The 60,948-nt window shown below is 41.5% G+C and overlaps 1 protein-coding gene across 1 annotated transcript; it reads right to left on the bottom strand.

The window, feature by feature from the left end:
• Positions 1-903: 903 nt before the first annotated feature.
• IFNAR2 (interferon alpha and beta receptor subunit 2) lies at positions 904-16,458 on the bottom strand. The gene is made up of 10 exons (XM_069871243.1): positions 16,218-16,458; positions 15,987-16,129; positions 14,387-14,483; positions 10,972-11,013; positions 10,547-10,676; positions 10,192-10,358; positions 7,577-7,749; positions 5,922-6,084; positions 4,470-4,588; positions 904-2,338 (listed from the first exon to the last, which is right to left on the bottom strand). The coding sequence occupies exons 3-10, from the start codon at positions 14,415-14,417 to the stop codon at positions 1,652-1,654; spliced, it is 1,512 nt and encodes a 503-aa protein (XP_069727344.1). The 5' UTR covers positions 14,418-14,483; positions 15,987-16,129; positions 16,218-16,458; the 3' UTR covers positions 904-1,651.
• Between the last annotated feature and the right edge of the window lie 44,490 nt (positions 16,459-60,948).

The raw sequence follows: 60,948 nt of genomic DNA, 5'->3' as shown, positions 1-60,948 counted from the left end.
AGCTGCTCATTGGTGCTATGTCTTAAAGCATATTGTGATGCCTGGCTGCTTGGATAATTGTCATCTCTCAAGAGTGCTATCAGCTCACAGCCTGGGAAGCCAGAAGATGGGAGGTCAGCATAAAGTGATAACAAAATCATGCATAAACAGGAACAGGGTGATGCACTAGTGTTAAACTTGGTCTTGAGCGACAATCCTCCTGCTGCAGGTTAACATAAATGAACCTTTCATCAGGTAACATCTCTTGACTTCAGGATCTGGCCTGCACCAAAGATGCCAATGGCATTACTTCTACAACCACATTCAGCATTCATGATCAAAACCAGCATAAATGTGGGGAAAGAGGGGAGCGCTTTTATTATCCACAGTGTAAAAAGGGTTCTTTCTCAAGCTATTACTGTTGAAAATGCCAGTTCTTTGTGGGGGGGTTAATACATTTATTTCTGGCCCATTTATCACCTCCTGTTATGAGGCTATGAGGTAGGTTTGGCCTTCCCTGGGATGGTCACATTCCCACTGCCTTCACTTATTTGTGAGCGATCCCCCCAGCTTCTGCCGCTGTGGAGAGGTGCACACCAACTACACTGTACAAACAGCAGTGTCACAGGGTCAGTGGGAGTGGATGTTTCATCTGATAACTCTATGGATACGTAAATTTGGAAAGAATTAGCCAGTCAAGATCCAAGCCATCAGGCACTTACACTTACTTAGTTCTTAAAAGCACTGCAGCAGCAGGATGTATTTTTCAGCACCTCAGAAACTACTCACAGCTATCCTGACCAAAGAATGACTGCCAGCCACGGCAGCCAGAAACTGCTTGTGGGCAGAAAAGTAGTACCAAGGCAGAAAAAAAGTTGCTTTTTCAGCTATATGATAACCCAAAAGCCTTCCCATAAGGAGTAAATTCTTAGCAGGCTAAATCATGCAGCTTGTCAAAAGCACATTGGAGCCAGAGTAAAAGTTCAAACAGGGATATGAAAAATTTTCTTTTATGAAGCACAGGTTAAAGTTTAACTGTACACTGAAGTAATGTTTACATGTCATAAAAAGATGTAAAAGAAGTAGTATTCAATAACTGTATAAAATTATATTACAAAAATTATAAAAAGGTATATTTAGTGCCTTGATTCACAGTAAGAGTAACTCTTTCGTAAGCCAAGTACTCTTATCTCCACACCTCCATGATTTCACCTGATCAGCTTTCTCTGCATAAATCAGTTCACTGACTGGAATACAGCAATCCATCCAGCAAAACAGGTTTCAGAGTAATTCCCCAACAGAGCTGAAGAATAATAGCTGAGTCCTTTCAAAGCAAAAAAGTGGTCTGGTTAAGAGCCCTGCCACTTGCAACTCCCTGTACTACAAGCTAACTTCTCACTTGAAGGTATAATTCACTATGAAACTGCAATATGAAATAACTACTCTTTCTGCTGCATCCGAATAATCATTTTTGTTTCTCTATGGATAATCCAGCCTGAACCATACCTAGAGAGATGAGAAATATATTTGTTAAAAATGAGTGGTTCATAATTTCAGTCTCCAGGCATATACTCAAATAATGTTAAAAGAAGACAAGATCTGTGCATTGAGTCCAGAAATAAAGTTGGAAAATTTAGATTCAAATGCTATAAAGTAATAGTGGTCCTCACATTCATCTTCTTAGGTATTCAGTTTTTTGGTCCATATCTGAATCTGATGAGTCACTTTCATCAGAAGAATGAGAGGAATTTTGCCATTCATGAGAGCCGTTCTGACCACGTGGTTTCTGTACACTTCCTATGTCATCCAGGGGTTTTGATTCAAAAGCACGAGAACATTGCCAGTCATCTGCATCTTCTTGGGAAAACAGAAGGGCTGTAGAACTATCCACATTCTCTTCAGACGTTCTCAACAGCACAGTTCTTAAGTTAATGGTAAAGCAGGCACTGTTCCTTCGACTAGAATAGTTATCATTTACCTCAGATAAAGGGTTAAATAACTCACTACTCATGTCTTTGTCTTCTTCAATGTCCATCTCATGCTCTTCAGAATCTCCCGGGTCAATTTCTGGATTTTCACTTGTCTGGCTGCTGGTGTCGCCACTTGTACCATTTGTAGAGTACTGTACAAACACATCTGGCATGTCAGAGGAATGTGGTACTTTGCTTACGATGTCACGCCTTGTATAGCCATGATTACTTATGGCATCACTGTCACCGTCACTGCTGTCATCCTCATCACTGACACCAACGCTGGATTCATTTGCCTTTTTTTTAACTTCTTTGTACAAGATCTCTACAGAGTCTATGTCTTCAGATTCGAGCGTCCAACATGAAAAGGATAAAGACCTGGGGAATACCTGAAAGAGCAAAGTGAATTTAAAAAAAAACAATCAAATCCACACATATGTGCAGAAAAATATAAAAAAGGTACCCGCAATCACAAGTCTGTCAAACAAATGATTCTTTCTGTGCCACATTTTTTGGCTCTTTCTGCAGAGTCCAGAGCACCTAGGATTGTCCCCTCTTCTCATTTCCTGTAGATACAACAGCCTTCACTACAAATCAAGACACACAGCACTGTCAGCTGTAAAGAAATTACAGTAGTGCCAAGCACTGTCAGGTCTGTTTTAATTTTTTTTGAGACATTTTTCCGTGACTAAAAGCTCATTTTAGAAATACATCTTAGACTCTAGGCATCTTGCAACTCTTTATTAGCTCTCGCAGTTACCATGCAAAAGAGAAGCCTTACGTGTCTGATCAATTTTATTGTCCTTTAGAAATGTATCATTTGAAGTAATGAACTATATATCATCCTAAGTCCCATTTTATCAGTTTTATTCTGCATTTCTGAGGATTACTGAATATTCAAAGCATTAGGGGAAAATGTTGACAATAAGAAAAATTAACCTAAGACACTACTCTGCAGAGTCATGTTCAGCAATCTTAGGGCCACGAAGGTAAAGACATAACAAAGGACAGAAACATGAGGAAAAAAGTCTTGGAAAACATTGACACCAATATGCTCTGGATATGTTTGCAGAAAATGGAAACTTTTATGCTGAAACACCCCACAGAATTAAATGTAAAAGAGGTCAGAGACTATTAAAACAAAAAAGCAAGGAAAGATGGATAAAAGTCCTAGGAATCCTGTTATTATTGCTTGAAATTTAGTGGCAGTTCAGTCTCTTCTATTAAAATAAAAAATCAACTGACTCAGGACTGGCTTCCTCAAGCGCTAACACTTGATTACAGAAAAAGCCAAAGGTAGATTGTTTTATTCAAAGCAGTGGAACAATATGCATGATATATTACCATTACCTTTCTCTCTTCCTTAAGTACTTTTCCTTAATCATGGACTTTTCTGCCAATCACTGTTCGTGACTACTGAGAATACCCTTGCATGTGGAAAGTGATGCAGATACTGTTTGCCTTGTGTACATGTCCTGTCCCCACCTCAAGTAAATTTTCTTCCGGAGCTATATTGTTTTTTTTATTTTCCTCTGTTTTTTTTATTTTCATCCTATTTCAGTATTCAGGTAGATGATGACAATATGATCCAGGAGTTAGTTTTTGAGTTATTGCTTTGGCTTAGATAGTAAAAGAAACTTATCTGCTGCAGGAACGATGTACATATAAAGTAATTTTCAAAGGTCAAGGGGTTAATTGTTCTACGCTTGGTGCCCTGCTGTAGGACCCAGCCTCCTTCTAGGTACCATGAAGAGTTCATTTAAAGTTACTTCAATACTGCCTGTCCCTAACTTCAAAGAATCATAGAACAGCCTGGGTCAGAATTGACCTCCAAAGACCATCTGGTCCAGTCTTTTGTGGGAGAGGGAGCCTAGGTGAGATGACCTTGCACCCTGTCCAACCACATACTGAAAACCTCCAGTGATGGGGGCTCTACCACATCCTTCGGGAGGTTGTTCCAGTCATTGATTGCTATCACTGTAAAAGATTTATTTCTTATATCAAGCATACCCATTGCCCTTTGCCTTGAGAGCTTCTGTCCTGTTTGTGACTGCTCTTTAAGTACCGGAACACTGTAATGAGGTACCCCCTGAGCCTCCTCTTCTCCAGGGAGAAAAGACCTAACTCCTTCAGTCTTTCCTCACAGGGCAAGTTTTCCAGCCCATTGCTCATCTTTGTGGCTGGTCCAGCCTATCTGCATCTGTTTTGCATGGTGGGGACCAGAATTGGATGCAATCTAGCTGTGGCCCAACAAATGCTGAGTAGGATGGAATGATCACATCTCTCTGCTAGTAACCTACCACAGAAGTAGCAAGAAATGCTTTTTCGAAAGACCAAATACATGTTCTGCAGAACAGGCAAGAATTGGCAGCCTACAGACTATTGCTGACATGGGTAAACTGAAAATTGAAACATTATATGCATTTACATAACTTGTATCTAATGCACGGGATTAGAAATTTGAGATGGTAAACTTTCTCCTCCCAAACAGAAAGGTTAAATATGAGAATTATTACGTACCAGGGTACGTGGAAGTGATTTGTTTTGAAGAATATAACCTCCTGCATGCAGACACTTCAGGGCACCAGCTAACACCAGTGAAAAACATACAGCACCTGCGATTGTAACCATATTATAATCTGCAACTGAAAAAAAATCAACCAAACAAACACATGTGAATGGTGTTTCCAATGACCACATTTCATATTTCACATTCAGAACAGCTTTTTAGAATCACACAATAATTTTAGCTAGAAGGGACCTCTGGGGGTCATCTGATCCAAAGACAAAACAAGATCAAATCCCAAATTGGATTAATGAATTAAAAAAAGAATTTACATGATCTTTGTTAGCTATTTATGCAGTTAGTGGAGATTTGTACGGTTTGTAGGATTAACAATAGATTTGTAGCCCCAAAGGGGGTGGGGTTTTATAATTCACTTATAAATCCCCACAATGTTTATCCCTTGGAAAGTGTGTTTGGTTTGCATGGAAGGGGTTTTGTAGCAAGGGGTGCTACAGGGGCAGCTTCTGCTGCAGGCTGCTAGAAGCCCAGGCTGGCTGGCTCTGAGCCTGCCTCCAGCTAAGGCCAAGCCCATCAGTGATAGTGGTAATGCTGCTGTGATAATGTATTTAAAAAGAGGGGGAAAAACAGTCAGGTGGCAGCAATGGAGAGATGGGGGGAGGTGTGATCCTCCTCCTGGCCTTGCTGCTAGGGCTCATGGGTTGTGCTGGTCTGTCTGGATGCAGCAGTGGAGAGAGAGAAGTGAGATGTGGGAAAAAGGGCCCTGCAGGCACCAGATGTAAAAGAAACAACTGTGCAGATATCAGATGCAAGAAAAATAGCACTGCAAAGAACACCGAGCTCATGAGGTGTCCTGGGGATGTCCACCTGCAGCCCATGAAGGACCTGAAGCTGGAGGCACTCAGAAGAAACCACGGCCCCGTGGAAACCTGCAGCCTGCAGGAAGGATTCACTTTGGAGAAGTCTCCTGTGGGAGGGACTCCAAGCTGGAGCAGGGTTAGAAGGAGCAGCAGCGACAGCGTGTGGTGAACTGAACGAAACCTCCACTCCCTGATCCCCTGCACCGCTTGTGGGTAGGAGGTAAAGAAAATCAGCAGTAAAAGTTAAACCTGGGAAGAAGGGGGAACAAGGTGTTATTTTTTGGGTTTTGGTTTTCTCTGAGTCTTGCTTTAGTTTGATTTGCAACAAATTAGATTGATTTTTTTCCCCAAGTTGCCCCTGATGGTAATTGGTGAACGATCCCTCCCTGTCCTTGTTTTCGCCCACGAGTTTTGCCTTTATTTCCTTTGATTCCCTTTGGCCAGCTGGAGGGCTCAAAGCCACAACAGAAGGTACTTTCTCTCTTATTGTTTTTAGGACTAATTGACTTTTAAATCTTCCTACATAAAGAGAAAATACTTGCACATAATCAAGTCAGACAATCCATTCTTGCACCACAGCACAGTTACCTTGTTGAGCTACAGCGTTCACAGTTACACATTTCCAGGCTGATGGGATGGACCGTTTGTTTATAGATGCAGTGACCATAACAGACACGCAGTAATTTCTATTTGGATACAATTCTTCAATGACAGTACTAAAAGTTTCTTTAGTGGTTTCCTCAGGTGGCCTCTGCCATGAAAGACAATGTTTGAAAGTTAATTATTTGCCAAAAGAGAGTTACCCAGCCACTCCTAAAGTCATTCAGAGAAATGTAGTGGCATGTGAAACTGGAAAAACTGACACAGTAACTCAGTGGCTAACCTAAACAACTGCTTCATCTCTAGTTCTAGCTGATGACAAGATCCTAACCTAATGTCTGTTCATTAAATATAATATTATCAAAGATAAATTGCCTTTTGTCTCTTAACTGTCGGTCACTCTGTACCCTTCAAGTGCCCTCACACAGATTATACAGATTTGGAATTGCAAGTGATCAGTCTGATTCAGAAATCAAGGGAAAATATCAATGGCAAGCAAGTTATGGTCCTTCTTCTGTGACTCATGGCAGAATGAGTTAGACAAATTAAATTCCCAACAGGTATATGTCTGACCTGCTGTTCAAAACTTCTGGTACAGGTGGTCTGTGCTCTAGTTAGGCAACTTATTCCAGTGCTTTGACAACCCAGGTATTTATATTTCTTGATGTTTAACATAAAGGCTGCACAACTGCCAATTTCACTTCATTGGTTTTGGTCACAGTCACAGGGAATGGTTTATTTCCTCCTTTTCTGTAGCAAATGTTTATATACTCTGAGACTCTGGCCTCTTACCCGTGCTTTGCCTGATTACACTAAGCAGTCCTCTATTATACTAGCATTTCCTCACAGGTCATGTGTCAAGATCCCCCACAGCCCCCACTGTTCCTGCTCAGCTGGTCCATGCCTTTTCTGAACCACAGACTGGTGTGGGGTAGGTGGGCTTTACAACTACCAAGTATGTAAAAATATGATTTTTTTTATCTCTCAGCAACACGAGTCGTGTTTACTTGTTACATTATAGAATGCTCTCATCCTTTCTGGCAAAACTGCTGCTTGTGTAGCTGTTACCACTCTAGTTATTACACAGACAATTACTCTTAAGTCTTATGCCTTGCACTGGTCCCTGTTGAATTATCTTCTACTATTTTAAGACTGTATCTTCATTTTGTGAGGATCACTTTTAAGTTCTAATCATGCCTATCTACCTCTCTATTTCAGCATACAAAAAAAATAATTAAATAGCACCAAACTCAAAATAGGTTGTTTCAGAGATGGACCGGATACATTTTTCCAGTTTGACAGAAAAATACTGAACTCCTTTCTGAACGTATTTTCCAATCAGCTGTACATAAACCTGCTAGTAGTTCCTGTGAAACAGTCTTTCCATTGTTTCCCCAGAGAATAATCTCTTGAGACAGTGTTTTGTGCTTTATGTTAAATAAAGATACAGGTCAACTAGCATTCCTCTTCTAGGCCTGCTACTCAGCAGTAAAAGGAAGCTAAGATTACACTGGCCGTTCTCTTTGTTTTCTTCTAAGCATCTTCTATTCGTATATTTGCTTCTGTGAATCTGCTGACCATCAGAATCATTTTATGCTTATTGTAGTTCTCCCCTAAAGAACAAGTAAACCAACGTTTTTTACCTTATGCTCTCCATCAAGTGTTTTCAGTGTAATACTATATTCAAGCACTCCATATATATCAATTAAAGACCGTAGCGTTTTGTGTATTCTTAAATGAGAAGTTGGAAGCTTTATGGTGACATTTATGCAGTTTTGACAGGAACTGATATTAACTTCTGGTGGTCCCAGGATTGCTATTAAAAAAAGGAAAGAGAAAAAAAAAAAGATGGAAAAAATATAGACTATGTATTTAGTCCAAATTCTGTTTAAGTGACAGATACATGGCTGATGAATTAGATTCCAGTGTATGTCACTGTTTTAAATCCACAAGGCCTTGCAACATTTTAGTTCTATGGTCAAACAGTCATTTCCAACATGATTAGAATTTAAACAGAAAACAGTGGAGGGAGGGAAGAAGCAGAAATGTGACAGAGGATTTGCTTCAGCTCCACAGAGATGCGAGCTTTTTATTTATTTGAGAGAAAAGCTGAAGTTAACATATAGGAAAAGCTGATTACGTTCTTGCTTATCGTCATCTTCTAGTCACTCTAGAAGCAATGTTAGTAGAAATTCAGTGGTGTGTAGCCCGGCACACATATTCATACTGATTGCAAGGAAGGATACAGGTCTAAAGGGCTCCAAAGAGTAAATCCACTGTCAGTGGCACAGGGGACCTAGCAAAATATAATTACACTTCTGTGAGACTTCTGCTGAGTTCAAAGTAATCTCTCAAGTTAGGTCCTCAGGACATGTGTGTGTTTGAAGAGCCATGCACACTAATTGGTTCCTCTACCCAAAACTACACATCCATCAAGATCAGAGGAACTTCTGTAGTGAATCAAACCTAAGATCTTTTTTCTTTCCAACACAGGGAATTAGTAGAAATGTTGGAAAATGGTGCAAGAAAAAAAACTATCTCCATACTCCTCTATTTCTATGTAGTACAATGCAGGAGGAAAAAAAACCATGAGAATTGAGAAAGTTTGCATTTTACTTTTGTTTCTTCTGAAAGCAAGCATGTTTTGATCAAGGTGCAGACTGGTTTGCCAATCTCTGCAAAATTCAAAAAAGTTATATGTATTTGTTAACTGATTCTGTTCCTGAAACAGGGTAGAAAAACAAACAAGAGGTTTTAAGCATTAAATAAATGCGAGCCATCATCGTCTCTCAAACAGGAAAATGTGTCCCAGTCAAATGGTTGCACATTTACTCTTTCCTCATTTTTTAAGCTACAAATAAACATTAGCTTAAATCTGGTTACAGTCAAGTGTGGTTGTTTTCCTGGCTCTTTGTATGAAGCCTTTATGTCTTTGCTCAAATCCATTTGTCAACAGGAGTGAGATTCTACCTTAAGCAGGTAAGGCAGATTTCAACTACACCCAGTAGGGAAATATCTGAGAATATTGTTTCTTTCCCATTCAGGCACTGTAAAACAAAAGAAGTACTACAGGGTTCATGTAAGTTCTGTGCCTTGAAAAAGATGACTTCATTGGATTGCTTTATGGTTTGAACTAGAGAACTACTAGTAAAACATCCAATTTCAATTTACAAGTTGCCAGTGATGGACAGTCAGAATACTAAACAGTTTGTTCCAGTGGTCAATTCAGAATATGCCTCTTGTTCCTAGCTAAAGTTTATCTAGCTTCGGTTTCCAGTCAGGGCATGCTGTTATGCATTGTTAACAAGACTGAGGAAGCCTGCCATCATGCTTCCTAGTGGTCAATGCACATTCTGATCCTTCTCTTTTTTAACCTAACTGCTGAAAGACTGAAGGCCTCCACTTCAGAATGATGCTCTCAAATCCTTCAGTTATCCTTGTGGCTATCTCCCAATTCCCTCTAATTTTTCATCAATTCTGAGACTGTAAGTGGACACAGAAGTGGATACCTCTGTGCTGAATTCAGAGGCAACATGACCTATTCCTCCTCCAGTTGCAGGATACATTCATTACCTTTGGTGAAAATTAAGTAAAAGATTAAGTAAAGTTATAAAAAACATATATGGTCAGTAACTTTAGTCTCTGCACATCACTTGAGTTACTGAGCTTTCTAAACAGAAGTTCCTCAATCTCTGTCTCTCTTACTTCAAAACTGAATACAAAAGCACAACAAAGGGTCAACCCACACCAGGCACTAGAAGACATTACTACTAATAAGGATCTTCTTTCAGCAAGGAAAAAGAAAAGAGCAGGCTAAAGAACAAAACAAATCTCTTCCTTTACACCTAGTGCAGACATGGCATTTAAGTCTTAACAATGACTACCCAAAGACATAAAAACAACGTTGATTTTTTTTAAAGCTATGTATCTTATGCACTTAAAGATTTTTACTTTATGCTTGTCAATGCTTGATGTGACACTACTTCCTCTATATTTATGTATATATATTTTATTTAAAAAACAGAACCTCATCCCTTTATCAGAACTACTCTAGCCACAAATTTCACAAAGCTATCTATGTACTTTGTCTTTTAGTTGCTATGTGATAGATTATATACAAATCCACATTCTCTTAGATAAAGGAATAAGCTATCAACCAAGTCACCTTGGAGTGTCTTACTGTAAAGCTAGTAGAATATATTTTATACATTAGCTAGCAATAAAAACCTACTAAAATGAGCAAATGCAGAGAACTTACTGTCAGTAATCGGTTGAAAATGAAGTGAAGAAGAAGAATTGAATACTTTAGTTCCTATGATGCTCTGAACCAATGAAAAATACTGAGTGTGAACTTCTTTAAAATCATCTGTCAGATTACAGGAGAGTTGTGTAATATTTGAACATTGTTCAGCAGTCTTCCAGTTCCTGTAAACCCAAAAAAGTTAAAAAAGATCAGTCTATCTGGATTCTCTGATACAAGAAAGCACTGGGGAGTGGGAAGGAGCATTTCTGAGTGGGAAAATATACACACAGACAAGAAAACCTCAGCCTTAGTATTTTGAGTCAATAAATATTGAAAGTAAAATTTGTGTCTTATATAAAAAAAAACTTGCCTGCGGTCAGTGTACAGCACACGATAGTACGTTGGCACAGTTGGATCCCTTTTTGCTTGCCAGGACAACACATGATGAAAATTGTAAGATTCCATTTGTAGGCTGTGAGGTCTCACTTCTAGAAATCTTTCTAGAAAGGGGAAAAAAACCCAAAGCCAAACAATTCACCAATACGAATGGCAAACAGATGTGAGATTGCAACAACTCTAACCTGAGCAGTCCAATATTTGCCCCCAGATAAAGCAAAACCAGAAGAGTTCAGCACAATAAATACAACAATGCAAAAGACTGTCCTCCTGTATTATACTTATATTAAGTTCTTTCTTCAAAAAGCATAAGGTTGTAAAATTAAGCTTGGTGAGAATATGCGAGATTTTTTGAACTGTGTTAGAAAAAGCATTTGAAAGAAAAAAAAACCCTCTTACCAGGCAAGCTGCAACAAACTGTAGACAGAATGCTGATGAACACTGGAAAATGAAACTATGTATTAATGCATTTGTATGCCTACAATATCTGATTATTAGTTTATTACGGGAAAGATTAATTTGCAACAATTAGAGACAATACTCAGTATTTGCTCAGTGGAACTGTTTCTTTTTCTCACATCTTCTTCCTACTACTTTCCTCTACCCTTTCTTCCTTCCCCAGAGCATGGGATATCCCCTTCCCCTTAATCTGAGGCTTCTAGGAGCTAGTTCTTTGACAACTACGCTGTGGTTCAGGCTTATGCTGAACCTGCCAGGTGAGGTTCAAGATTCATTGTGGAAAAAAATGTATTTAAGATGTGCTATCAAATATTGTCTTAGCGGATCCTGATTATATTTCACATAGCTCACTGTCTATTAAACATCATTTTAAGCTATGACAAGAAACTTAAAACTGGTCTGGGAAAAAAGACACTATTACTGCTTTAAGAACCTTACTGAATCATCTTCACAGATGTCCTTCATTGCTAAACATGAGGAGTCCTCAAGGCTGTAGTTTTAACATCTTTGATATACTACTCACTGTCTTCAGTCAGCTAACTCCTGTAACTCCTTATTTCATACCTCCCTCTCTATTTTGTGTCCTCCTTCTGCAACATTTCCATGTGGGTTTTTAACTCTACAACATTCTATCCTACACCTGCAAAAAAAAAAAAAACAAACAAAAAAAAACAAAAAGGAAAAACCCACTAACAGATGTTGCAGCACCACTTCTGTCACAGGATGTGGTTAAGGCCATATTTAGCCTGTCAGTCAGGCCAACTGTGCAAGTTACCTCTTGAACCCAGCCTTCTTGCAGATCCTGACATTCCAGACGTCCCCATGTCTTTCCCTATACCTTCTGTAAAAGACTGCTCATTCACTTAGATTCTCACTGTATCCAGAATTCTCTTTCTTGACCAACCCAGTCTTAAATCATTCATATCTCTTCAGCATGTCACTTCAAGACACTCTTGAAGTTATTGTTCTGACCCTTCTATTTTTTTTCTCAAGATCCTTTAGCTTCTTTCCCCTTTCAAAGTACAACAAATACAAACTTCCTGTCCTATTTTTAAAGGCATTCTGTGGCCTGTTCTCCTACTGATGAGATGCCAAATCCCACACTCAGTTGTCCAAAGAAGCTATTAGTTTAATTTCAAACAGACATACCTTTTCTCATGCTTCAGACAAATTCCCTAGAAATATCCATAAAACTACTTCACTATTTCAAACATGCACGCTACTTCCTATGCTTTAGATGAACCCTCTGGGAGTATCTGCAAAATCACTTCATTATTTCCCTAAAACTCTTCTCCATGAACTCTCTTTTGTCTTGACATGTAAACCCTCCACCCAAAAAATACAGCAATACCCAAAACACTGTTGGCTTGATACCTCTGTTGAACTGTGCTGATTAATACTGCCTTAATTACTTCTTTTATTCTCCCCATCTCACTTAGAATGGTAACTTCTGCAGCATAAGGACTGACTTTATATTTTTACAGCAACTAACAGCAGCACTCCTGTCCATATCTGAGGTTCTCCAAGTGCCACACTATGACAAATAATGCAGCAGAACTAAGTGCCACACTTGGAATGACCCTGAAAGCAGAAAAGAAATCTGGGACGTACCTTATAAAAAATTAAAACAAATAGGTCTACAAATAATGCATAGGACAGGACTATCACAGAGTGGTTAAGGTTGGAAGGAACATCTGCAAGTCATCTGGTCTTACTTCAGACGATGTGAAACAGAATACATGTTCCTGACAAAGTAGAGGGGATTCAGAATAGTAGGGGGTCAGTGGGAACTGTCCTGTTCCAGACACACTGGGAGCATTTCCTAATGTATTAAAGTAGTTATTTTATAACCCTTGACCAGAGTTCTGCAGAGTACTGAAAGAGAAAAGGAAAAATTTCCTATCCAATTAATTAAACAAAGAGATATCTGCACAGAATCTTTATGGCTTCAGAGATTTACCTTAAAAAAAATCCCTTTTACAAGCAGTGGGCATACACAAATACACTTAGACTTTAGTTTGTTGAAATAATTTGGGATTGATACTTCACCAAGTATCTCTTATAAATCTGGTTCTTTGGAAGCCTCTCTCACAAATATTAAACTATGCTCTCAGCACCCCTCCAGGAATTAGATACGAAGAGATTAAGCAGCTCACTTGAATTCCACATCCAGCAAATTTACATTTCCATAAGACAGAAAACTCATCTTTCTCAAGCTTCATTTCACCACTCAAACCATGGATATTCCCTCTTGTATGTCTTCCTTTTGCACTTGTTCTTCAATGTTATTACTGAATAATAAACATCTCCCTAAAGAAATGCAGTTAAAAGTAGAACAACTGACTTCCTGCCATATAAACACATCACCCATCTGCAAAAAAACTTCCAGCGGGCAAGAATAACAAAGCAATACTTTAACAGTTATTATCCTCTACCTGAACACAAGCTCAGATTTGTAATAATTTGTGGCAGAAATTCTCCCTTCTCCCAACAAACACACAGTCTTTAGCACATTAAGTATATTTCCATATCACAAACAGATAGTATCAATGCACAGACCCTATTTATGACACAGTTCACTAGAGCAAGCCCTTTGGATTAGGAGATGCAAACTGCCTTTCATCATGTTCTCTTATGCCAGCCACCTCACACATGTCAGATGTGTTGCTGATGTATTTCCTCTTGACATAAATGTTTGTCTATTCTGTTCATGTTTGTGATTTTTAAATGCCTCTCCCCTATCAAAACAAAATTCCATCCAATTCAAACTGCTTCATAACTTTGTTTCAACAAACATGTTTAGCAAGCATACTTGGAGAGTTGCAAAATTTTCTAGGTTACACTTGTACATAACTAACAGAGACAAGAAAAAAAAAATCTTAGACTAAATAACTGGGAAAATTAGGACTGGAGAAATAAAGATGGTCTATAAACTGAATGGGGAATCTATCATCTTAGCCTTTTTACAGAATTAAATGAGCCTATCAAACCAGCTTCTTACTGCAACTACAGCTCAGCCAAACTGTTTGTTGTGCCTGATAATCCACAAACTAAGGAATCCTGAGAAAAATTAGAATAAGAAATAAAAATTAACACATCCAACTAAGAGCCCCTTGGACATTTAGAGAAGCAGAATACAGCATGCTGTTTCAAAGCATTTCTCTCTTATGAGAAAATCATGATTTATGTATTGAATGGAGTTTGCAGAATATAATAAACTAGATTTTTATTTCTGTGAACTATTCCAGGAAGAGCTCTATAATAAGACCATGGTATCTTCAGTAACACAGCAAGAATGTTAGGGAAAAATCAGTAGTACTACTCCTCTTAAAACATAAAGGTACACAAAACTTACCGACTTGATAAAAATGCATTGGTTCTTCCATCAGTGTTTCCACAGTGATTAAGAAATATAACCTATTGATTGTAAAATAAACATTTTGCTTCTATACCTGCAAATACATTAAAAGCAAACACATTCAACAAATCTCCTTAGTAAATTACTTGGAAGTAAAACGAGGTCAATTTACAAAGAGTTATTTTTAACCTCCTGAAGGGTTTCGGAGGAGGAGGCAGAGGTACTTATACAGTTACTGCTATCAGGGGGAGCGTGGGGCAAGGATCTTCAGATTAGACAGTCAATTTTGTGACAATAACACTTGCCTTTTTTCACATGGAAAGGGCTCTCACCATTTCAAATAAATACAGAAAACACTGCATGATTATTTGTATCAGTTTTGCAAGTAGATAGCATGTGAAAATTCTATGTCATTCACTCGAACTTATTAAACACAATGACAATAAACATTGCTTGGCTTTATTTGAAATATTACAAGAACTCATCACTGTTGTAAAAATAATTTCTAGAAGGAGGGTAAATCAAGAGGGAAGTTAGAAAAAAATTATACATTTTTAAATTATGAGTAGTAATGAAGTTTATGATATGATTTTTAATAAATAAAATCTATTAAAATATTCCCTCTCTTTGATGTTATTGTTATCTTCATAACATTCATATACACAGGATCTGGTTTTGAATGACAGGCAAAGTACTAAGGAGCAACTATGAATCTATAGACTAATGGGAAGGGCATAACTATTTCCAAAGAATCTTCTCCTCTAGGCTTCATACAAATAAACTATTTTAAAATTTAGAATGATTTTTAAATACAACTTAAATTACCTTCTCTGCAAAACAAACAGCTTAAAATTTAAAATCATTACAAAGCACACTGTAGTCAAACTTGACACACAGTATGCTACAATCAGATTAATTAAATAAACCCCTTTATCTATGTCTGTCTTCCTCCGATTAAAGTTTTAGCATGACTACAGGAATTCATTGGATAAATGTTGACAACCTGTATGTGTACAACTGATAATCATAATTCAACATACAAAGAGAACATTCTTTTCATTTCAGTTTGGTTCATTTTATTAATTTGTTCAAGCAAGAGGAATACCAATAATTCCTGGCGAATTAAAAGTGATGGATAGGAAGATAAGATTTACTAGCCACAAAATCTCTAAAGTTTATCACTGGTATCAGTAAACTGGAAAATTATTAACTCGCATGTATCTATCACGTCTATTTAGTTTTGGAACTAGTGAACATAATAGATGACAAAATAGTTTGATTTCTCATTCAGATCAAGCTTACAGATTACACAATTAGGAAAAATCTTTCTACTTCAACAAGGTTAGCAACTTTGTTCAGAAGTCACACACAAACCTAAAGCCAAGCAAGATTACTTTCATAGTCACTTTGAAGAACAGTTAGAACTGCAGGATCTGATCTTTCAGGCTGTTCAAAATTTTCTCTTAAAGGGAAAACTCTGAGGATCCTGAATTCACTTAGCAAAATACTTGATTTATGGCTTAATCTTGGCAATTAATCACAAATTATGTTTAAAGCACTCTATACATGCTATTCCACAATAGATGTATTTGCCTACCTTTGATCCTTGCTGTATGTGCTGTCATGAATAATAACTATTCCACTCTTGGTATCTGAAGAGACTTGTGCATGGCTCTATAAGCTGAACAACACGTGTCTCTTACATGATGCATATTCAAAGCCAAGTTATGTGTTTAGCACCTTAGAATATCTAAGAAAAATGTGACAAAACAGGTTTATGTCAGACTTTGCACAGCTGTCTAACTCTGGATGTCCGCTGCTGATCTACCAGTGCCAGTGAAATTCCAGGGGAAATTCCAGGGGAAAACCAATTATGTTAAAACTCTGATTAGCTTTTGTTACTCTTCCTCTTCAGAGACACAGCAATCCCTGGAAAAAAAGCCATGGAAATACTAGTGAGTCCAGACCCCACTCACATTATCATCCTGGGCTCACAACTCCCCTGAGTGCTGCATGAAGGTCCCAGTACTTTTGAAACTCAGCTTCACACTTCCATGCCATTTTTAATGGCAGCTCATTTTTAGCTGGAGTTCAGGCTGTGTGGTTTGCTTCCAACTGGGGGCGGGGGGAAAAAGCGCAGGTTTTGAAGTTTTGAAAGTCATCAGCTTATATTTCAGAAAAGCTCCACATCAGTAACATACTCTATTTTTGAAATAAGCAGATGACATATTTATTTATAGAAATTTACTTATCTGAAACCTACACAGTAGATCCACTTTACTACTAAAAACATGTGATTTAGGGAGTTGCACTGGGGGCTGAAATGCTATGCCCTTACTCTATTCCTGCCTTTGCTAGGGGACTTTGCATAAGTCATTGTGCTGGTTTGGGCTGGGAGAGCATTAATTTTCTTCATTGTAGCTAGTATGGGGACACGTTTTGGACTTGTGCTGGAAACCTGTTAATAATACATGGATGTTCTTGGTGTAGCTGGTGAGAGCTCACACAGAGTCAAGGCCTTTCCTGCTTCTTACACCACCCCACCAGTGAGTGGGCTGGGAATGCACAAGAAGTCTGGAGGGGACACAGATGGGACAGCTGGTCCCAATTGACCAAAGAGACACGCCATACCATACAGCATCATGCTCTGCACGTATAACTGGAGGAAGAAGAAGGAAGGGAGGATGTTTGGAGTTACAGCATTTTGTCTTCACAAGTAACCACTATGTGTGATGGAGCCCTGCTTTCCTGGAGATGACCAAACACCCACCTGCTAATGGAAAATAGTGAACTGATTCCCTGTTTTGCACTGCTTGAGGGCGTATCCTTCACTTTACTTATTAAACTGTCTTTATCTCAACCCACAAGTTTTACTTTTTTTTCTGATTCTCCTCCCCCATCCCACCGGGCAGGGGGGGAGCAAGCAAGCAGCAGCTGCATGGTGCTTTGTTGCCAGCTGGGGTTAAACTGCAAGAGACCTTTTTGGTACCCAAAGTGGAGCTCAAAGGGTTTGAGATAATGACAGATTTGATTGGAATGTGCTACATTGAATTTATAGCCACTGTTGCTGTTCAGATACCAAGAGGCAGACTTCTGCGCTTGCCATGGGGCGTGCAGTAGAGTGGAGCAATACTGCATCTTAGAGCCTAGTGCCCGTTAGTGGCTGCTTTTTGCTTTCACTGCCTGCTGTAAGGCTTATCTGCTTATGCTGCTGTGCCTGGGAATGTTCTGATAACGGCAATGGCGATGCCCCTGGGCTGGCAGATGGCCAGGCCATCACTGCTCTTTCTGTGCTGCTCTAGTGGACACGCTGGAACTCCAGCACGAACCCGAGTCAAAGGGACTGTGACGTGTGGATGATCCACACAGGAGTGGGACACTCCAGACCATCCACGCTGTGGCTGTGCCTGTGCCACAGCTGGGATCCCTCTGAATAGATTGTGACTCAAAGAGAAGTCCAACCTGGAGCAGGGGCAAGGGAAGGAGTTCACTGAAATGTTTAACCCTATAACCCGGCCAAAAGGGACTGACGTGGAGCCTGTAAAGGAATACCTTTAAATTGTTGTAGCCTGATGGGTGGTTACAAACCAGAGGTCATTTAATGAGCATCCCAAGCACTGAGCAGCTTATACTAAATGAAATAAAGGCACCTTAGCATAAGGCCTCACAGCTTTGCGTGTACCAGGCTTATGCATAGGCTCAAGGTTTCTCTTTGTAGCATTAGGGAGTTGTTCTGCCTTGTACTCCACTCATTTTTCACAGGTAACTTTCCTCCATAGTTCCTGATTTGTTACTTTGTAGTCTATCAATTTGTAGACCAGAATGCTCACATAGCTGTTTTCCATGGGAAGGTATAATAGCGTGTGTAACTAATGATTGCTTGTTGCTAAAGGAGAATTGTCCAATCAGCTTGTTACACAATAGCTTGTTTCAGCTAAGTTAGGTATAAATGTGTTGTGAACTTTGATTAAAACGGCTTCACTTGGATCATATTGATCATTGCATGTCGTCCCATTTCTTCCATCAGTAGCCCACAATTTGAGTTGCATGTTATGGGAATTAACTACAGGATGAACCACCTGAGCCAACAGAGAAGGAGCCTTCCAAGCAGCAGTGCAAGCCCAGCAGTGACCTGACCTGAACTGGCTTTGGTGCCCAGTAACTCCACACAACGTGCCAGCTCCCCTGTCCCGAGTGACCTTCCTATCAGATGGAGCCCAAAGTCACAGACTAAATGAACTCAACAGACATCTTGTGGAGATTTTACAGGGGTGGCCCATAGCCTAGGGGAACGATATCTATGTCCTAGATAAAATGATGGGAAGTGGTAGTGGGTAATGACGGTGTATCGGATAATGTGAGAACCAACCATGACATAAATGGTATGGAATAAGGAGTGGAGGATCAGCTGGTTTTGGCTGGGGCAGCTTTCATTTTCTTCACTGCAGCTAGTATGTGGCTATGTTTGGCTTTGTGCTGGAAACAGCGCTGATAATTCAGGGAAGTTTTCCTTATTGCTGGAAAAGTTATTCCTTAGTGCTCACACAGAGTCAAGGCATTTTCTGCTTCTCACCCATCCCACTAGTGAGTGGGCTGGAAGTGCACAAGAAGTTGGGAGGAGACATAGCTGGCCCCAACTGACCAAAGGGATATTCCATACCATATGGTATCACACAGCTTATAAAGCTGGGGGAAAGAAGAAGAAAGGTGGGATGTTTGGAGTGATGACATTTTCCCTTACCAAGTAACTGTTACTGTGTGATGGAGCCCCGCTTTCCTGGAGATGGCTGAACAGTAAGTAATGTAGTACTAAATTATTAAATTGCTTTGCTTTGCTTGTGTGCATGGCTTTTGCTTAACCTATTGAGCTGTATTTATCTCAACCCAGCGTTTTACTCTCTTACTCTTACAATTCTCTCCCCCACCTCACTGCAGAGGGAGTGAGCAAGCAGCTGTGTAGAGCTTAGCTGCCAGCTGGGGTTAAACCATAGCAGTCGCTTCTAAGGATATAAAAATCAATTAACCTTAATAATCCAAGTCTATTAACCAAAAATCCATTTTCAATACGCTGCCAGTTGTGCTCCTGGTGACCCAGACACACACCTGGAGGAACCACTGTGGGACATGCCACATCAAAACATACCAACAGACTCCTGGGCTGCCCTGTGCCATTTCCCCTTTGGGGGTGGGGAGAGATAAACACTCAAAGAAACAGCACTTGCGATAAGAAGTGCTATCAGAGTCTACTGTTGCATGTCTTTCCTTACGAATTTTTGCCTTTTACAAATTAATTACAAATTAAGCTACGGCATTACCTCCATCAAACCCAACCCCATCGCGCCTCATAGGATGAAAAATTCACTGTAGCGATAGCCTATGATGCTCCTAAAGAAACAATCCCTGCAACCCGCTGTGGTTTTTTCTGTGTAATTCATATGAGGACAGGCTGAGAGAGTTGGAGCTGTTCAGCCTGGAGAAGAGAAGGCTCTGAGAAGACCTTATAGCGACCTGCCAGTACCTGAAGGGGCTGAAGGAAAGCTGGAGAGGGACTGTTTAAGAGAGGCTTCTAGTGACAGGACAAGGGGCAATGGGTATAAACTGGAGAGGGGCAGATTTAGAATAGACATAAGGAAGACTTTCTTCACGAAGAGGGCGCTGAGGCCCTGGCACTGGTTGCCCAGGGGAGCCGTGGCTGCCCCATCCCTGGGGGTGTTCAAGGCCAGGCTGGATGGGGCCTTGGGCAGCCTGGGCTGGTGGGAGGTGTCCCTGCCCATGGCAGGGGGGTGGAGTTGGGGGATCTTTCAGGTCCCTTCCAACCCAAACCAGTCTATGATTCAGCCGGTATTAGGCCAACACTGGGGGGAGGAGAGGGAGGGAAAAATAAGGACAGGGATTTCGCCCCAAAGCGACCCCCCTCACGGCGCGGAGTGAAACCAAAGGCCTTTCCGGGAAATCCCGGCAGCGCGCTGACACCGCCCCCGCCTCGCTGCTCCTGCTGCAGAAAATGCCGGCAAATCAACTCGCTGAGGCTCGTTTTGGAGTTCAGCATCCTTTATCCGGGCTGGGCAACGCGAGGGAGCGATCTCCATCCATCGTCTGTACTGAGGCAAGAGCTGGGACAGGATGGATTTCCCTCGCTGCTTCGGAGCCGGCTGCAGCCCTGCCTGACCCCGCACCGGGGCTGGGAAAGGCTGCGGACAGAGGGGATGCAGCAGCCCCGGCCGCTCGGCACAGATCACACTGCACACAAGGCCAAGCGCTGCTCGGAAAAACACTGCTTGAAACGAGCCACAAACCGCCCCCTCCCCGCTATCAGAGGGACGTTCCGCGGAACCTTCATCAAGCACGGTGACAAGGACGAAGCCGGCCCTGCTCTAGCTCGAACCGAACCCCCCAGGCTTTGCAGCCCCGCGCGCGGCCCTCACGGGACCCCCCGCTCCCCGCCGACCCCGTACCTGGACCCGCCGGCAGCGCCCGGGCCGCGCGCCTCCCTCCGCCCGCTGGGCGGGAGCGGGTGGGGAGAGGGCAGCGCCGGGGGCGGGGCTTGGGGAGGCGGGGGAGGGGGGGGGTGGGCGGGGGGGGAATATGGGGGGGGGTGTGTCTGTGTCTCTGTGTGTGGGTGTGTGTCTGTGTATGTCTCTGTCTGTATGTGTGTGTGTATGTCTGTATGTGTCTGTGTGTGTCTGTGTGTCTGTGTGTGTGTGTCTGTGCCCATATGTTTGTCTGTGTCTGTGTGTGTGTCTGTGTGTCTGTGTCTGTATATGTGTCTGTCTGTGCGTGTGTCTGTGTGTCTGTGCCCATATGTTTTTCTGTGTCTGTCTGTGTGTCTGTGTGTGTGCATTCGTGTGTGTGTCCATCTCTGTGTGTGTCTATATGTGTCTGTGTGTCTGTGTCTGTATATGTGTCTGTCTGTGTGTGTGTCTGTGCCAATATGTTTGTCTGTGTCTGTCTGTGTGTCTGTCTGTGTGTGTGCATTCGTGTCTGTATCTGTCTGTGTCTGTCTCTGTGTGTACATTTGTGTCTGTGTGTCTGTGCCTGTATGTTTGTCTGTGTTTGTGTGTGTGCATTTATGTCTGTGTCTGTCTGTGTGTCTGTCTGTGTCTGTCTGTGTCTCTGTGTCTCTGTGTGTGTGGGTGCGTGTGTCTGTGCATGTCTCTGTATCTGTCTGTGTCTCAGTGTGTTTGTGTGTCCGTGTGTGCGTCTCTGTGTGCGTGTGTGTGTATGTCCACATCTGTGGGTCTGTGTGCACGTGTGTGTCATGTATGTGTCCATGTCTGTGTGTCGAGTGTCCATGTGTGCCTGTGTCCATGTGCATGTCTGTAAGTATGTTTGTGTGTGCATGTCTGTGTGTGTATGTGTCTGTGTGTCTGTCTGTGTGTGTGTGCCTGTTTCTGTGTGTGTGTGCGCACGTGTATCTGTGTCCATGTGTCTGTGTGTATGTCTGTGTGTGCATGTCCATGTGTGTGTGTCTGTGAGTCTGCATGTGCCTGTGTGTGCACATGTGTGTGCGTGTCTGTGCACGTGTGTGTGTGTCTGTTGGGGTCTGTCTGTGTGTGTGTGTCCATGTTTGTGTCTGAGTCTGTCCGTGTGTGACTGTGTGTGCGTGTGCATGTCCGTGTGTGTCTGTGTCTCTGTCTCTGTAAGTGTGTCTGCTTGTGTTTCTGCATGTCCGTTTCTGTGTCTGTCTGTCTGTGTGTGCATGTCCATGCCCGTGTGTCTATCTGTCTGTGTGTGTGCACGAGCCCATGTGTGTGTCTGTCTCTCTGTGTCTGCATGTGTCTCTATGTGTCCATGAGTGTGTGTCCATGTGTGTCTGCCTGTCTATGTATTTGAGTGTCCATCTGTGTCTGTCTGTGTGTCTGTGTCTCTATGTGTGTGTCTATCTGTGTGTATGCATGTCTGTGTGTCTGTCTGTGTCTCTGTGTGTGCGTCTGTCCATCTGTGTATGTCTGTGTGTATCTATGTGTCTGTCTGCCTCTGTGTATGCATCTGTCTGTGTGTCTGTTTCTCTGTGTTTTTGTCTGCATGTCTGTCTCTGTTTCTATGTGTGTCTGTGTGTGCATGTGCATGCACATGTGTCTCTGCATGTGTGTGTGCATGTGTGTCTCTGCATGTGTGTGCATATCACAGAATCACTAGGTTGGAAAGGACCCTCTGGATCATCGAGTCCAACCATTCCTATCAATCACTAAACCATGACCCTTAGCACCTCGTCCACCCGTGCCTTAAACACCTCCAGGGAAGGTGACTCGACCAGCTCCCTGGGCAGCCTCTGCCAATGCCCAATGACCCTTTCAATGAAATATTTTTTCCTGATGTCAAGCCTGAACAGAGCTTGAGGCCATTCCCTCTTGTCCTGTCCCCTGTTACTCCCTGTTATGGGAGACTATTATTAACCGATATTTGTGAGGGTAAAGGGAGAAAAATTTTGCTGGGAGGAATAAGGACATCAGACTTCAGCCTGAGTGATTTGCAAAAAAGCCAAAAAAGTCTTCGAAACATCTCCAAGGGAGCCTTTCAGAAAAGGGTTTAGCAGGAGATCCAATGGATCAGGTTCCCTTTCTATAGGTTCTCAGCTAGTGGCTGTAGGGAACAGTTTATGTCCACTCAGTGATTGCTCTGTAAGCTTCTTTGTGAGCCTTTTTTTAAAAAATGGCAGTTTGTCATATCAGTTAGATGCTGGTATCTGTGTTATCCACTACCCATGCTCAAAGCCAACTTCACAACTCTGGTTTTGCTGAATATTTTAACTTTAGGATCTGTCTTTTTTTTTTTCTTTCCTTTTTCCTTTCCATGACTGCTGGTTTATTCTTTTTGCTCAGACTAACAGAGTACCTGGAGCTGAATGCATATCCTTGAGCTGCAAGGTCGCTTGACTACCTGAAGAGTACTTGATCCTTTTCATAAGTTAAAATCCCTCTCACTTACATGCATTATCTGCTAATATTCTGCTATCTCCCTCCACCCAGAATTTTTTTCTTTCTAACTAGCCTCAGGGTCTTTCTTACATTGTTTCCTGTTCCTGGAATTATGCCTTTCCTGCATTTATTTATTTCTTAAATAAGGTATCTCTTTCCTTATTTGGACTTATTTTTCATAATAACATACTTGGTTTTTTTTTTTTATTTAAGTAAGGTTTTCCTTCCATGGGCTTCAGAGCACTTTGCATGAGATGGGAAAATATTATTTTATAGGTGAGATGACTAAGGTAGAGAGGTAAGAAGGTCTTTTTTTCAGAGGTGCTTGACCCTTCCAACACCTGGTGATTTTAGGATGAGTTACAGGTAGTTGGCAGTTCTTGTAACTAGAAGTAACAATCAGAAATGACTTTTCCAAGGTTATACTGTGTGTTGGTGGCAAGGGAGAGCTAGAACTCAGTTTTCGCAAATTTTTGTTCAAGTCACCAGGTCATAGCTATTACCAACAGAAACAGAAATTATCTCCCATAGTGGTCTGTCTGTGACTTAGGGGTAAGTGTATCCTTGAGTGCTGAAATATTACTTCCATTTCCAGCTGTTCCTGATTCTGAAGCACTCAACAAAGTGCTCTCACTTGAGTCCTGACTCGATGTAGAGAGGGAGGAGGGTAGGACTACAAGTAAGAAACAGTGATGATTTGGCTGTTGTGAAGTACAGAGCTCCTCAGTTTTGGAGGCTCAGCTTGCATTTTCCAGGAGAGAAAAATTGTGCTGAAGCCACACCTATACCAGGAACAAGATCCTGTAATGAAAACTCCAATAGTTTTTTTGGGGCTTGTTTTTTTTTTTTGTAGAGAATGGCTCCATCTGTTGTACTTTATGTGAAATATTGCCAGTAGAATTTGTAAGTGAAATGAGGAGCCTGGTTTTGGGATTGGCCATAGTAAACACTGATGTCGTTCTTCAAAGAAAATTGGGAAGAAATTCCATAGACTAAATGGACTGATATTGCAGAAAATTATTTTCTTAGTTCTGTTAACGTATGCATGTGTGACTGCGTGTGTGTTTACATGTGTATTCATACATAAATATCTATTTGTGTACATGTAACTAGTTGATCAATTGCTCTTTGGAAGATCATCTGATGCATTACTTGCCCAAGGTCAATGCTGAGTGAAGAACAGCTTGTTACACGTGAAATATGCTGTGTGAAGCTGATGCTGAGGAGGAAAGAAGGCATTTTGAGGAAGTAACTGTGGTTCTAAATTTCCTGTTCAATGAAGACCTCTATTTCTCAGTTTCTTTTCTTGAAATATAAGGTTGCGTAACATAATCTGCAGAGTTGTCATGATTTAACCTGTCAGGCAGCCAAACACCATGCACTCACTTGCTCACTCTCTCCCATCCGCAGTGGATGGGGAAAAGAATCGAGGAGGAAAAAGTAGAATGCATGGGTTGAGATAAAAACAGTTTAATAGAACAACAAAGGAAGAGAAAGATGATGATGATAATAATAAAAACAATAATAGAATATCCAAAACAGTTGCTCACTGCCCAACAACTGATGCCCACCCTGTAACCAAGTAGTGAAGTTGGCCCTTGCCCCCCTGGCCAACTTCTCATTTATATTTTGAACGTGACATTATATGGCGTCGACCATCTCCCTGGCCAGCTTAGGTCAGCTGTGTTCCCTCCCAGCTTCTTGTACACCTGCTCACAAGCATGGCATGGGAAACTGAAAAAGTTCTTGTTTTCTTAGCAACAACTAAGCCCATCAGTGTATGATGGTTCTTCTCACACTAGTTCTAAAACACGGTGGCTGCTGGGAAGAAAATTAACTTTAGCCCAGACAAGCATAAGCATTACTTGGCAACAACTAAAACAGTATGTGTACTCAACATCATTGTCATTCTAAATCCAAAACACAGCAGCTACTGGGAAGAAAATTAATTCAGCTGAAACCAGGACAATATTTCACTATGATTTTTCTGTTACAATGAGTTAAATTTTATGTACAGTATAATTATCCCTCGGAATTAAATGTGCCACTGCTAACCGATGAAGTACATGATTGTTGAAGGAGCAAGAAGTTTTAAAACTAGATCCTAAACTATTACAAGGAGGGCAAATTTTACAAAAGAATGACTAACGTGGAAGTCACTGACAACCATTTGTTCTGTTCTGGGCAGAGAGAATTGGTTGCTTCTTCATTAGGGCAATGGTAGATACATTTCCTTCTCTGTTTTGGTACTTTATGTCTGCATTTGGAGCAGGAATCTTAATACACAGTAGCTGGGTTAAAAGGTAGATTTTAACACTGGCAAAGTAAGCACCTTATCTTTCCAGTTGTCACTTTGCTATTCAGATTTTGAATTCAGGGCGGTCTGGAGGGAAAGTCTCATGAGTTTAAACCAACACAACATCAGAGCATCACTGTGCAGGCCAAAGCTTATGGAGATTGTTCAGAGGTCCAAATTATTCTAAGCATATCACAACAAGCCAGCCTGGGACATGACAGAAATAATCACCCTGTTCCTCTCTGGAGCTCCTGTGGCAACTAGACAAGCCAAAGAATTTCCAGATGTGGGTTCTGGGTGCAACTGCTGCTGTAGAACTGGAGAATTAAGCACAACCGCCAAACACACATGACAGACCACAGGCTGTGCTGCACAGAATGCTAGTTCCCAACTCCTTTGGAATAAGGCGAGGTTGGATGGGGCTTTGGGCAGCCTGATCTAGTGGGACATGTCCCTGACCGTGGCAGGGGGGTTGGAACTAGACGATCTTTAATGTCCCTTCCAACACAAACTATTCTATGATTCTAAGAGACCACTGTCACACCTCCTGTCTAGTGGCTACTCAGCCTAATTGTACTCACAGTTTTTACTATTAAAGATGATCACATGTGTATGCCATACACCAGGACAGGCAGTAGCATGAATATAATTCTAATGATAATTTCAAAATATCTCAACAACATGCTATTTATTCTGAAGTTATGCACTGGTACATCTGATATAAAAGAAATTCCTAGTGTGCATGTGAGTCTTATTTGGCTTGACCCAATCTCTGCTGATAGCTTCTTCTGCTTGCACACACTGAAACATCCTGTTTTCTACAGTTCATACACCATGTTGACCTTTTTGAATGAATTATTTTTACTGTGGATTTCTGTTTGCAAAATAATTGCCGTGGTAGTTGGCTACTGGTAGGCTTGCTGGTAAAACTGGCCCATTGCGAAGAAAGAGAAATGACCTGCATTATTTAATTTCTTCTCCTTACATCCTATTCCTTTCTGACAGCTGATACCTCTAGTAAAGGCTGATCATTTATACAGGCAGGGTTTCACTAAATATATAAATGCTGGGAAAGAATTAGAACTAGTATAAAAGGATGTGAGCCTGTATTCTAATTGCTCTGCTCATTGTCAACATTAGTACTGGTGCACCTGGTTTAATGACAGTGATAGGGAGAACGTTGTTATATAATTTCCACGTGTAGGAATATTTATATAGCTTTCCCTGATTATTGACTTCTGACACAACTAATTCCATTATTTCTGGGTTTTTTGCCATCTTTATTTTGTTCTGAGCTCAACTGTGTGGACTATTCTGGAACTTCAGTGGATCTAAAACTAGTAGAGACTGTTGTGTCCCCCCCCGTATTTTTTTAAATTGTGTATAGCTCTATAAATTTTTTTTGTATATTCATGTTTTGCAATCTAGGATCAAAAAGAAATAAAAAGCGTACAAGTATTTGAGAAGTAATTTTTCAGTCTTTCTTGACTGAAGAAATTGGAATGTGATCTTTTTTGGCCTGAAGGTGATGCTGTTTCTCTAGGAAAAAAGTATTGGAAAGACGTTGAAGAGGAGTACATTGGAAGTCTTGTAGAAAGTGCATGCATTAGAATTAGATATGCACCTACTTATACTCTTGGACTTTCATCAATGCTTTGGATGACAGAGACCTCTGTGAGCAGAACTCCAATGTACTTTATTAAGTCTCTCAGCATAACGTGGATTAGGACACTAAAAATAGGAGCAATTAATTTTTTTTGTTATTCGTGCATATCTTTAATCTGTCATCTTGTGCTGGTCGTATGCTTTGCCATGCTTTCGGTTTTGTTGGTGGGATAGAGGTGTGGTTTCTGTGCAAGTTTCCACAAAAGATGCTTATGCTTATTTGTTTTGAATTATTTCACTGTGCAAAGCTGAAAGACGGAGTAGGTTTCCGGTATTGCTTCAGTATCTTGCAAATGACTCATTTCAGTTTTTACCACATCCATGTTTTCTCTCAAACTGTAATATACAGGCAAATTTCTGAATTTTTGCCCAGCTACGTTATCTCCTTGCAGGCTTAGTAAACCAGGGAGATTCTTCTCCTTTTTACTAGGGAATCTTTTGTTTCTTGAAAGATTGCTTAAAATCTAGTTCCAGTCTTAGATGTCTCTAGGATGTCCCTGTCATCAAGTGTCATCTGTTGCACCCCGGAGTCTCACCTTGCAGGTCAATTAATCCTGATGAAGGAGAGAACTTGCCTCATCCTCATGTTCAGTGGGTGGGGAAAGGTATCGCCAACTGCCTTTGGTGGTGGGGCATGAGACGTCATACATTTCTGGTGGGGTGCCCAAGGTTATTTGGTTGTTTTTGGAGTATGAGGGAATGTAGGACTCTAGGATAGGTTAGACATTGAGGGCAAGATGGTTTTCTTCCACATAAGCATATGGTGGGTCTGCACTGTTTGGCACATTCAGAAATCATCTGGAAAAGTGAGAAGGCAGACAAAGTTTACTGCACGGCAGAAATATTTTGCAATACTTCCCAGCTGCCACTGGGCTACTGAATATATTAAAGTGGCAGAGCAAGTTAAATTAGTTAAGGCATTACTAGACACGACCCATTTTTACATTATTCTGAATGTCTGTGCTGCTGGCTGCTGGATGAGAGAGGATTCATACATGAATTTGGGGTATGATGAAGTCTGACTAAGCTTATGTCCTTATGGCTACAGAATCAGGAGGACAGACTCAGACTGCAGGACATCCAAGCCAGATGGGCCTAGGTATAATATGATTTTCTGAACATGGACTGTTTCTGTGCCTCTGAACTCCCAGAGGTTCCTTGTGGCATTTCAGGTACTGTGAAGGCTCCAAACTCTGTGTGAACCTCATAGCAATAATGACCCAGAAATATAGCTGAGTTCCTATGTTACAACTGCCATGTAGAAGAAATAAAATCCACAGGTGTGCCAAGACGTGAAACTCAACGCTACGTAGAGTTAGTGACACATCTCATTTCATTTCATTTCATTTCATTTCAGCTGCACATTTCATTTCATGTTTGCAGAAAATGGATTGTCCGTCAGATATTTCTTTTTTATTGTCTATGCCTGTACATCTGGGTTGTGGAGGTCCTTGCTGTATAGGTTCTTCTCTCTTATATGCCTTGCAATGCATCCTGTCTGTGTTGTATTGTGAATCACATAGGTAATGGTCTCTCTCTGGGTAAAGATGTCAGACCATGTGCATATGAAAGGTGATTACTGCTGATTTCTGATCTTTGGCTGGGATTTTCAGACACTTCTGTAGCATCAATGACAAATACTACCTTCCAGCACTGCTTATTCTAGAGAACCTGCTAACACTCCTCACACTGCCCCATACTTATCGTCTCAAAGGAAAGAACTAAAGATGGGAACCATTTCCTCAGTTTAATAATGGCTTTTACGTGCTCTCTAAAATATGGTTTGTGATTGAAATTAAGTAAGCCTTTTGTTTCTGGCTAGATAATAAGTATTGGCAGCTTACTGCTTGTTAAGTGGTCTTAACAGAAGTTTGGTTAAATTTCTGTGCAATTTTATATGACAGAAAGGAAAAGAGTGCTAGACAGTACCTACCCATGGCCCTGCTCTTTGGTTGCTGCACACAATGCAATGTTCTTATGAAAAGGGGAGCTCTTTAAAATATAACTCATACCTGCTTTGAAACTTTGGCTGAAAATCTACTCAGGGATTAAAAAGAAAATTTTAAGCAAGTACAGTGAAGTTCTTTCAGTGTTTCAATGTTCTAGAATAGGTATAGGGGTTGCTACGTGTGAGGGCCATGTGTATATATATACTTCCCAGGTGGATGGACAGGAAACAGTGCTTATCCTTGCCTTAGAATGGCACAGTAGAAGTCCATAATTATGATCTTCTAGATGAGACACTTATTTTGGTTGGGAAGGTGTGTCTACTTTCCACTCTAAAATTAACCTTTCAGGAATTACCCCACCTTCTTCCCTAAAGATGGTGGTCCCTGAAGTCTAACTGTTGGAAAAAAATCCTAGTTGCCACTTTTTCTGATGTGTTATAACAAAGGATTTTTTCACCTGCTACTGCATATTTTTACAACTCACTCTAAGTATGTTGTAGAGAATAAATTCAAATCTACTTTTAATACTAGCAGTAGTACTGATTGCATGAAGACAGTTTTCATACAAACAAGTTAATATGTGAACTCTTTTCCATGTGACTACGTCTCTGAGTTTTCTGCATGGTTATTCGCAAGTCAGGTGCACAGATTGGTACTTTAGATCTCTTCTTTTTTAATGGTTGAACCTTTTATTTAAAAACACGCTAGTAACTCATTACTTGATTGACTACATTATGCCCATTTCCATCCTATTAATTAAATACTTCCTCCTGTATGTGAGGTAATTATAATACAAACAGAGAAGTCTTAAGTAAAAAAAAACAACCCACAAATAAAATCAGGACATTTATAGAGTATTCTCTTACATTTAAATGTCTGCTAGAATGAGTGCTTCCTGTAACTAAACACAATACTGTGTTATCACATAACAGCACTGAGTGTAATCAAAACAACCATGGGAACCTTCAAACGAAGCCCTGGTGAAACATCTATTATTAGGCATGGAGTAAGCCATAGATGAACTTGTTGTACAGCTTAAATATAGAATACAAGTGAAACAATTCTGGTTTAACACATTCATTGGAAGATAGATTACAGAGAATTAATTTGTTTGGCTCGTATCACTAACAACTTGTCCTCTTTATAAAAATGATTCTTCTAGCCTTTAATGCGTTTAATGATTAACAAATCATGTTAAGTCAAATTCTACATGCATTCATGCCACCTCAGTGAAGTCAGTTAACCTAGTAGGTTCACAGGAGGGTGGTACAGAATCTGGTCTCTGAAGATTTATATTCATTAAAAACCAGCACTGCGCTAGAAGAATACCAAATGCTTTCTGGGGCTCCTAAACAATCACAAATGATTTGATGTTTTTTCAGAATACCCAGTATTGGAAGAACTTAAATCAACCTGTCATCAATTAGCACCTGGTAGGGGTAAAGAGCTGCAGAAACTGCACAATCCTGGAGCATACGATAACATATTATTTCCAGTGTGGGACCATTAGTTTCACAGTTTTCTCAGATAAATATAAACACAGAAACATGTAATAAGCGTTACTCAAAACAGAACATGCATCACCTGGGATTTCGCTGTCTGCAGGTTTTAAATTCAGTGGTGTCCCCAGGGGCTAATCAATATTGATGGCAATTATTTGTGGTTCACACACCAAATTAAATGAACGCTTACATTTTTCCTGTATTGCTTTGTCTGTTCACTAGGATATAATGTAGAGAGACCAAAATAATAAGAAGCTTGGGTTGAAGCTGCAGCAAGTTGACAGAGTAGTTAGATTTATTTCGTATCAGGTGTTGTTCAGTGACAGTCTCCATTGCCTTAGTCTTTTGGGAGGAGATTGATGTGTAGCAGCTCTCTCTGGTGCAAAAGAATGAAAAATCCCCAAACCCTTGATTTGAGGGACATGTGAAGACTGTACCTCAAGGGGTTTTATTTTCCTGCTTATAAACTTCAGCTTCTGGAAAGCTGGCTGTCTAGATCCCTGGGAAGTTTTTCTCAGTATTTGACAGGCTCTGTACAAAATGTGAAATTCATACAACCAACAGTTTGATTGTTAAATAGAATTGATGAAATTTCGGTATTACCATAGCCCTGCAAGCATTTACGCACATCCTTGGTCTTACTTGCATAAATTTTCTCTGTGAAAGAAATGAGATTGTTAAATCCTTACATGTGAGTAAAAGGGCCTTGAAAAGGTAGAAAAAGAGTGTAAAATCTTCCTTTGCCCAGCAATGGGATTTTCAGCTTACAAAAGCTGTCGGGATCTGGACATTTCTTTGCAAGTGACCGCCCTACATGTTAGTCTAGCGCAAATATTTTTACTGTTCTTCTTGTTTTTTTTAAGTTAAGATTTATTTCACCTCACAGAAGTGTTTGAGTAGATGGGAAATGAGGAGGTGAATGGTGTTAGAAATTACTCAGCTAGGGAAGAGCTGCATGCCCCATGTGCAAGATGTGCTGTGGTGGACCTGGGAAATAGGCTTCACAGATGTGGGCAGAGATTTCTCTTTCTGTGGGTATCTTGTTCTTGAGAGTGTAACTCCTGTGGTCTCAAATATTGAGCCTCACTGTTGTAATGTTTTCCCTCCCTTGATGCTTTCCTTCTTGTAAGTAATCACTTAATAGCATGTTAGAGCTTAGGAAAATGATTGTTAATATTATAATAACGTCATTTGCAGCTCAGCTGGCAGTAACCAACTACAGACTGTGTTTCTACATGGGATGACAATTTTTAGCTTTCCATGAAGATATATTTATATTAGCTATGTAATGGGGAGACCAGAGAAGAACAGAGTTGAAATAGGAGTTTGGGTGGAAGCATGGAGGGAGGTTGGAAGGAGTGACCCTGTAGTGTCCCAGTGAAGAGAGGAGGGCAATTAGTGTGACAAACCAGCAGTTTCTTCCTCTTGTGAATCCCGTACAGTCTAAGTTTACTGAACACTAGTGAACTTAAACCCTTGAGCAGTTGAATTTAAATTGTGTTGGGGGATGTATCTGAAGGTGCAGACACTCTTGGAAAACTGCAGGGTTTCCTAAATGGCAGAGCTGAAGGGGAGAACTGGAGGGGGTGGGGGGAAGGGTGTCCCCTCTGGCCCTGCCTCTTCAAAGGCTGTTGCAGGAGGGCAGTGGGTCTGATTTCTTTTTTTTCTGCAGCTTGTTAGTCCTTTATTTTACAAAAGTTTGAGGCCTTTGCTAACACACTTAAGATCTGTATTCTCCCAAGCTTGTGGAGAGCAGCAAAACTACCACCTTAGCAAGACTCAGTGTGTTTCCCTTTCTTTGTATGATTTTTTTGCTGGTGTGGGCACTTTCTTGAGTATGATAGGGAGCATTTTGCCCCAGCAAGAACACAGACCTGTCTGGCCACTGGGCACTCAGTGGCTGCAATAATATGGAGGGTTACCTAGGAATTTTATTCTTTAGTTTTATTTCAAAATCACAGGAGCAACTGCTTACAGCCATTGTGTGAAAACCAACATTGTTTAGTCCAATTAGTATTCTTTATTTTCAGGAAACAATGTGTAGTTTTGCCAGAAGACGGCAATTGGAAACACTTATTGTAAAACTCTGTTCATTTAATTTTACAGTTCAGAATACTTTATAATAAAGGGATTTCGTTTGTAGTGGGGATGTGTTGTTAATTATCGTTAGACCTCTGCTTTTGATTAATGCTGCTAATTAGTTTGTGTCCTTGACTTTTTCCAATTAAGGAGTAGATGCTTTGGTGCTAAACACCTGGGCATATTATCTAATTAGATGAAATAAATACGTACTCTCTTTGTAGGTAATTATTTTAACTTTCAGTACTTGCTTTGTACTGAACAGAGGTAGTTTTGTCACTTTGGATGATGGCACAGGAAATGTCAAAATACTGGTGAGCGGTACAGTGAGTGGGAGCCATCTCCTGCTGGTAGTTTTCTCGATTTGCATGTGTGAGAAATGATCACTTTTGTACTTCTGGCAAGCATAGGACTCAGGAAGGAGGAAGCAAACCAAATTCAAACGTAAGAGAAGAGAATGTAAGACTGTGCAGCCCAGCTCCTTAAATCAGCTTCGGGGCAAAACTTGCATTGCTTTCAGAAGAAGTAGTGACCTGAATACACGTAAGGGCTTGATAGAGTCTGCTGATGTATGTACTTTCTTCTCATTGAGGGCTGGAAGAAGCAGCTTCTCACTTCTAGGACACCTCAGGGGAAGGAAAACGATCAGGCACACAGCCTGCTGTCCCTCAGCTGCCCCTCTCCCTGGTCCCCTTCCTGCAGGTACTGCCCAAATCCACCTGAACATGACAGTAACATCTGCCTTGGAGACCTGACAAAAGTGAATGCTATGTTGTGTGAATCTGGCTGCCACAAGCCCCTGTGTGGGTCTGGGCTCCCTCATTCTCCCATGGCATAGGTTACATACAGTTCCTGTCACTCTCTTACTTGCTGAAGGAACAGATAATTTTCAAAGGTTAAAGCTGCATTTACAAAAGAATGAACTACACCACTCCTCTTACACTTTATTTTAGAGAAACCTTAGCACCAATTTGCTTTGAAAGTTTGTAAAAATTTTTTCATTTCATTTTCATTGTAAATACTTAATTTACAAATTTACATTTACAGAAGTTTTGCCCTAATCTATATTTACATTTGCAAACACGGTGCCAGATACCACAAAGCAGTCGGTTCTGATAATCCCTTTGTAAAGTTGTCCAAATTATCCTTGTGTTACAGTTGATAAAAACATGAACGTGTAAAAGGGTTCCTGAAGTTTCAGAGATGGCCGAAGTGGTTATATGGTATTTGTTGAATTTTGTGTAGGAATGATAAGCTCAGTGTCATGTCCTTGGACTTGGGAAACCTTTGGACTCTTCCTTTCTCTTAACTTGCTTACTGATCTGTATTTTTGTGTGCCTCAATTTCTTCTCTGTGACATGAAAATAATGATACTGACTTTCAAAAAGAAGTTTTCTGTCTTTAACTTGGTCTGATCCCTATTATGGCTTATAAGTTATTGTTGCAGAAATTCTATCTGGTATGGTCTGCCATTAAATGTAAAATTTGATAAAAATAAGTTAACACCACTAGAAGTTCTCTGAGATAGAAGTATTTATCAGTGTCTGAGAGTTACTCTTTCTCCTAAATATATATTTGTAATTGAGGTATTCTTTTTATAATCTATTTATTTTTAGTCCTCTCTACATCCATAACATAAGTGGTTCACATAAGTGTGGTCTCTTGTGTTGCTCAAAACAAAGAAACTTTATCTCATATTATTTAGTGGGTTTTTCATCACTGAAAATGTTAGTACATATTGTGAAACAGTAGTTTTGAAACAATGTACAGGATTCTTTTTATTAAGAAAATGGGTATGGTATAGTCTTTTCACATGTAATACTTCAAGAGAAAAAACTCTTTTGGTAGGAGAAAATACTAGTTTCGCTAGCTGCAGTTTGTTTTCATGACTTCTTCTGTTATGACTTTGTATTTCTCTTCTGGAGGAAAATATACTTTAATTCCGAAGATAAGGGGAGAAATAATTTTCATTGTATTATTTCTCGTTGAGCTGTAACTAGCTGAACAAATCATGCCCAGAGTCCGTGTTTTCTTCAAAAAGATCACTGGCTTTAACTTGGCAGCATGTTAAAATATGGTTACTCTTTAGAAATAACTCTTATCAATTCCTTTATTGTGTTTTCCATTGATAAATCTAATAATTCTGTCTTAGCTTTAATCCACAGAATTTTTCAGAGGGATTTCATGCAATTGATCTCAAAAGCTTAATCCCCATATTTGGGTTTTAACATTGGATCTTTCAGCAGTTCTTTCTTGGAGCATTAATTTCAAGCATTTGGCTCTATGAGCTTAGTTTAATGGTGGCATGTACTAGGGACAGTGTTCAAGACAATCCGTGTGCATGATGCTTTAAATCAAATATGTTTGATATAGTATACATATTTCATATTTAGATTTTTCTTTTCTGAGGATATGTTTCTCCTTGATTTTCCTTTTCAGCAACTCTTTCCACTCAAGAAGTAGCTAAAATTCTTGTGCAAACCATGGCTAAAAGCCTTAACTCCTCTTACACTAATCCCTCTATAGCCTTTGCTAAATTCTGCCTCCAGTTTGCCTGTGGTGAAGTCCAGTTTTCTGACGTTAACCTGTCTTGGATCAAGGTAGAAGAATGGAAGTGGCATATTCATGTAATTTTTTTCAAGTGAAATGTCAGCCTGTTAAGGCACTTATTAGACATACAGAGTTATTCTGTCATGTGGAAATGAAATGTTGTTTTCCTTCTACTGGGCTACAAATGATTTGATTGAAATAATATATATTTTTTTTTCCTCAAAGATCACCACATTTTGACTTGCAGGCTGTTTGTTCACTAAATACATTTCTCTGAGGCACTCAAAATAGACAGGTGATGCTGGATTTTGTTCCTAGCCAGCTCTAAGGTGGAATGAAAGCCCTTCGTGTACAGGTACGATATAGGTCCCTCATGGAAAAATTCCATTAGCTTTAACCCAAAACAGATTTTCACTGAGTAATCTCTAGGAGCATGGAAAAACTTATCAATCATTAGATGAATTTCTTCCTCAAAACGGCAGCTTCTTTCTCAAAGCAGCAGAAACACAGGGACGCCCAGGGACTGAGGCACTGAGAACTGCTTCCAAAGACACAGTAACTTGGCTGTACAGGGAGCACCTGTCCTGACTGTTCCTGGAGGGAAAGGGATCTGTAGACTCATGGAAAGAAGGGGAGCATTCATGCCCTCCAAAGCATGCGATGGAAATTGCACATGCCTTTTTGCTCTGTTGTGATACTGCAAACACCTCTGCTGTAATGCATATGGGGTAGTTTGTACAGGGTCAGAAGGAATATGCCTTCAGCCCCACACCCTGTCTCCTTGCACTGGCCCCAGGCAAAAATGAGTGCTCCTGCAAGCTTTTACTAGCAGAAAACATCAAAGCTGGTGGCTGTGATAACAGTACATGTGTGTTATGATGAAGCAGGGCTACACTGATGAATTAGAGAGAACTCATGATCACGATGGTGGAAAAATTGTTGTTGATCCCCCAGGCTTACTCAACAAGCGTGATGTGATCTGCTTCAGGTTTGGTGTTCAATCTAGGCGTTTGGGAAAGCAGCAGAACAAACTGCTGTCCTGTCCGTTTGGCTAGTTAGTGCTGACAGCCTCAGACGGCATCAGAAACTGTGAGAAAGTCTGTAATGCACACAAGAGGCAAGATTCTGGGTTTTTTTTTCTAGGCAGTCTAAAATGGGTACCTCAAAAATTCATTCAAACCCAGAGACCACTGGCTAGTGGCAAGGACTTCAGGAAAAAAAAATTGAAAACAGATAAGGACATACTGAGCCAAAGAGAGACTTACTGAGTCATTCTATTTTAAACTTGCTATATGACAAAAGAGGGAGCTGCCAAAAGTATTGGTTGCTATTTCAGTAATACGATGTTCTGATGAACTGTGACTGGGCTTCATCTGCCCTCCTTCTCTGTGGAACCTTTTGTATGTTTGGAGGCTTATAGATTGTGCGGTAATGACGCTGAAGGGAGAAGGTAACTTCAGTTAACCTAGTTCTTCCTGAAGTGTGAAGGCAAAACACTGCTGCTTCATTACTGAGTAGGGGCTTTGCATTGGGTGTAAAACGTGCATAGTACTTTGACATCTTCTGCACATGCCTAGGATATATAGGTGTCTAATGTGCTGTTCCCCGTGGTTGTGAAAAGTACTTCCAGACCTTGCAGGTTTGCTCTTGTGCAAGGTCTCTTTCAACACAGATTCCCAGTGATTACATTGCATGTCTTGAATCCATTGCACAGGCATGGTACAAGTAGTCCTGGAGGCTTCTTTTTGCTACCAGGCACGGGACTGCTGCTGTTACTGCACATGTTCTTTGGTTGATTGCAGTGCATTGTTGTAGTTGTATTATATCTCCTCCAATACGTCTCCTGATCAGAAATTCTTCAGCTGCAGCTAGACTTTCACCTTTGTCCTATCAACTAAAGCCAAGCAACTATCTGATCAATGGCTGACAATGACATAAAAAGTATATTCTGCTAAGTTGTTTGGGTTACCAGCCATGGAAATGTTAGCTCACTGCACTCTCATTACCATACACAACAGAATTAAATGTAGATTTCCAAGGAGGGGTAAGCAGAAGTTTGTGTGCAAATCCCCATGAACAATGCTATGGGATTTGTGCAGCCCTCTGAAACTGTCCCCCTTAGTGTATGTGAGAGCATTAACTCCTCGTGGATGAATGTGTTATTGACTCTGAGTAAACAGCTCTTTTTAAAGACTCTACAAAGTGTTATTGGCCAATAATGCACAGTAAATAGACAAAGAATTACACTGTGACAGTTAGAACAAAAGAGAGAAAAAGAAGGATATAGATAATGAATCATTAATGATCAGGAGTTGTGTGTTGCTTTTTAAGAGCTGCCTGAGGGAGGTAAGTGGGAGGGCTAAAACTCCTCCATGTGGTATGGACATAAGGCTGGCTGTGGGGAACACTAAAAGACAGTTTCTTTTTCATCTAAATGTGATTCCCTTATGATATTACTAGACCCAGTGTGGTCTGTCCAAAGCCTGTAGCCGTAGTCTCATGCTATGCTCTTATTTGAAATGCAAGACCGGTAATAGAGAGATGAGAAGAAGAAAGGGTCTCAGAAAAAATATATTCTGCCTTCATGATGTTTTCTTCATATCTTCGGCTGACTGCAGCCCACTGGAATGTGTTTGGCCTACAAGCACTGTGCTTGACTTGCTTAGATCAGGAGGAAGACTATCTTCACATTGTCCTGCTGTCGGCTCATCACATGAAGAGAGCTCTGCACAGCTGCATTTAACAGAGAAAAGAAGGGAATATTCTTCATATTTTAAAAGATAAGAAAAATTAGAAGCTAATTAACTTCCACTCAGCATATTATAAATTTCCTGATTTGCCTTAACAGAAAACCCCAGACATTCAAAGACAGATGACACTTTCTTAAATGTGAATATTACCTCAAACCCCAAAAGTCTGATTTCTGTAGGAAAAAAAGTCTTTAGCCAATTGGCTACTCATTTATGACTATGCAAGTGACTATAATTGTTCTATTCATAAGGAACAGAAAGTCTGAATTACTGTATTTGTATGTCAAGGAGATTAATCAAATAATCGCAGAAACCTGTTCACCTACTTTTAGTTTTGCTTTGGCTGTGGGGATGCAAGCTTTTGGTATTGCAAAGCAGAGTCTACAGGAAAAGATGTACTCGAACAATTACTGTGCTCGGAACAATGGTTTCCCACTGCTTTTAAAAGTTCCACGTCAAAGGGAATGTGAATCTTCAAATGTAACCAGACATAGTGTAGATAACTGAGACAAACATACGGCAGCAGCAGGATGGCAACACATGGCTGGGTAGAGATGGAGAAGCATACTTGCTTTCTAGATTACCTCTAAGTTTAATTATAGATAGGCCTGTGATGTATGGTCAGTGACTGAATGTATAGAATAATTCAAGCCCAATATGTGGTATAAATCTGACAGTTTTAAAAAACTTCTAAAAAAGGGAGTAAGGGGAAAAGTTGCGTTCCCAGTCTCTGTATGTGTTTGAGTATGTGGGGCTAGATAGACATGTCTATATACAGAAATATGCATAAAAGATCAAATTGCCTTATTTGTGAACCATTGCTGGTCTCTTGTCTTTAGGACAGAGTTGCTTTTGGGTTGCAGTTCCCTGTAGCAGATTCAATAAGATCCCATGCAACTCCCAACAGGTCTCATACATACACTTCATTATCTACAATTTCACTGTTGTGTAGCTTTAAAATTTTAAATCTAGCTGGTCTGAGTTGTGTGAAGAAAATGAGTATGTGTCATCACTTTAAAGGCAAAAATGTACTGGTTTCCTTGTCTAGGAATTCAGATGTGTGAGTGATGTTTTTTAGACTCTCCTTATAACGATTTTTTTTTTTAAGCTAAGAAAAAGGCTAAGGACAAGAGTAAGAAAGTGAATGTGTGAGTTTGAAATTCCACAGATGCATGGTCTGAGATGGAGGCACTGTCTCAACCGTGTCTGATAACCAGCAACATTTATTATTAGGGAAGAGGCACATGGGGACTCACTAGTCGTTCTTGAGCCTGGTGGGAAGAGCTGCTGAGGAAGAACCACGTAGGGATAGGAATATGAAGAAAAATCATTAATTGGTCAAGTGAGGAGGCTTCCTTCAACATAACAAATGAAATCCCTTTGTGGCCCTTCCCTTTACCCCTCCTTGTCTGCATTTGAGCGCTTCCGAATTAACTTTGTAACTCCTAACTTCTGATAAAACTGAGAAAATAGATGGCACAAGACGCCGCAGGTGATTTCTTCCGAGCAGCTGGGGTCCTGGCAGGCTTTCAGGTTCAGCGCTGCAGCATCCCATTTCTTCTCCCTGTCCTGAAAGAGAAATGTCCTTGGCCTTTTGAGTTGCCACCTCTCCTCTGGAGTACCAGCCCCAGGCTGCGGTGTCAGCAGCTTGATATGGAGGAGCAGCAGGGAGAGCAAAGAACAAGTGACATCTCTGACTCGCCGGCTGCCCCCGTGCTGCTGTGCTGAGTCCAGGGCTTTTCCTGGCTCGGTGCTTCTTTGCTGGCTGCTCTACTGCCCAGTGCCTCTCTGGCTGGGAGGCCTCTGCATCGCGCAGCAGCCTGAGGCTGTTAAGTTGTCTTGTTGGTTAATTAAGGCTGGCTGCCTAGGAAGGCCCATCTGTTCCCAGGTAAATTGTGTTGCTATTTTTCCCTTTGGCAGGCATACAAAAAGCTCCCATCAGTTCTTCCAAAGGATGGACGGGTTGTCTCATGTGCCAGAGTTTGCATTCCTTCTCGCTTTCCTGGAGACACAACAGCCAACATGGGTTCACACTGAGACTGCCATGTGTTGGTAGAAAAGATGGGGTAACACCCTCCCCTAAGGCTGCGTGCTGAACGCTTGCAAAGCGGCTGCTCCTCTTGCTCCACTCCTGGCAGCTCCTGTGTCCTTTGCTTCCTCTCATGTCTCCTCTGTCTGCAGCTCTACGGGCATCTCCTTATTATAACCTGGTCTCTCATCCGCTATGGGTCTTGTTTAATGTTCCAGAGAAGGGCATAACAAGGGAAATATTTACCTGGCATGTGACAGTGAGCTTGGCGTGTCGCACGTGTTCACACACGGGTCTCTGTAGCCACAAGAAGTATGGGCTTGTCTTTTCAGGCTCTGCCCTGGCATGTAGAGAACTGGTTTCCTCCATTTCAAAGATTGGGAACTGAAGTACTAAAAGGGCAGATAATAGATTCACGCCAAATCTGTGGTGTGTGATCCCACTCTTCCCAAAGCCTAGAAAAGGGGATCTGGGCAGGCTGGACCTCTGGGCTGAGACCAATGGGATGAGGTTTAACAAGGCCAAATTCTGGGTCCTGCACTTGGGGCACAACAACCCTGTGCAGTGCTACAGACTAGGAGAAGTCTGGCTGGAAAGCTGCCTGGAGGAGAGGGACCTGGGGGTGTTGATTGACAGCAACCGAACACGAGCCAGCAGTGTGCCCAGGTGGCCAAGAAGGCCAATGGCATCTTGGCTTGTATCAGACACGGTGTGACCAGCAGGTCCAGGGAGGTTATCCTCCCTCTGTACTCGGCACTGGTGAGACCGCTCCTCGAATCCTGTGTTCAGTTCTGGGCCCCTCACCACAAGAAGGATGTTGAGGCTCTGGAACGAGTCCAGAGAAGAACAACAAAGCTGGTGAAGGGGCTGGAGAGCAAGTCTTATGAGGAGCGGCTGAGAGAGCTGGGGTTGTTTAGCCTGGAGAAGAGGAGGCTGAGGGGTGACCTTATTGCTCTCTGCAACTACCTGAAAGGAGGTTGTAGAGAGGAGGGTGCTGGCCTCTTCTCCCAAGTGACAGGGGACAGGACAAGAGGGAATGGCCTCAAGCTCTGCCAGGGGAGGTTCAGGCTTGACATCAGGAAAAAATTTTTCATGGAAAGTGTCATTGGGCACTGGTAGAGGCTGCCCAGGGAGGTGGTTGAGTCACCTTCCCTGGGAGTGTTTAAGGCACGGTGGCCGAGGTGCTAAGGGGCATGGCTTAGTGTTTGATGGGAATGGTTGGACTCAATGATCCTGTGAGTCTTTTCCAACCTAGTGATTCTGTGATTATGTGAAAAAAAAACCCCACCAAAATGGCTTCCCAGCTGCCTTTGCTGTTACTCTGTTTACACGATGGGGTCGTGTGAGGAGATCAGAACCGTTATCGACATCTGAGCACTTGCTAGCCCTCTAAGAGAACCTTGGCAAGACCACAGTGTGTCCAAGGTTCCCCTCTCAGCTCCCTTCTCCCCTGCAGCCGTGACTGCTGTTAGCAGTGCTTACCTGTGAAGAAGAGGCACTTCATGTAGGAATATCTTGAGGGCATGGTGATTCTAAATTATGACTTCAATGCAACAAGTCATTATTTTAAAATGGACTTTATGATACATACACAGACATTTATTTGGTCTTGTTTCAGCAATTATTAAACCAAAATAAGGGGGATCTAGGAAGAGCAATTTAGGTGGGATTAGGGGGCTGGGAACTGGCTGCTCTTCTGTACTCCAGTGCTAGGTAGGAGTGCTGGGACAGCAGCATGGTTTCCTTGTGCTAGGGGAATATAGCCATGCCAGGAGATGGGAAGGTAAAATGAAAGAAGTTTTAATGTTTTGAAGGCAGTGAACTTTATTTCATACCCTGTTGGACAGTCTTGCCTGGACTTGACTACCAACTGCTGGCAACACAGCTCCTGGGCAGAATATTTAAGAGTTTGGTGGAATAGGAGAGCTTTGAGTTGTTTTTAATTCTTTTAAAATCGATTTTAATACTAAGTAAAAGACAGGATAATATGTGAGGGCACTACTGTTAGACCCCAGATTGAGCTGGAGATGGGAAGTTCCCCACAGAAACCAAGTACATCAAAGGGAGGTGGTTGAGTCACCTTCCCTGGAGGTGTTTAAAAGACAGGTGGATGTGGTGCTAAGTGGCTTGGTTTAGTGGCTGATAGGAATGGTTGGACTCAATGATCCAGAGGGTTTTTTCCAACCTAGTGATTCTGTGATCAGCTAGGTTAGGTGTTAAAGCATGACTTATAAACCATGAACCATCTGCTTCTACAAAACACCCAGCAGCTTTCTAGAAGTCCTGCAGATGTGCAGCAAGCACCTGTAGTTTTATTTGTGTGTATGCTCTGCTTGCTGTCTGGAGGAGAGGCCATTGTTGTCCCCAAACAGCTGTGAAAATAACAGTAGTAATAATCCTTCTAGGAGAGAAACGAGCAGGTACATTTTACTTCGCAGTGAGTACTAGCTAGTTATTTGCACACCAAGGATGAGGAAGGTCATTCCGCTGGCCTGTGGTAACTTGACAAACCAGCAGAAGAAGGCCATAACTCACCATGTGTTGTATTTCCTACAGAAAGGCACAAATACTGCTTCCCCGGACAATGAGGATCTGCTTGATGGTGTTGCAACAAAATTAATGGAAGTAACATAAGGCAGAGAGCTCACAGTAGTGGAAAGATGAGACCTGTTGAGAAGAACAGATCAATGAGTTAATACAGTTACATAATACCAGATTGTGTATACCTCAGGCTCTGATATAGTATCCTCCTGAGGTGCTGGGCTGCACAGATTCTCACTGCAGGTTCAGTGGCATCAGCTTTATGGTCTTGCTGTGTGACAGACTAGATAGTTTATGATCAAAAGGAAGTTTTAGGTTGTATGTTGCTGAGGCAGTCCAGGATGTAGCTGAAGTATCATGCACTCTTTGTAAGACATACTTTGTTTTTGCAAGCTACCTCCACAGTCTCAGCATCCTCACTTTTCTCCCAGAGAGCCAGTAACAAGCTTAGGTTTTGCAGTTTCCTCGTCCTTTCTCTGCCATAAAAGATAAAATAGTCTAATTGAAACATCCCCTGTCTGATACACAGCATGTCAGAGAGTAATGAGCAAAACAGGTATTAATAGAAAAAATTAGAATTATTAGTCTAGATAGGAAAAGGTTTCAGTTTGAAATGCATTTGCTCAAAACAAACAACAATTGATTTTTATTGTTTTTTAAAAGGAGAACTCTGGGGTAGCACAGTGTTAGGGCTAAGGACCATTTTCTGTGATTGGTTTCCTTCTCCATGTGTATAGGTTGGAAATGAAAGACGATTCTGTCAGAGGTGCTCAGATCACACTGGCAACAATCAGCACATGTTTTGAATGAATAAAATAAGGACATTCTTGCCAAGTAGTTTCACAAATGCTGAAATATAGTCAAACAAAGACTTAATCTGGGCTCAAAGACACGTATCTCAGCAGATGTGTGTAAACTAAATCAAATCCCCTGGGAACAGTACTTAGGAGTTATTCTTAGGCATTGGAAGGACAAGGATGGTCCATCTGTGAATTTATTACAAGAGATCAGAAGCATCATATGAAAGTCATTACTGGACTGGAGGACAGCATGGTTGATTTTTCAGGAAGTTTAGAGGTCATTCCTAAAATCTCTGTTTAATTAAAAGAAAATCTCTCAGAATCGGTATAAAATACAACATGCAAATACTCTCATTTACTGAGGTGTGTACCCGTAGGAAGACAGGTAATTTTGCTACTGGATTCATTGGGGCCAAGATTTAGTGGAGTAATTGGATGATATAGAAGTTTTTAGTGACTCTTTAGATGCTTCCTCACTTGTCAGAATAAATCTTTTCAACTAGCAGGAACATAAATGTCATAGGAATTTAGGATTTAAAATAGTATGCAAGGATTCTGGTGCAAAGATATCAGTTCTGTGATAGTTTATTACAGTTGCACACCATTAAGAAAACCAAACTGAAACAGTGAGCTCTTAAAAAGCATAATACAGGCCCTCAGCTTAAACTTATAGAAGAACATATCTCCAGGAAACCTTGGTTCCTCTCTCCCCACAGCTGAGCTTTCTGAAAAAGATGGTCTCTGCCTCATGCAGAATTCAAGGCTGCAGGACCGATTGGGTGAGAAGCAGATACCGATGTTGAGAGGCCGTATGCTCCAATGTAAGTGATGCAGTCAATTGCAGCTAGGTCAGCATAGCCCAGATAAAACATACTGGCCTTCAGAGAGATGCCCCAATCCACAAATGGTCCTTCAGATCCAAATTTGACACTTGAATTTTAATCTGGGTGCTCAGCCAATGGCAGGTGCAAATCTGAAGGCATTGAAACCACTCCTATGGAAATTTATCTTGTTTTGCAAACAATCCTTCTCTTCAGCCTGCAAACAAGCTTCATTCTCAAAAAAAAAAAATCTCTGCAGTAGTATCTTGTGGATAGTGTGGCAGCTTGTTTTTGGAAAACAGAGATTAAAAGAAGTTGGACATCAGCCTTGCTATGGGAAACTGAAGCTTTGAACAGGTTTTTGTGTTAGCTGGTTGGAACAATTCTTGCGCTCTGCAATGGTCTAAGCACTGAGTGGTGCAGACCTCTTGGATTTTATGGCCGATATTTTTCTTTTTCAATGGAAGGTGTCAGATATGAAAACAAAATAACAAAATACCTGGAAAAGCCAATTACAGCAGTTAAAAATTCTTAGACCTGAATTTTTTTCATAAACATCTGAAAAGAAATAGTTTGAAATAGTACTTCTTTCTGTATCTACAGATTTTTATGGGAAAATGAATAAACTATGAAATGCTTTACATACATCAAAGGACAGCATATAAATGTGAATCATAATGTAATTTTAATCTGATCGCACAGATAAAGTGATAATGGTTTTGTTGCTATAATGCCAGGGTGTTCCCTTTGGAGGATGAATCAGTGCTAAGAGTCCAGGTAGAGATTTGGTCAAAGAAATTAAGACAGAAAATCTATCCCAAACTAACCACGCAGGTAACCATTGCCACCCATGGTCACTGGCAACTGAATTACAGTGTGCTAAGTGAAAAAGGTCAGCAAGGACAGTAGAACTCAAGAGTGTGAATGGTTTGAATAAAAGATGTCTGAAAGGAAGCAATATGAGGTCAGAAGGCATTTGGTTTGTGAAAGTCAGACCCACAGAAAGCTTTGCATGTTCCAAAAGCACATTGCAAACAGCTGCATGAACTCCAGCAAGAAAATCCCAACTACCTGTATGGGGTGGAAGAATCAGTCCAGCACATGACGTGAGTAATAGCTCTGAAAACACCGTTGGATTCTCCACTGGAAATGTGAATGACATGACTACTGAGGATGAATGAACTGCTGGTCTGAGAGCAAACAGGGTCGTGACTCATGCAAAGTTGGACTTTGGTGCCCAGGCACTCATCAGCGTGAGTGAGTGAAATTTGGCTTGTGCTCTTGAGCTCGTTCTCATAAAGGTTCATAATCTGACTATGAACAGCCGTGATGCCATGTAACCCCTAACAGTGCTCACTCTGAATAGAAGATCAATTCCCTGGTTAGGCAGAAAAGAAGTACTAAAACCAATTTACATATTAATAGTTAGCTGTCACCTACAAATTTCTGGGGTTATTTTCAAGAAACCCATTCACCTGTGTATTTGCTTCTATGAAGTTTCTCCTTGGACTATTTCAAGTTGTTCAGTTTCTATCTTCAAAACATATCCTGAGTAATTTCACATTTCTTCACTCATTATTACTAAAGACCAGTGATTTCCAGATGTTCAGACTTTTGCATGCAATTATTCAGCCTCATGCTTCTTTGCTCTAGGTTGAAAATGAATCTGAAAGAAAGCAGTTATGGATGTTAATATAGAAACTTGATAAGAGGGAAGTAGGTTCTGCCAACATGCCGTCTATAAGATCTGATCCTCAGAAGTATTCAGCATTTTCCACTCCTGCTGTCCTTGCATCTGTAGAACGTGAAGCTCCAGCTGGATCTCTGCTAGTTTCTGTGCTACAGCTACCATTTCTGTCCTTGTTGAGATTTTAGGCTGTGAATATTTATGTTTTTTTCACCCCAACAAGACATTTGAGCTGGCAGAACTGCTTTCCCCATTCTTTTCCTTCTCTGGAGTTTAAGGTTAGGTAGTGGAAAGGTTAAAGGTGACCTTCAATGTCTGAAATCAGTGCAGAATTTAATTGCCAAAGTTCAGCCTTCCCTCACTATCTGAAAGCTGTACCACCACCACAAAACATGGATTGATGTCAGGAAAATGCCTGACATAACCTTTACAGTAATGACTGAATTCTCCTTCCAATGCATACTACTGCTTAGCTTTAGTGCAACAATTATGAGTCAATGACTTCAAGAGTCTGCCAATGACTTCAAGAGTCTGCCAATATTTTTAACGTTTTAAATATTTTTAAATATTCACAGCAATATTCTTGAGAGGATAGTGCCAGCTTACATCACTTGAGGATTTACCCTTGAGGAGACGTCTGAATGATGTTTTGCAGTAATCATGCAAAGAATGTAGTGAAAACTTTCAACAAAACTTTTAGCTATGTTTAATTACAAAATCATAGAATGCTTTAGGTTGGAAAAGACCCTCAAGATAATTGAGTCCAACCATATACCTAACACTGCCAAGTCCACCAATAAGCACTTGGTCCCTTAGAAAAAAGCCTAGATACATTTTTCTTTCAGGAGATGTTTGTTAATGGTGAAAATGAGTCAAGGTCTTCAATTAATCTGTTAATGTATGTAGCTCGCTTTCTTCATCACAAAGTTTCTTTGCAATTCTCTTATTTTCTTGAGCACAATTGACAATGGCGAGTACCTGCCATTCTCACCAAAGTGTCTCACCAAATAGGCTAGAGACCAATCTGATTAGAGGGTGGGCAGTCTATGTCACCTGGAGACCTGGGCACCAGTTGCTCCCAGAGGGTCCCAGACGTACAATCTTAGACGATCAAGGTGCTGCCTAACTTTGGAGTTGTGCGAATATCTGCTTACAAGTGTGCCTAGCACTGCTTTTATCCAGACAATGCTGTCCCCAAATCTCTGTGCTCAATCTGATGTGTTGAGCTCATGAATCTTTCATTACCAGTCTTATTTCTAGTCATGGTTCACCTGGCTTCCGTAGAGCATAGCTACTATTTTCCTTGCAAGCACTGTTTTCCTAGTAGCCGGCGATTTGTTTTAACTTCCATGTGTGCCCAAAGGAGTTTGAACCCGAGTCTTCCACCACTGTGATGAATGCCCTCAGAACTATACTGCAAGACCTTCCAAGAGTGGGGCTAGTCGTGTGAAAGGAAAAGTAGGCATTAATACATTTTGTTAAAGAGAAGGCTAGCAGGAATGTTAAATGTGTTTTCTGGTAGAAACAAGTAACTGAGTCTCTGTTTCATGTTGTGACAAGTGCTCAATGCATGGACATCATGAATCCTGCCCTCTCAAAATAACAGGAATCTAGTAACTCGGAGTACTCAGTGAATATCATCTACTGCACCCTCTAAAAGACAAAACTTAGGCATTCTGGGGGGAAAATAAATAATGCAACCTATTTAAAGGTTAAGTAGAACAGGGAAAGTTATCCTAGTTTCTCCTGTCCCAAATGCTGTAACTGCATCGAGAAAGCAACCTCCCCTCCCTTTGTGAATGCATAACTGTGTGTTGCACAGAGTAGGCCATCATCTGCCATGCCCAGAGCAGAGAAGACTGTGCAGGAGGTGGCAGCACCCAGTGGCTCGAGCTTGACCTCAGCAGCTGGAAGAGGAGCCTCCCCATCCTTTCCACTTGAGGAGGTGATTGTCTCAGGGTGTCCTGAGTCGGAAGGGAGTGTCCTGGGTAAGTGACCATCACTGCTGCCCTAGGCTTTATCTGTGGTTGGGCTGTAATTCAGGCATCTCTAATTTTGGGAAGCAGAGCTGTACTCTCTCCAGACTGACTGTGGACAGACAGACTGACTGCTAAACATGAGAGAGGCAGGGCTAGCACCCCTGGTCTTCCCTTAGGATGTCTTACTCACTGACTTTACAGCTGTGAACAGGATTTCTATTGACAACTCTTTCCATAACGTGTTTAAAACTATTTAGATGCTTGACTGTTGTTTGCATTCTTACTGACAACCTACCTAATCGCATCTTCAGTGTTGGAGTGGTAGCATTTACATTAAATATCTATTATTCTGGTGAATTACCAAGGATAAAGCTTCCTTTCCTTAACACACTTTGCCTATTCCAAACAAAAATTATCTCAGTTTCCCTTAATCATTCTTAAGAGTGCCGACCTCAATAATCTAGCAGGAAAAAGAAGCAAAAATTAGCATCATACTTGGTTCTGCCTGCTCTCAACTGTCATTTTTTCAGCATCAGAATAATTTTTAAACTGAGATACAGTAGAAAAAGAGTAGGAGAAGCTAAGAGTGGGAGTAGTTACTTTATATTGAAAAAAAGTATTTTAATTTTGAAAAAATCTTTTCACATCACTGTCAAAGAAATAATCTCCAAGTTGTCCATGGCATTTTACTCAGAGAGATACTTGTGATTGGGACAAAAGTTTTGCTGTCGTCCATAAAGGAAGACTTGAAGGAAGCCTTTCTATGCTTTGTCCTTTCTTCTATTTCTTTTGCTTCTATTTATGTAAAAGCAGTAATCAAGGCTAATTAAACTTTTCTCCAAAGCAGAGGCTCGGGAGTCAGCGCTGTCTGCAGCCAAGCTGCAAGGACTGAGTTACAAGCAGTGCAGCACTGTTTTTCTCATAGGAGGGTTGTACCAGTTGCACATTGATGCTCTTCACCAAGGCCAGGAGCACTCAGAGTGGACAGTGCTGGGACCTGCCTCCTAGGAGGCTCCTCATGTGTCTTTAGGTCTAGCACTCTTTATTAGAGCGCCAATTTTATTGCTGCTTTGAAACTCTTTTTTTTTTTTTTTTTTCCTGTGGCAGGAATTCCTGATTGTGGTCCCAGGGCTGTCTTTAATGGGTGAGCGGGAAGCAGCACATAATGGCAGTGAGGGGGTTGAAGAAATACAGCGGCCTTGTTGTCTCAGCAAATAAAGATATTTGGGCCTTATCCTGCAAATTCTTCTTGTAATAAAGAAACTTCAGGATCAGTATCTTTCCCTTCATCTCCAATGAGATGGGGAAGAAGACTTATTGCCTTGACATATCAGGGATTTCTGTGTCATCTTGTGCATACGTCAGCTATGTGGCAAGCCATCCTGAAGAAAGTGGTATCAGCTGTAGTGATCTATAGGATGTGTGGTATGTCATCTGATTTGACTAAGACTACGCTGTTGCAGAGCAGCATAGATTATTTATTTTTAATAAAAAGAGGTTTTAAGGTGATTAGCTTCAGCAGTTCTCCCAGAGCACCACTCCTTTTCCCTGCTAGAGAGTTTTTAGCCTGCCTTTCCCTGCGCAAAGAGGCCACTAGCTACGACACTTTGCCGGCTTCACTTCCCAGCTTGTGGAGCTGGCAGACCTTTTCCCAGCCTTCCCAATACACTGGGCATCCTGTGGCGCCACGACTGGCGCACGTCGACATCTGAAGCCCTGCACCGGAGCACGGGGCTGCGGCTGGCTGCAGCCCGGACAGAAGGCTGCGAGGGGCCGAGCGTAAACAGAGGCAGCTGGTCACACAGCATGGTGTGGCGGGCCCACGAAACATGGCAGATGCAGCTTCAGCTGTTATTGGGTACAGAGCATCAGCCTCCAAGCCTGGGTCACATGAAGGACCCGCTTTCACTGTGACAGTGCGGTGTCAAACTGCCATTCTTCTTCTGAAGTCTGCCACATCTCCGGAGCAGCAAAGCCCCAGCCTCTGGTTCACAGGCCAAGGGACAAAAAGATCATGTATATCAAGGATTATGCATTTACACCAAACTCTGCAGTTACGGGAGAGTTCTGCTTGTGGAGTGTAAGATTTCATTCAAAGCTCTCTTTTTTTTTTTTTTAAAAAAAAAGATAATTCCACTACAGAGTTAGTGGATACAAAGCATGGCTTATTATGACATAATAAGCTGATATGAGCTCTGTGGTATAGCAGAAGAGAAATTTGAGTGAGCTAACACTCGCTACACCTAGCACTCTCTTAGTACATCTGTTTATTAATTTCTTTTTAAAAATCATATTCTGTAAGGTGGTCAAAATGTTTTAGAGAGAGCTGTTACTGTTCTGGAAAACCTGCCAGAATTTCAGGCGGCAGTGGTGCTACTAATCAATGGCACCCCGTTCAGTTCTGACTGCATCTTACAGAGACATTTCATGATGTTACACTCCTTTCTCACCTTGCTGTCACCTGCAGAAGCCAAGCTGAGCTGAAAATCTCTGTGGCTATCAATATAACACAGCAAAATCTGGATTTGTAATGATGTAACATTTACCATTTTGTGACATGCAGGCTATACAGAGTACCCATACAGACTTTTTGAGTTGTTTATTGCTGCACCTAAACACTGTGCTGCAAAGAGTTAAACATTTTAGGAAAGTCTTGGAAGTATAAAACCATCTTTTTTACATCACCATTTTAAAACTTTCTCCCGTGGAAGTCAATCAAGAGGCTCAAAAACTTCCCAGTATAATTTACAGTGTGTATGCTCTTCAGGCATAAAATGATACATCCATTCCTACCCTAAAATAAATTTAAAATGTTTCTGAAAAGGAAATCTCTTTCTTTTCCTTTGTCAGGATAATCTTTAACTGAGTAAACAAAACCACAAAAGGAAAATAAAGAGAAATCCTAGGCAAGGCATCAAGAAAAAGCATTGTGATGGGCCAGCTTTAGGTCTGCAACTTAAAAGGCAATTTCTTTAGATCTTTCACATTCAAGGGACTGCCATTCTATTTACTGAGGGATCAGTGGCGGGCATTTGTGAATCAGTATGAATTGAAGCCTGAAGCAGCATTGCTTCATTGCTGGTATGGGTGTCTATAGAAACAGATGTAAAAAGAAAAAGGGAGAAAAAGGCTAATATAGTATGTTGTTCAAAGACCATCCAGTAAGAGATGTTCTTGTTCAGCCTTGCCCTTTTCTGAAAACCTGGGCTCGCGTGAGCTGCGGAAGCTTGTGCTGTGACTATAAAACTGGTGTCTGTGGCAGGGATTACTCCTTAATCTTGGGTGAACAAAATGAAACACTGAAATTGCTTATGATTTAATGTCTAAATAAAAGTTGTCTGATTTTTCAAGGTGTGGGATGGACTTGCATAACACTCTGTTTTACCTTAGCACATCCAGAATTCGGGCTACTGTTTGAAATCATCAGTACAGTCCCTTCTTACTCAACTACTGTATTTTAAGCTACCACATCAACTGGAGTTATGGCTTAAGAGCATCACCCTCCTCTGCCAATCATATCCTTGATTGTTATTGTTTTCTTCCATTATTATTATCTAAGAAATGAGAGGGTTGTTAGGAAAATTAGCCAGCAGAATTGATTTTTAGAATTTGTCTGCACTTCTCCACTGCAAAAGAAAAAGATAAGAAGTAAAACTCGTGAGGGAGCCTAAGCACATTTCTGAAATCCCTTGTGATTTTGCCTTGCTGTACTTCCATCGTGACCTGGTTGTGTAGACTGCTTGATGTAGTCTTAGAAAAAGACCCATTCTGCCAGAGAGGGATCTGTCCTGTCTTAAGGAAGGGGTTTGAGATGCATGGAGCAGTTCACGCTACAACCGCAGTCAGTGTAGTTGCTGAAGCTTCAAGAGGCTCAAGTCAGGTGAAATGCCCCCATCTCTAGGACTGCCAGCTCTCTTGAAGACTGGTGGCTCACAATAGTTTTTCACCCTGAATCCTTCAGTGGGTTTTGCATACAGGGGCCTGCCTGGCTTGTAATGTCCTGGGTGGGTTTTGTCAGAAGGTTTACTTTAGGCTGGAAGTATTTCAGGAGGTCTCTGGTCCAACCTGTGCCCCAGGCAGGGCCAGCTCTGACATCAGACTGGACTGCTCAGTGCTTTGCTCAGGTAGATCTTGAAAACTGAGGATGGACCCTACACAGCCTCAAAGGTCAATGGCTTAACCCAGCAAAAGATGACCAAGGGCAGGAGGGGTGGGATGGTAGGGAATGTATGGAGTGCCCTGAAGTCTGCAGGCAGTGCCTGGAAGCTGTCTGCAGTAGAGAGCAGAGGCGTGGGAAAAGGATTCTGAAGGAGAAAATTGTATTGCAGGTTATGCTGCTGTGGGAAGGTTATTCCTGAGAGATCAATTGTTTCACCTTTGCTTTAATGTCTGTTTTGTGGGAGAATTACCTTGTTTTCTGAACTGGAGGGTCTCTATGGAGAGTCCTGGACCAGGGTGCAGGGAGAACCCTGAGCCCATGCGCAGGTGAAAAGAAATCGATCCCAACGGGTGGAGTGGGCACTGCAGGATCATTACGAGCCGGTCTCAGTTTCAGGGCACTCAGTACGGATGTCGAAACCTCACACTGTGCTGCAACTGTCTATCAGATGGCACTTTTTCTCACTGTTTTAATCAGGTCTTCACATAATCAGAATATACTCCATTGCATTTATGGCTATGGCTCAGAAATAGCCAGTTTTATAATATCTGTGTTTCTTTAAAACCCATAAATCTCAGAACACATTCACAGTGTATCTGGAAATATCCAGTGGTACAAGAAAACTCTTTTACAACTAATGACACTAATGTGCCAGCACAGAAAATCTCATTAATTTTGCACTGTTTGGGGTTTTTTTTGATACTATATACTACTGTAATATATCTGTGTTTTTTTAAGACTATTGTAATCTACTACCTGCTGTTTCAAGACCACCGCTCCTCAGGACAGGGAATTGTTTTGCAGTGTGTGGACAGCCTGCGTATTTAAGAGGTCTATGGAAACAGGCAACTTCCCACTTAACTGCTGGATCCTTCAAGACTGAAGAATTCATCTGTTTTTTATTTGCTCAAACAAAATGCCAGCAAGCACTGGTTTATAAATAAATGCCAGGGAAGTCAAAAACGTAGTAGGTCAATTTGTCCACTCCTTCTCACAGCCCCATCCCTCTGGAATACCTTTTTCTTCATGCTTTGTCCTGTCTAGTCCTAGCAAGTGACGGGACTTCTGCTGTGGGATTTACGCTGTAGATTAATGAGCTGCAAAACTTCACATATGTTTAAATCATTGTACTTGCTCCCCCCACCCCCATTTATACCTCTGTCGTCAATAAGGCAGTGGAGAGGCAGGCACCAATCCATTTCTCAAGTCACCCTGCCGGTGAGATGCGGCTCGACTTAGCGTCTGACATGATAATAAGCATCAAAGCTTTAGCACCTGATGTTAGCACAAGGTGCCTTTCCTCCCGAAACATCTGGTCCCCTGATAAATTGTTACACTCGCCACCGCTCACCGTACTGCCATTCCCTAGATCACGGGAGAGCCCTGCCTGGTGCGTGCTGCTCCGGGTCTGTTCTCAAGTTGTTGCGGCGCGCCGGCCGTATGATGACAATTAGAAGCAGTTAGTGCGCAGATGAGGCTCACGAGTGGCAGGTGGCGGGAATGGGGCTCAATTAACTAACATGCACAAAATCCTTTGCTAATGAGGCTGGGCCACCCCAGATGAGCAGGAAAGCATGTGTCGCTGACAGCAACAGAGGATTTGAAACTGAGAGGGAGAGAAACTGGTCAACAGGTATCGTCGGTGAGCAAATAAGCCTTTCCAGCTCACTGCAGTCAGATTAATGACGGGTTTAAGTCTGTGCACTGAAAGTCAGTGAAGGAGCTGGGCAGAATTTCATCTCCCCTGCCTCTAAATTTGCTGCCAGATTTTCCCTTCCCTGTGCCCTCCGTATTAACCTGCTCTTTTGTCAGAACTCTGACAGTGATTACAGTACAATATAAACTTTATTAAAATCCACCTGTATTGCCAAAATACTGACACAAAAGACAATGAAGGTCAAAAAAATAATTAGTTTTCTAGGCTTTCAAATTAGATAATTTTAAAACAAAGCAAAAGCTGCATTTGGGATGGGTTACTTGAGTCCCAGGACATTTTGCAAGGTATATTCTGCTATTTTTTTTGTCTTTCTATGTCAAGCAGCAGTTTACAGTTAGAGAATGGAGTCATAGATAACCCTATAAAGGATTTTTAGTTTTAGCATGTCATACTTCAGCATTTTAATTTGGACTAAAATTTACAGTGGAAGCTGTCACTGTGACCATGATACTGCTTCTAATCCAATTCTCAAAAGCCTGCCTCCTTTATACCCATTAATTTTAAATTATTTGCAAGGGAATCTATAGCTGTGAGTATTTTCGCATGTGTTGTATACAGTATCTAAAATTCTGCAATATGGAATTTCCTGCTGAATTTTTGTTTTCCCCAGGAATGTTTTTAAAGTAGAGGGTACTTTTTTGTCGCTTGAGTGCCATGGCCAGTGCACAGGGACTTATTTTCAAAATGTGTCAGTAATGTGAATGTACCTGAGAATACACAGATGTTTCCGATTCAGCGTGATGGGCTGATCAGAAGTCCCAAGAAAATATAGCACTCCATAACCAGAAGCAATGAGGCAAAGCCTAAATGAAACACAGTCTAGAAAGCAAACACCCCTGGAGTCCTTGACAGTATTTCAGTACACCAGGAGCTGTGTATCTATTTCTCTAATTGTATATTTTCAACTGACACAGTGTGATGAGTCTTGAAGAAAGGAGAATTCTTTTAACTCTTTTACTGGAGAAATTTAAAAGGGGAAAAATCACTCCTGTGATTGAAGTTACAATATAATTTTACACGTTTCACATAATTCTGAAAAAAATTCCCGGTTTCCTCAGCAGGTCTGGCATGATTTCTAAGGCATTTTACTTCGTGTGTTGATAAAATTTTTACCAGTTTCACTTGAGAGTGTTTTACCTCGATTCCAAGGCATCACCTGCATCAGACAAGCAATAGAGTTTTCTGTAGTGTCCATCCCTAGCAGAAAGTTGCGATTATTATAATTCCATTGGAAGTATCAGCTTTGTAAGTGTCTATATGTCGCTTTGAACAAATTTTCTATGCTTTCTTTCTGACTTCTGTCTCCCCAGCCTCCACACGGATGCTTCATGCTGTTGAGCTATTAAGAGCTGAACAGCTTCTTCAATCAGTCTCCTGACAAGTGGCACGTGTTTTTTTTCATTGGGAGATAGCGGTTAAAGCTTGTATGTCCCTGGGTCAATGGCTGTTACTCTTTACATGGCATGCCATTAAATTATCTTGTGTGGTGAGATGACTCAGTATAAAACCAAATATTTCCTCGTGTCTTTAGAGGATTCTGCACTCTGGAGTATTTTTTGGCTCAAAAGCCCTTAAGCACTTTTGTTTGTATGAGGGTTCCATAGGGATGTTAACCTTAGTGTCCCGGGTAGGCTTTAAAGTAACCAACTTACCCTTGTAAATGGGAGTGGGGGAGCAGACTGATCAGATCTGGTTTTTTCCTTCCTGCCCCAGAGCTGGTTTTGCTGTTTCTGTGGGTTTCAGAGCAGCTGGTCTGCAGGACCCACTTCCACATGGGGTGGCACGTGTGGTAGGGTCATTTGTAAATTTGTGCCCACTTAAAACAAAATGCTGGACACTTGAGGACCCCGTGAGCATTAAATAATGTATGAATATACAGCTCTTTGTAAATGATAGCCTACTATGAGAAAACAAGAGAGGAATATTTTAAGGTTTTTATAAATTCTGCAGACAACAAAGGGTGATATGCTAATTTTTCCAACCCACCTATAGGACCTGTTGCAAAAAGATCATCAGAGACTTTGGGGTTTTTTTCCTGGAAAATGAAATTGTATAGGATGGTTTTGAAATAAAAGCCCTGGTTCAAGGATCCGTAGGTTTTAGATAATCTCAGTATAAAGTAATGCTTTTGACTCTAAGTTTAGGAGATAATGGTACTCCTCAATAGATGTGTTCTATTCTACCTTTTACCCAAACCCAAAAAGAGTATTTTGGTTCAATATAAAACTAAAATAAGGAAGTAACTGTGGGAAAATGCCAGAGGATAGACGTTGCTGACTGCTACTTTTGAGAAGCAGAGGGAAAGACTCTGAAAGGGAAAACTCTCCCACAGAAACTTTATCTTTTACTTGGTCTGGCAGCTACCTACTGTGTAGGTCCCCGCATAACAAGGACAGTGATGGAGAGCTTTTGTGTGGCTTCAAACAAGGCTTACTCAGCTGGCAGAAAAGAGGTGTTCCTTACAGACAGTCACTGGAGCAAAGGAAAGACATTACAGAGGGAAAAAGGCTAAAAATATTAAAAAAAAAATCAGAAAGAACAGGTTCCAGAATGAGCGGGATGAGTGGGCATCAAGCAAGGAGACAAAAGGGGAAAAAAAACGCAAAGATGATGCATGCTGAATGGTTGCAGGCACACAGGGCCATCAACTTGGTGCTGGAGGTGTCTGGTGGCTGCTCTGCTGAAGGCTGCCTAGATGAAAAGCTTGCTGTGCAGAGGAGGGCTCAGGGCATGCAGCACCAAATAATCCAGCTCCCCTCCTCAAGAATAAAAGGCTGGAGATAGATGATCCACTGATTTACATCCTTTGCCAAGCACAAATAATTGATGCAGGGAAAAGTAAATATCTTACACCAGTACTAAAAAGGAGCCTTCTCAAAGGAAATGGGCAACAGAGAGAAGATAATTGCAATATATTACAATATAACACACAGTACCATATACTGAAGTGTCTATATGTGTGCTTAATTTCATCCCAAACAGTTCAGATTTTGCAGTCACCTCCATGAGGATTTAGCCATACACCTTCCATTTGCATGAACAGACTGGTGATTGAAACCTGTAGATAGCTTTGCAATTCCCAAGCCTTTGATATTCTGCAGTACAACCTGCTGGGATAAAACAATAATAGTTGGAAGTCACAGCCCTGCCTCTGTTAGATTGGATCTATTCCATTTTGACATCCCAAGCTTGAACTATGGAACCTTTTCTGAAGGTCAGCATCTTCTTTACAACACAGATTAAACGTCCTTGGTGGGAGGCATATGTGCGGTGGGCCATGAGAAATGTTCACAGTGTTGAGATTAAAATAACCTCCCAAGCTAGATGAAATATAGTTCTAATCTATAATCTAACTGTGGAGATTATTAACTCATTCCCCTCTCCACTCACATAGATGTTATTTCTATTGCTACTTCAACACATCCTGTTAGACAGAGTACTAGACAGAACAAGGCCACACAAAATTTATGGAGAAAATTGGGGGGGTTGGTTAAAACAGATTTTTGGAGGGAAACTTAGGTGTTTCTTTTTACTGTTGAGCTTTTTGCACCTGGATGGGTTACAGCACGTTTCAGGAAAGGAGAGGGAAGGAGAGAAATGTGTACCACCGGTATGATGAGCTAAAAAGCCAGTAGTGGAAATCAGTGTTAAAATCTCCTAATGGATAATAGTCCAATAGATTGTAAGGACGATAATCTTGTGGATACTGAAGAGTACCACTATGTTTTAACAAGCAGGTGCTCATTGTGCATAAGCAATTACAGATATATCGGCTGCGGTGGAGCTGTGCTAATTTATAACTGGTCTGAACAAGAAGTCAGAAAGATTGAAAGTTATTTGGCAGAAGGAGAAATCTGGTGAATGGGAGGGGGCATATATTATAGTGAAGAATTTGAATAAACAGCTTTGTGTGAAGGCAGTATGAAATAAAGTCGGCAGAGGGGAATTCAGAAGCTCTTATGAGAGATTTTATCTAAGAAGAAGGCAATTCTGAGAGCTTGATGGGTTTTTTTCGCTTATGAGAATTTGGATGCGACATTTCTGGTTTGCAGGATATCCTTGTTAAATATGTTCTGGGTGATGCACAAGGAGCTCAGGCTTTCCATCCTTAGTATCATCCCCCCAATATACGCAGTGCACACTGACCTTCCTCATGGAAAACCTACCTTCTGTGAAAGGGAAAAAGGTATACACAACCACAGATATAAACAGTAAAAGATGAGGATTTAACCATCCCTTCCTCACCACTTCCGTTACTTTAGAGAGTTGAATACCACCTCGTGAAAACTCTGATGGTAAAGCCTTTGCTTTTGGAGACCTTGGTTGCAGGTGAGTGGAAAGAGAAAGCTAAGTGAAGCTTACACATAGCACGCTCCGGGGCGAAGAAAAGTAAAATTTTTCACTGCTTCTGTGCAATGAAAAATCAATTCACAGAAAGTTTAAGTTCCACTGCAGTTTTTGCCTGTGAACAAGCTGTCAAATTATCTTGGTAGGAAGCTGCATCGAGGTATTGTCCTTAATTGCTCAGATAATTTTCCGTTTTGACAGCTGCAATACCTGGTTCAACATGGCTGCTAACAAAAAAGTCAACCATTAAGTATATTTTCTTAAACAGTGACTGATAAGTTGTTATCTTTCAGCATCTTCAGCTAATTAGACATCTCAAGTCAAAGTTAATTCGGTGGAAAACATTTCTCGACTTAATGACATTTATGGGCAATTAGGCATGGAGCAGAAAGGAATACACATTTACATTTCAGCCTATTTCCAGTGCTTAACAAGAACCCACCTCTTTCTCCACTGGAGATTTCTCGTTCTCTGAGGAATACCTTCCATGCAGACACCACAGGTCCTCTTGTTTTTCTGGAAACCAGCAATCACTTGTGTGAAACAAGCTACCACACAGTAATGAGGCATAGACAGAGATAAAATTAGGCACAGTAAAAGCTTTTGCACTGTTTAGGCTCTTGTCTCACCAAACAAGGATTGTGCTTAACTCCACAATAGCAGCATATTGACTGTCTGTTCATAGTCTTAAAGTCTTTACGTGAAGTTTGACAGAGGATTTGGAAAAACAACACATGAACTCATCCCTGTGCTTCTTTGAAAAGAAGCCAGAACATGATTTCTTTCTTTCTTTCTAGTTGCTGCGGGCTGAGGAAGCTGGGCAGGAAAATGAGTAGTGGTCCTTGCTGTATATGGGTGGGCATGGCACCCATGGGCAAGGACATGGAAGCATTTGGGAGGTACTGCCCAGATGACACCTCCTGGCATGGACAGGGGACTGGGTTTTGCCAGCAGAAAGGATCCTGTTGGGACTGCTGCCTGCTTCTGATTTTCACAAAAGTCTGCAAAACTACAGAACCTGCATGTAGTGCCAGTATCACATTTAGCTGAAATTGGTCAAAAACTCCAAAAGCTACACGGGCTGACAAATCCTGGTTACATCCCTTTTCCTCTGGAGTTCAGGCTAAATTGCAAAAGAAAGGCAGACTGAGGATGCAAATATGTCCTCCAGTTTTGCACTGCCTGTGTGAGTCGTTTTTTCTGGACTCAGCCCTGATGGGCCCCAGAGCTGGGGCCACAACTCTAGAGACAGATAACCAGTCTTGCATTTTTCTAATGATGCAAGAAGCATCTCCAGAGCAGCTGGAGTGCCAGCAAAACAAGATGTTAGGCAAAACTCTTTGATGAAGTCAGGTTGGGCAGATACAGGTGAAAACACAGTCATTCTAAGTGCTACCTACAATTTCAGACCAGTAATAACTGCACAGAACAAACTGAGGCGTTCTGGGTTCTCACACATGGGAATTAGGTCTGGACTCAAATTTGCAGGGCCCAGACTTTTGCTCTAAAACCATGTTGGTTTTAGAATGCACATGCACCGAACCAGAAGAATTATGGTTTATGGAGTCTACAGCCAAATGGTGCGATTGTCTAACCTGGTGTTACTACCCGGAAAGTAAATTTATTTTTAGTACTTTATTTTAGTACTCAAATGGGGACTATAGGAAAGCTGAGGAGGGGTGCAAAAACAGGACAAATGTAATGGTTTTAAGCTGAAAGAGGAGAGATTTAGATTTGATATTAGGGAGAAATGTTTTCCTGGGAGGGTGGTGAGTCACTGGCACAGGTTGCCCAGGGCTGCCCCATCCCTGGAAGTGTTCAAGACTAGGTTGGATGAGGCTTTGAGCAATCTGATCCAGTGAGAGGTGTCCCTGCCCAACACAGGGGGGTTGGAACTGGGTGATCTTTAAGTTCTCTTCCAACCCAACTCATTCTATGATTCTATGACTGCATGACCTTCAAGGGCAACAAAATGGCATACCAGGCTTTTATCTCTGCCCTGTTTAGATAGGATGCGTCTTTCTTTATTCTTTTCTTTTTGTGTATATTTTTTGCCCATGGCTCAATGCATACCAGGTCTATGCCAGCACTTAAGACATGCACAATTATGCTAATTAACAGCCTTCAGTAAGTGAAGCAGGGACTCAGTGGGTGTAAATATGCATGGCCCTGGCAGGTGAGAAGCAGCTCCCACTCTGGCATCAGGGAGTAGTGGGTTGTATTTGGGCCCGGAAGCAGTAAACCCACTTCAGAACCAGGCAACAGCCTCTGCAGTATTTGCAGGGTCGGGAGGCTCTGCAGAGGGACCTGGACAGGCTGGACTGGCAGGCTGAGGCCAATGGGATGAGGTTCAACAAGCCCAAGTTCCAAGTCCTGCCCTTGGGACACAACCCCGATCAGCGCTACAGGCCTGGGAGAGAGCGGCTGGGAAGGCAGAGAAGGACTTGGGGGTGCGGGTGGCAGCGGCTGAGCGTGAGGCAGCAGTGGCCCAGGTGGCCGAGGGGCCAGTGGCATCCTGGCTCGGGTCAGACACAGCGCGGCCAGCAGGACCGGGGTGGAGATGGTGCCCCCGGGCTTGGCACTGGTGAGGCTGCACCTTGAATCCTGTGTTCAGGGCTGGGCTGGAGTGTGTCCAGGGAAGAGTAACAAAACTGGTGAAGGGGCTGCAAAACAAATCTTAGCAGAAGCTGCTGAGGGAGCTGGGGTTGTTTAGCCTGGAGAAGAGGAGGCTGAAGGGAGACCTTATTGCTCTCTACAACTACCTAGAGGG

Source organism: Phaenicophaeus curvirostris, chromosome 1, assembly GCF_032191515.1.
Source record: "Phaenicophaeus curvirostris isolate KB17595 chromosome 1, BPBGC_Pcur_1.0, whole genome shotgun sequence".
Taxonomy (NCBI): Eukaryota; Metazoa; Chordata; class Aves; order Cuculiformes; family Cuculidae; genus Phaenicophaeus; species Phaenicophaeus curvirostris.
Note: the sequence above shows the minus strand (reverse complement) of the source record. Positions and strands in the feature narration are given on the sequence as shown.

Bases quoted from the DNA above. Each gene is read 5' to 3' on its own strand.
- IFNAR2 (XM_069871243.1), bottom strand. From the start codon at position 14,417: ATGGAAGAACCAATGCATTTTTATCAAGTCG. The intron at 10,677-10,971 runs GTAAGAGGGTTT...TCCCCTTTCTAG, and splicing joins AGTTTGTTGCAGCTTGCCTG to AAAGATTTCTAGAAGTGAGA. The intron at 10,359-10,546 runs GCAAGTTTTTTT...TTGGGTTTACAG, and splicing joins GTGCTGTACACTGACCGCAG to GAACTGGAAGACTGCTGAAC.